This window comes from Meles meles, chromosome 4 (genome assembly GCF_922984935.1).
Source record: "Meles meles chromosome 4, mMelMel3.1 paternal haplotype, whole genome shotgun sequence".
In the NCBI taxonomy this organism is placed as follows: Eukaryota; Metazoa; Chordata; class Mammalia; order Carnivora; family Mustelidae; genus Meles; species Meles meles.
The window spans coordinates 90053632-90121309 of record NC_060069.1 but is presented as its reverse complement, the minus strand read 5'-3'; the positions used below and the strand labels follow the sequence as shown (position 1 = coordinate 90121309).

At 36.5% G+C, this 67678-nt stretch overlaps 1 protein-coding gene and 1 long non-coding RNA gene across 2 annotated transcripts; one reads left to right on the top strand and one right to left on the bottom strand.

Annotated features, from left to right (window-relative positions):
* Positions 1 to 7849: 7849 nt before the first annotated feature.
* PLSCR1 (phospholipid scramblase 1) lies at positions 7850 to 35849 on the bottom strand. The gene is made up of 9 exons (XM_046003292.1): positions 35684 to 35849; positions 32245 to 32270; positions 29429 to 29509; positions 24886 to 25235; positions 23432 to 23474; positions 21417 to 21637; positions 19846 to 20007; positions 11871 to 12032; positions 7850 to 9571 (listed from the first exon to the last, which is right to left on the bottom strand). Exons 2-9 carry the CDS (start codon positions 32255 to 32257, stop codon positions 9533 to 9535), a joined length of 1071 nt encoding a protein of 356 aa, XP_045859248.1. The 5' UTR covers positions 32258 to 32270; positions 35684 to 35849; the 3' UTR covers positions 7850 to 9532.
* Positions 35850 to 35863: 14 nt separating this feature from the next.
* On the top strand, positions 35864 to 37498 carry LOC123940455. Its single transcript, XR_006818076.1, has 3 exons — positions 35864 to 35935; positions 36402 to 36503; positions 37322 to 37498. It is a non-coding gene; the product is annotated as an uncharacterized LOC123940455 (long non-coding RNA).
* Positions 37499 to 67678: the final 30180 nt, after the last annotated feature.

Below are 67678 nucleotides of genomic sequence, written 5' to 3'. Positions count from 1 at the left end.
TCGTGACCTGAGTGGAAGGCAGAGGCTTTAACCCACTGAGCCACCCAGGCGTCCCAAGAAAAAAGTGTTTTTTATTTGTTGATTTTTTTTAAATTGGAGATGTACCAAGAAAGGGGAAAATGGGCATAAAGGAGGACATTTAGGGTACTCACTTGCTCTAAATGAGCAGTGAAGACCTATGAGATAAGGACAAGTTGATAAGTTAGTCATTTTGAGAAACTAAAAATCCCATGTTAATAAAATAATATATTTAAACCATTTTTTAAAAGATTTTAATTTATTTGGCAGAGAGAGTCAAATAAATAAAGCAGGGGGAGTGGCAGGCAGAGGAAAAGGGAGAAGCAGGCTCCCTGCTGAGCAGAGAGCCCAATGCTCCATTCCAGGACCCTAGGATCATGACCTGAGCCAAAGGCAGACGCTTACCTAACCAAGCCACCCAGGCGCCCCAATTTTGATTCATATTAAATGTTAAATATGTGTAGTAAAATGGAGGATAATCAATGAAAGAACACCTTTGCTTCAGGTACCTTGAAATAATATATTTGAAACACATTCTAACAATGGCAACTTAACAATGGTAGAAGTGTTAAATCAATGTTGGACATTCTAAATATGCGTACTTGCATAATCCCTTAATAAGTCTGACCTTTGGGGCTTGAACTCATGACCCTGAGATCAAGATCTGAGTTGACTAAGACACCTGGGTGCCCCATTTCTCACTTTTAATCATGAGAAAATGCTGATGTTTATAATAAGTTGTTGAGATACCTAAATTTTATTTATGGACTATTTACTTCTGAAAAGTAATGCATAGGTGTGACAACCCTATTGGTAAGTCAGTACAAATAGAGACCTTTGGACCTAATCAGGCCAGCCTGCAGGTGAGGATTTGGCCAGCAATGAGTTTGCTTGTTTGTTTTTAATTTGAGAAATATTGGGCTGGATTGCACTGCCAATTCCCCACTCCCCTACATTACCTTACTCTCTGATGTCTTACACCTGCAGCCCCATGAATTTATCTTACTTGCCCAGAACTAGCAGGCAATTAAATAATAAGAGGTTCAGTTGACTAGTCAATATGAGTCCTAAAACAAAGCTCTCAAAGTCATAAGCTCATGGACGCCTGGGTGCCTCAGTTGGTTGAGCATCTGCCTTCGGCTGGGGTCTTGATCCTGGAGTCCTGGGATGCAGCCCCGTATCGGGCTCTCTGCCCAAGAAGAGAGTCTGCTTCTCCCCTTCTCTCTGCCCATAACTCCTGCTCATTCTCTCTCTCAAAAATAAATAAAATCGTAAAAAAAAAGAAAAAAGAAAAATTCACAAGCTCAGTTGATGGAATGTTTACTCTTTACTCCTCATCTGGCATGAAGGCTTCTTTGTCCGCATGAAGAGTTCCTCTGCAGCAATTTCATTCTATTCACCCTAGATGCCTGAGTGTGGTCTGGCATGAGAAACAATGAACAAGAAAACAAATGGGAATCAGCAGAAGCTGTTTGAACAGTCAAGTCCCCAGGGTATATATTTTCTATTTTGAGTCACAGATTGAAAAATGAGTCAGTGAACATAGCTGATGCAAATCACATTTTTGTTCTTTTGTTTTTGGTGATGGATAAGTCAGTATTTATTAATTAATATTTGTCTTCTTTAGTTTCTTTTTTCTGCTTTACTGAGACATAGTTGGCAACATTGTGAAGTTAAACATGTGCAATGTGATCACTATATGTGTGTGTGTGTGTGTGTGTGTGTGTGTGTATGATTACAACAATATGGTTAGTCAACACATCCATCATCTTGATGAGGGAGCAGGAGGCTGGCTGAGGACAAAGCAAAAGCTGGCACCTTGCACCCCCTCTCCATCGCTCCCCTCTGTAATATGTGTAGCATTCCTCAGGCACCCCTGACTGCCATAAACAAATAGTTCCCCTTGGTTTACAAATGTCCTAGAGATCTACAAACAAAGAAGTTACCTTGTGCTATTGATAATTTCCAGAGGCAAATAACTCAGTTCCTCAAGTCCTCCCCTCCATACACAAAACTGAAGGAGGCTGAGGTAGAAGGAAATGTAAATAAAGTTAAATCTCTTCTGAACCTGAATCTCACTAACAAAGATGCTTAATAGCAGGATTGTGACATCCCACCAGGAATCTCCCAACTATCTGGATGTTAATAGCTTGCCAAAAGACAAAATTGATCAAGCCGGAAGACCTCCGGGTAGACCCCCCGGTATCCCTGAGGACCTCCGGGTCCTTCCCCCAACTGCAGGGTACATAACCTGCCATCCCTCATAAACCGGGGCAGCAGCTCTTTCTGCCCATGGGTCCTGTCTGCGTGCTTTAATAAACCACCATTTTGCACCACAGATGTCTCAAGAATTCTTTCTTGGTCATTGGGTCCGGACCTCGGCCCACCGAACCTCACCTAGGTTCTAGAACTTTATCATTAATGCACACAGATTTCCCCTCTTATAATGCCACTGTTAAATAATGTGGTGAGTGGGGCACCTGGGTGGCTCAGTGGATTAAGCCTCTGCCTTCGGCTCGGGTCATGATCCCGGGGTCCTGGGATCGAGCCCCACATCGGGCTCTCTGCTCAGCAGGGAGCCTGCTTCCCCCTCTCTCTCTCTGCCTGCCTCTCTGCCTACTTGTGATCTCTGTCTGTCAAATAAATAAATAAAATCTTAAAAAATGTGGTGGGTGCCCATTGCCAGGGTCAGAGAGAGTGAAGCTTATGTAGATTAGGGTGACTGAGACCTTACCCCAGTATGGCCCGATTCCCACTACAGTCTTAACACTTCTGCAGATATTCTGGGTTCTGCCTTCTTTCTTTCCTTGTTCTGCCTCACTCTCTGGCTAATGATTATCCATTTTCATGCATAATGAACTTAATATTAACTGAGTTTAATTAATTTAATAATCTAACAGTAAGTAAAATAGATAGCTGTCACTACTTTTACACAATAGCAGATTGTATAATCCGTATAGTACCATTTGCATTATTAATACTCTAAAACATTACTTATTTAATTTTTTAAAATAATTAATTTTTTACTTATTTAGGTTCTACTTTTATATGAGGTGTGATTATAAAATAAAAACTATTCTACAAGTCATAAAAAGCCATCATACATTAGGTCTATGCACCATATACTTCAGCCTCAAAACTTCTACTTTCCATCTTTTTTTAATAAAAAGCTGCAAAATCCAATGATTTAAAAATATACATTGTGTATCCTAAAATATTTTACATAAAATTGATAATGTTGGTATAGGTAACCTATTTAAATGACAACATTTGACAAACTTCTAGTTTATTTTGACTACCATTATTTCTTTCTTACCATGATTAACTTGCTTCCAAAATAAAACCAAGAAAAAAACCAAGATAAATAATAGGTACCTGGTAAACTACTGGAGACTAATTCATTTTAACAAGACATTAAATATCCTGCTGTGGCATGCTCTTCCCCATTGCCTGCTCTATGGCCCATGGTTAAAAGGTGGATATTCAAAGGGACCAAATCAAAATAATATTCAAGAGAAAATACGCTGTCAAGGAAATTTGAAGGGAATTACTGATATAAAAATATTGAGCATTTTTCCCACATATATATGGATCAGGAGAGGAGGATAAGAAACTGATAAAAAAAATAAAAAACCTGTGAAAATTGATTCCAGTAAAGGTAAGTAACAGAAACAAGGGAAGAGATAACAATTTATTGATACTGGAGTGCTTATTTTGTTATGCTCAAATAACGGGTCCGTGATTAAAGGAGCGAGACTGATACAAAGCAAAGGTCAAGCAAAGCTTTATTTTGCGCCAAGCATCAAGAATCAAACTGGCCTGTTAGGGCCACACCTCTTTTTTTTTTTAAAGATTTTATTTATTTATTTAACAGAGATCACAAGTAGGCAGAGAGGCAGGCAGAGAGAGAGGGAAGCAGGCTCCCTGCTGAGCAAAGAGTAGGGCCGCCCCTCTTACTGAGAGAGGGCAACCTCTCTCTGTTTTACAGACTAGCTTTTAAGGGCAAAGGCCATGTGGTCTGGCCTGGCCAGGCACAGGTGGCCAATGAGATTGTAACACACACAGGAAACTCCACAGTGATGATGCTAGGTGATGCTAGGTGACCAACTGAATTACAATTTACCCTAGTAGACATTAGAACCTGCCTTTTACACCTTGATTAGGATTGGCGCAAAAGAGGCTCCCAAAGAGGGGAGGCCCATACTCCTCGGTAGCTAGGGAGATAGTATGCAAACCCCCACTGATGGGATGTCTCCATCTGGTCTGACCCATCCTTTTATCTGTTTTGTTCCCTGAGGCTGGCTTCCGGGACAGGGGAGGGGAAGCAGAGACAGTTTAAGGGTTAAACAATGTTATTGTTTAACCTCAATGGAAGCCTCTGGCTAAAATATAGAAATATAAAATAGGTCCTTAGAATTAGGTATCTCTCACACTATACAAAAAAAAAAAAAAAGTTCCAAGTGGATTAATGACCTATGAAATATAAATCTGCCAAATGAAAACACCTCAAAAATGCAAACCATGAAAAACAATAGATAAATATGGCTATTTAAGTTTTTGCACAGGGGTGCCTGGGTGGCTCAGATGGTTAAGCATATGCCTTCAGCTCAGGTCATGATCTCAGGGTCCTGGGATCAAGCCCTGATGTCAGCTCTCTGCTCAGTGGGGAGTTTGCTTCTCCCTCTTCCCTGCTCCCCCACCCTCGCTCTCTCTCTCTGTCTCAGGTAAGTAAATAAAATCCTTAAAAAAATAAATCCCTGCACACAAAAAAAGACATCACATATACTGTGAAAGAAATGCCACAATCTGTGAGAAAATATTTGCAATGCATAGAACTTACAAAAGATTGGTAATCTGAAAAAGCAAATCTGTAAATCAATAGGAAAAAAGATAAGCAAACCAACAGAAAAAAAGAAAAAAAAAGATCCAAGTGTGTAAAAAGGTAATTCATATTAGAGGAAATGTGAACATTAAACAAACAAATAAAAATGTGTTCACTAGAAATCTCAGAAATGCAAATTAAAACAATGAGATTTCTTTTAAAAATATCAGTTGACAAAAACTGACAATATCAAGATGTGGTAGGTATGTGAAGCAATAGCAATATTCATACACTACTGTTGAAACAATAAATTAGTGTAACTGATTTGGAGAGCAATGTTACAATATCTCATAGTAATGAAGATGCTCATACTTTTAGAACTACCAATTCCAATAATAGGAATAGCTCCAGAGAACCTCTTCCATATGCATATAAGGAAATATGCATAGAAATATTGTGTTAAGATTGATGATAGAGAAAAGTTAATGCATTAGAATTCTCTAGAAAATGCGAATGAGGGAGAGAGATGGCAGAAGGAGAAGGGGATGGGGGGGGAGGAGAGATTGTAAGGAAACTGGCTCACATGATTGTAGACACTGGCAAGTCCAAAATCTGTACGGTAGGCCAACAGAGTGGACACCCAGGGAAAAAATGATGCTGCAGTCTGAGTTTGAAAGGAGTATTTGGCAGAATTCTCTTTTCTTTGAGGGCGGTCAATCATTTTTAGTTAAGGTCTTCAACGGATAAGATGTGGCCCACCAATGTTATGGAGGGTAACTGGCTTTAGTCAAAGTCTACTTTAAATGTTAATCTCATCTAAAAAATACCTTCACAGAATCATAATGTTTGACCAAATATCTGGGTACCTCAGCCTACTCAAGTTAACATAATATTAACTGTCAGCCCATCCAGAACAGGATAGGTAAACTCATGGTTATTATAGTCATAAAACAGAATACTATATATAACCATAAAAATGTGCAAACTAGAGATACACATATCAACATGGGCAAGGTACAAAAGAAAAAAGAGTGAATGAAAAATTTCAGTTGCTGAAGGTATATATAATATGATGCCATTTATATTGTTTTAAAGCACATGAAAAGTAATGCTCTGTGTTATTTATGGGTATTTATATGGAAATATGTATGTATAAATATATATGTATATACCTATCATAAATATCCATACACACAATGGGAAGAATAATGGCCCCACAAAAATATCCATATTCTAAACCCATGTTATGTTACATAGCAAGGGAGAATTAAGTTGCAGATAGAATTAAAGTTAGTTATCAAGTTAAGTTAAAATAGGGACTTTAGGGCGCCTGGGTGGCTCAGTGGGTTAAGCTGCTGCCTTCGGCTCAGGTCATGATCTCAGGGTCCTGGGATCAAGTCCCGCATTGGGCTCTCTGCTCAGCAGGGAGCCTGCTTCCCTCTCTCTCTGCCTGCCTCTCTGGCTACTTGTGATCTCTCTCTGTCAAATAAATAAATAAAATCTTTAAAAAAAAATAAAAATAAAAAAATAAAATAGGGACTTTATCCCTGATTATCCAGGATGGCCCAATGTTATCCCCAGTGTCCTTTAAATGTGGGAGAGAATGCAGAATGGAGTCAGAGATAGAAATGCTACAACGGAAGCATTTGCTAGTTTTAGAGATGGAAAGCTGTAAGTCAAGGAATATAGGTGGCCTGTGAAGATGGAAAAGGCAAGAAAAAGGATTGTACTCTGGTGCCTCCAGGAAGAACGAAACTCTCTCAGTATCTTGATTTTAATTTGGTATATTAATCTGCTTAGGGTACCATAAGAAAATACCACAGATTAGAAGGCTTAAACACAGAAATTTATTTTCTCACAGTCTGTAAGTTTGGAAGTTTAAGATCCAGATACCAGCATGACTGGTTTCAGATGAGAGCCCCCTTTCTGATTTTTAGATGCCCCTTTTGTATGTCCTTGCAAGGTCTTTCCTTGGTTTATGTGCATGAAGAGAGGACCCTAATCTTATCAGATCAGGGCCACATCCTTTATGCTCATTTAAACTTAATTAGCTCCTTAGAATGATTAAGTAACATAGGTTTTAGGGCTTCAACATATGAATTTTGTGGAAACACAAACATTTAATTAATGAGGCCTAGTAAGACTTATTTCAGACTTTTGACCTCCAGAACTATAAGATAGTGAATTGTATTATTTAGAGCCACTAAGTTTGTAGTAGTTTGTTATAGCAGCAATAATAGACTGATACAAACTTTGGGATCTAGAAATGGGGTACTACTGCAACAAATTCCTAAGAATGTAGAAATTGTTTTGGGATTTGGAAATGGGTAGAAGCTGGAAGAATTTTGAGGAGCATGATAGAAAAAGCCAAGGTTGCCTTAGACTGTTCACAGAAATACGGATTAAAGTGACCCTGCTGTCAGTACTCAGAAGGAAGTGAAGAACATGATAGAGAAAAGATGTACTATTTTAGAGAACTGATACCTCATCGTGAACAGATTGATGGTAGAAATATGGAGTATTGCTATTCAATCTACCCTTTGAATTTATCTGACTTCCTGGAGAATTCCTAAAATCCCTTTTACTTTATCATGTTATCCTTCTACTTTGTGCAATCTACTATTTCAGTGTTTCCACTATATTTTAAAATGTGGCATCAAATTTTTCAACATTATTAAAATTTTGTCTCAACAGAATGTTTTTTTCTCTACTGTCTTTTCCAGAAGTAAATATGCAGCGTTCCTTCAATTCTCATTGAAATTATAAACTGTGTACAAATGTCAAGACACTTGTTGCAATTCCTGGTGATTTTCTTATATAAATTTCTAACTTTTCATGTGTGATGATTTTTCACTTTATTAATTTTTCATGATAACATATTTTTCTAGTATTTGAACTTAAATGGGTTCTTCAGAGAGTATGTGGGTTTCTGTTTAATTCCTCCTCGCATGTCCTTGAAGAAGGAAAAAGTTGTTTAGTATATGTGCTGCCGAAGCGAGCACAGGAAAAAGTTGTTTAGATCAGTTGTAGTTTTACTTTGCTTAATCAGTGATCCTGGATCCTATGCAAAGAACAGGGAGAAGGAGTGGGAGAGCAGAGAGAAAATCAAAGTAAGATGTAGTTGTCACAGGAATAAGGCCAGCACCTCTGGCCTCATTTGGGGTTGGTTGTGGTACCTGACATCTAGCTTGGGTAGCCTTCCCTTTGTCCACCAAGCACAAGTAGAGCCACCAGAAAACAGCCATCCAAGTACCTTCACTTTACCTGGCATGCTGTCTATACCAACTGCAAAGTTAACACGAGTGTTTTGGTTACACCTCATTATTGGAATCTGGCATGGGGGAGTTGCCTGGGCTAATTAAAGGTGGTCATTTTCCCTGTAGCTCCCTTGCCATCCCAGTGTTCTCAACATTAGGAGCTAGTGGTGGTGGTGGAGTTCTGCTAAGGATGAACAGGAGTCTTTCCTCCACGTCCTTGTTTCCTAAACACACTTTTCCTTTGCATGAGTTAAATTGTAGGTTAGACATCTCCTCTCACTCGATCCAGTCTTGCCTACAAAATAGAGTACATTCCTTTAAGTTTCTGATGGGTAGACATGTTAGTTTACAGCACTGGTATGGATTTTAATAAAGAACATCATAGGCTTTTGCTCCTTTTAAAGGAGATCTGAAAGCAAAAAGGTGGTACATGTGTAATGTTCAGAATACCACCTAAATTGACTATTCACAGTTTGTTTAAAAATAAAAATCAAATATGCAAATATATCAATAATTTTTAAATCAGTTATTTGATTGTTGGTGTAAATAATCCAACAGACCATTACTGAAGTTTCTACTCAGATGAATATATATGTTCTATTTAACATCTGAGTGGTCTTGTAACTGTTATGCTCTATGAATGATAAAATGAATACAGGAGTTAACCATTGATTCCATTTGTAAATACTTACTTCAAAAATGATAACAGTGTTTCAGTTTTATAGAGTCTTTAAATGTGTTCTTCTTTACCACATACCTTTTTCCTTGGAAATCATTAAAACATCAATAATTTATTATCTTGTTAAATGAAAATCTTTTTATAGTAGATTAACTTAAAAAAGAAACTACATATACTGTAATTTGCTGAACAAAAATAAATACACATTTTATGTTCCTCGGTAATATAAATATTAAGTATTATTTTAACATAGTTGTAAAGGAAATTGAAATTATGTCGATTATTAACTTATGTGATTATATGGTATTTGCAAAGTAACATTAGTTTTTACACATGTGAAGTAAACTGAAACTATATTTAAGAAAATGTAACTTTTTATATTAAATTTAATAAGGCTTTAGTTAATTTTCTATAAAAATTGAAAATAAAAGAAATTACAGTTCAAAACAATTTACCATGGGAAGTTTCATGATTAAATGTAAAAATTCACATGTCCTTTCTCCAAAATACACAAAGAACATGTAAGAAATAAAAGAAAGTGCATAAAAACATTTATAAGTAAGTGATATAGAAAATAAACTCATAATTCCAAAAGTCATATATAACAGGAACTTCAGGTATCACAGTATAATTCACATACGCTATTAGTTATTTCAATAAAGAAAAAAAAAGTGAGCTTTTCTTTTACATAGTCCCAATCAATTCACAGACTTCAAAGTTTCTGAGATTTTCATTAATTCACTACCATGCTCCTTTTTATTCGTTGTTTCCACTCCTTTCAAAAAACATGAAGTCCTAGGTAAGAATAAAAATATGGAAATAAGTTTTCAGCAACAAAGCAGAGATCAGCATCTGGGAAAAGTTGATAGCTTTCCAATACAGTAGCAAGTACATCCTGTAATTCTGTTCATTTACTGATTGCCTACATGAATTTAATTTATTCTCTGGTAATGTTTCTAAATTTCACTTTTTCTCATGCCACTCAAAATATTTCTCTTTTTGATTTTTCTTTCTTAACTTTTTGTACTCCTTCTCTAGTAATACAACTTTTCTTAAGACTGGAATTCAAAGTACAATATTCAGATTTTTTTCAGGAGAATGACAGCCATCTTAGAGGTAGCATGCATCTTAGATTTTTTTGGCCCAGTTTTATTTCTCTTGCAAACTTGTCCACTGTGTTCCCCAACTTGTCTCACTGTATCAGTGTTTAACCAGACCCTCTTCCCTATGACTTTTATCAAATCCAATGGATTTTGTGTCACATCTATCATTTTCATTATCTGTTCACAAAGAAATAATTTAATCCTTGTCATCATTCACTTGCAACTGCAGTATGATAATTTTACCTCTCCTCAATTCATTTCTTACGTAGTCACCAGGATTCATCTTTCTGAGATTTGGATTTATGACTATTTTATTTATACCTGGTTTAAAACCAACTAATTAACTAAATAATTTTCAGTATCTTCACCACATATACAAGAAGTTGTCCAACCTTTAAAAGTCCTTTAGAAGAGGCCCAGTGTACACCATAGTCATTTCCTAATAACCCCACCACAACTCCCAACCCTGTTTTTCATCTATCCAAACACCTCAGACTGTCCTTTCTTCCTTTTACACATCATACCTTTGGTTATGGTGTGTGTATGTCTAGTCAAACAGTTTCCTAAGGTTACTTTTACTTTTCCCATGAAATAAACAGTGAAAACAGTTTTTAAACTGAATTGTGGTTATATTAAAACTTTATGTAGAAAATATTGGCCCTATCCCAGGTTAGATAGAATAGCAAAATAAAATCCCAATATCCACTTACCAAGCTTTAATAATTATTAACCTGACCAATCTTGGTTCATTAATCACTCCATCCCCTGGATCCCTCTGCCCTCACCTTCATTATTTAAAAGCAAATCTGTGATATCATACCATTTTATACTGAAACACTTCAGTGTGTGCCCCTAAAAATTTGTACTCTTTTGTTTTTATATAAGCCTAATATCACTAGCATATTTTTAAAAAATAATAATCTAGTAATATCATCAAATAGCCAGTTAGTGTTCAAATTTCCCTGAATTCCTTCTAAATGTCTTTTTATATTCATTTGTTCAAGTCAGTATCTAAATACGGTCTACAAACTGCATAAGTTGAGGTCTCTTAAGTTTCTCTTTATATTATTTTTTTATGTTTTTATTTTATGGACACTTATTTGTTGAAGCAACTGGATTCTTTTTCTGTATATCCTCTCACTTTTTAGTTTTTTGGGATTGCATCCCCATGTCAGTGTCTAAGATGTTCATCTAGTGGCTCCAAACCCTGCTTGTTTATTGGAGTCACCTGACAGTTCTAAACAGCTTGCAGGCCTGGTCCCACCTCCAGAAATTTTGACCACTATCTGCATGCAGTCTTGACATAGGGAGTTTGAAAGCTACCCAGGTATTTCTATTGAGCAGCTTGGCTTGAAAACTATTGCTCTGTCCCAGGAGCCCTTGATTTTGGCTGCATAGTCACCTGGAGAGCTATACAAACTTCTAATTCTGAGCCTTTAATTTAGTTAAATTGGGGTACAGCCTGATACTTGGGGTTTTTTAAAGTTCCCTAGCTGATTAAATGTGAAGATAAGTTCAGAATCACTGCACTATCCCACGTAATTCCTCTCAAATGGTAGTTCTATTTAATGGCTCAATGGGATGTTTACTCTTATTGCAGTTTGCACTCCTGTATAAGATGATTTAATTTAATAATGAAAGCTGGACGAAATCTTGTTTTACTGAGTCTATTCCATGAAGTCCAAATTCAAACTCTTTTTCACAGCACTGACTTCAATTTTTAAAGAAAAACCCCAAAGACCAGGGCCCCTCCTTAACACATGAGGTCCTTCTGTTACCATATGAAACTTCATAGACTCTCCAGAGAAACTAGTTACCTGCGAACCCAGAATACCAGAGAATAATGAAATTTCAGGGCTAGAATTAAATGGGCCCCTTGGAACAAAACCTATAAATTTCACAAGGTCATTTAAAAATGTACAGTTTACTCAGTCATTTCAGAATGATACTAGAGAAACCATCTAAACCCAAGATTAGCAGAATAGACTTACAATAAGGAAACATGCACCGAGCATCACAGCTTTCATTTTCACATCAAGGTCTAAAGGGAACTGGATACCAAAGTTATCAGCATCTGTAAATGCCTCTCTCACGAGACCAGTCCACTGCTTGGAAATCTTGCCAACCACATTTTCTTCATCAAGAGATTTAATCTAAAGTGAAAAAAAAAAATACATCCTTAAAGAATTCTAGAAAACTAGTAACAAACTAAAAGTTGAAAGAAAATGAAATACTCTATCAAAATTATCTGTAATACTTAACTATGAACATTATATCACTATTAAATGCATATAGACTCTTGTATCTACTTTTAGATGCATGAAAAAAGAAACCTGTTTGTTTGCTGCAGAGAACTTACATGAAAGTAGTTTTCCTTAAATATTTAACATTTTCTGTTCTACAATAAAGTAATAATAAATGAGTTGATCTAAAACAAAATTTAAGCAGAAAAAGGTACAAATATAAAATGTTTCTTTGGTGAAATTTCTAGAAGACCATCAGGTACTAAATGAGTCCCCCATGCTGTAAGAGAAGCACAGAGAATTTATATAAGCTGAGTGTTTAAATGTGATGGGAGGGTTGGGCCACCTGGTGGCTCAGTGGGTTAAAGCCGCTGCCTTTGGCTCAGGTCATGATCCCACGGTTCTGAGATCGAGCCCCGCATTGGGCTCTCTGCTCAGCGGGGAGCCTGCTCCCCCCCCCACCTCTCTGCCTGCTTCTCTGCCTACTTGTGATCTCTGTCTGTCAAATAAATAAATAAAAATCTTAAAAAATGTGATGGGAGGGTTCATTACCACCATCTGTAGAAAAATATGAAATGCAAAGAGCCTGGAGAAGACGACTGGCAGTTTTGAGTAAAGGAAAATAACCAATAAGTAACTTGATGGGATGCTGCAGGTCAAGTGTTGGGGTAAGACTGAACAGTGGGGTGGATAGACAGTGAACAAAAAGAAGAAGGGTGGATGATAAAAAGGGCTCCAAAGTAAAATTTTTCTAATTTTACAATTCTGCCTGAGGAAAGCCCAGGGCCATTAAAAAGAATTGAACATTTTGTGGCTGGACAAATGCACTCACCAAGTAGGTATGTGGGGGGATGAATATAACCCACACTTACCATGGTATTTGCATGTAGAGTTATGTCAAACCAGGAAAAGAAGTCCTTTTCAAATGTGCACAAGGTACCACAGGTGCTAGCAACACCCACTGAAGCCCTAGCTCAGGTTGAGAACAAGCAAAATAAATATGGGGAAACTAGGTGCCCTGGGTGGCTCAGTCAGTTAAGTGTCTGCCTTTGGCTCAGGCCATGATCCCAGGGGTCCTCAGATGGGAGTCCAGCATCAGGCTCCCTGCTCAGCGGGAAGTCTGCTTCTCTCTCTCCCTCTGTTGCTCCCCCTGCTTGTGCTGTCTCTCTCAGTCAAATAAATAAATAAAATCTTTAAAAAATGTGGGGAAACTAAAAACAGCTGACTCATTTTATTTTGGCTTGGGTTGATGGGTTCTTTACAAATCTGAAATAAACTTCTAATGTGACTGTGATAGCATAGATTATTGTTCAACAAATACTCATGCACTACCATTCCCCACCAACTATAAGCCCAGAATATGTCCCTGTACACTGACAGAGTTGCCCATATGACTTGCTTGACTAATGGAATGTTAGTAGATGTGACATGAGCAAAGTCCTTAAACATGGTTAAGTTGTTGGCCCTGGCTCTTGCTCTCCAGCGATCAGCCACTAGAAACACAGGATCCAGGTAGATGCATTTGCTACAACTCCAGAATGAATATACCTGTAGTAGACCTGAGGGCAACTTACATTCCAAATCAGAGCCATCTAGCTGAGCCTCTGTATACTCTGAGACACAGCTGACCTGCATATTCATTAGCATGAGAATAAATACCTGTAGTTTTAAGCTACTGAGTTTTAGGGGTTATTTGTTATGCAACATTATTGTGGCTAAACAGATTAAAACAAATTCCTCTTGCATGCCTGTGTTTTTTGTTTGTTTGTTTTTAAAGATTTATTTATTTATTCGAAAGAGAGAGCGTGAGCAGGAGGGGTAGAGGGAGAGAGAATCTCAAGCAGACTCCACACTGAGCAGGGAGCCTGACATGGGGCTGGATCCCAGGACCCTGAGATCATGACCTGAGCTGAAACCAAGAGTCAGATACTTAACCGACTGCACCACCCAGATGCCTCTGCACTGAAAAAAAAAAAAAAAAAAAAAAAAAAAAAAAAAAAATATATATATATATATATATATATACATTATAACTGAAAAGTAAATAGGATTAGATAATTTTTAGCTAAATTCTAGGTAACCTTACCCAATGTCCATAACCCAACTACCCTCTCCCCCCACCCCCCGGCTCAACCCTCTCAACCCTCGGTCTATTTTGTAAGATTAAGAGTCTCTTATGGTTTGTCTCCCTCCTAATCCCATCTTATTTCATTTTTTCCTTCCCTACTCCCCTAACCCCCAACTCTGCCTCTCAAATTCCTCATATCAGAGAGATCATATAATTGTCTGTCTCTGATTGACTTCAAAATATGTACTATTATTAAACAGTTTTCATATAGAAAAACTGAGGCAAGAAGAGTTTAAATAATTTGTCTAAGTTCACATAGATAAGAAGTTGTGGGAAGGATTTCAAACCCAGGCACTCTGTTCCAGAGTCTGTTCTCATGACCATTGTGATAGCCTGCTTTAGACAGTTAGGTATCAGTTCTTAATAAAAATCTACAACAAGGGTCAGCAAACAATGATCAGTGGGCCAAATCTAGGCTACCCGCTTTTTTGTAAAAAAGTCATATTAGGACACAGTTATATGCTGTATTTATATATTGTCTGTAACTATCTTCATGATCTTCATGCTACAATGACAGACTTGAAGAGTTGCACACAATGACCATATGGCCCATAAAGTCTAAAATGTTTTCTATCTCATCTTAAAATTTTTTTTCTAATACCTGCACTAGGTAAAACAGGACTAGAAAAACAACATGAAAAATAATAGCCAATGTCTTTCTAAATTATGAAACATTGCTGCTACTTCAATTGAAGTCATCAACTTGGTAGGTATTCTCACAATTGGCATTACTATTCAGTTTTGCCACTAGAATAGACTAGAAAAGAAAATGAGCTAATTGGTAAATAAACATGAGAAGAGTTAAAATGATTTCACTTTGCTCTGTAATTTTTAAATAGAAAAATTAAGTATAAATAAGCAAAAATGTTTCTTCAGTTAAATACTTAGTCCAGTCAGGATTGGATAGAAGGTAAACAAATAAATAGCTTTTTTCAATAAGAGTAAGTACTAAACATATCTCTATTCCTTCTTAATAGTGAAAATACCTCTAAATTACTTAGGAAATTTTTTTTTTTAAAGATTTTATTTATTTATTTGACAGAGAGAGAGAGATCACAAGTAGGCAGAGAGGCAGGCAGAGAGAGAGGAGGAAGTAGGCTCCCTGCTGAGCAGAGAGCCCCATGCGGGGCTCGATCCCAGAACCCTGAGATCATGACCTGAGCTGAAGGCTGAGGCTTAACACACTGAGCCACCCAGGCGCCCCTACTTAGGAAATTTTTAACAAAAAAATAAGTTCTATATAAAGAAACCCATATGATCTTATGAAGCATATAAAATTAGATATGAATGAATAAAAAGACATAACACTTTTGGGATGAGACAGGTTTCGCCTCATAAAAATGTTAATTTTTAAAAATGGTATACAGATTTAATACAATACTAATAGGATTCTAACTTCTGAAAAATTGCCTTGATATTCACAGGAAAGGAAAAATCTGATAGCAGCAAAAAACACAATAAAGAAGAATAATAAGTGGCTCTTTGGCTATGACTAAATATAGAATACATAATTAAGTTGCCATAATTGAGTCATAAGGCACTTATGTTACTGTTGTAAGAACAGATAATTAGATCAATGAAACAAAAATCTAAAATAGATCCCATCATTTATGGGAATTTATTTATTTATTTATTTGACAGAGATCTCAAGTAGGGGGAGAGGCAGGCAGAGAGAGAGAGGAGGAAGCAGGCTTCCTGCTGAGCAGAGAGCCTGATGAGGGGCTTGATCCCAGGACATTGGGATCATGACCTCAGCCAAAGACAGAGGCTTTAACACACTGAGCCACCCAGGTACCCCATTTATGGGAATTTAATGTATAGTATTTCAATTCATTAAGGAATGAATACTTCACTTAATAAATTGTGATGACATATCTGTCTAGCCATCTGAACAAAAAAGATGTTTGATCCTATCTTCTACAAGCAAAATTCCTGGTAAGTTAAAGATTTAAATATAAAAAAGATTAAAAAAGGAGTAAATAAAATATAAAGTTGGGGGTAACTTCATAATCAAGACAGGAGAATGGCAAGATATTAAATATATACATGTGCCTATATATGATATATATATGTGTGTGTATACACACACACACACACACACACACATATGCATACATACACATACATAAATATATAAGTTCCACAAAGGGTAGATTTGTGGAAACTATTTGCAGATCAGAGGACAGAGTTGATATCTTCAACATACAAATTATATTTACATACAAATTACATTTATAAATTGACAAGATAAAAGTAAACAATCTAATAAAAATACAGACAATGGATATGAATATGCAATTCAAAGACCACAAACAAAAGTAGCCAGTAAACTTAGGGCAAATTGTTCATTAATTCCTAACAGTCAGGGAATTACATATTAGAGATAAGCTTCCCCCTTCCACTTGCTGATTTTAGATTTCCTTTTTAGGTTGAAGTTTGCAGTTCAAGGTGTATCTGGGTATTATTCCTTCTTCTTACTCAGAACTCCTTATACTTTTTGAATCTGAGAAACCATGGCATCAAATCTGCATGATTTTTATTCATTTATCTCTTTGAATATTATCTTGGCACATTCTCTGTATACTTTTTTTCTGTGACTCCTCTTTGGCACATGCAAGAGTAGTTTATTCTAGTTTTCACATTCCTTTAAATTTTTTTGGTCCTTTCAAATTTATCTTTTCCCACTCTCCCATTTATTTTCCTCATATAGATCATCCAGTTCATTATTTCCCTCTTCACCTGTATCTAATTTTCAGCTCCACCCTCCCAATGAGATTTCATCAATGAGTGTTCCTTATTTCTGGAATTCCTATTTGGTTTGTTTTCAGATCCTCCTGTCCTTTTTACAATAGTCTCATTTTCTCCTTATGACCTTTTTTTGTTTCTTCTTTAGCCTCTTTAATGTTTATTTAGATATTTCTTATATAATTGATTGCAGACTGTTCTATTATATGCAGTTTGTTGGTGGTGAATTAAGTCTTAGAACATTATGTAATTTTTTATCTTTTCATGTGAATATCAGCTTTTTCTATAGGAACAGAGAGTGTTTCGGTGATCAGTCTTTGGCAATCTCCTTCTAGTGTGCTTTTGCATTCAATTATGTCATCTGTATCACCACTCAGGATCAATTTCTATGTTATGAGGTTCCTCATCCATAAGAGTGGTATGAATTGACCTCAGATACATAGCGAGGACTATAATGTATTAGCAGTTTCATGGGTTTTTTTTCCTCCTACCAAAAGTCTTGGAAGGAAACAAATTCCTTTATTGCCTCCATGGGAAAAAAAGTCTGCTTGTCTTTCTTCTACTCACCCTTTGGAGAATCTCATGGCTTCAACTAACATCTATATGCTGAAAACATCCCAAACTTTTTTTCTACATACCAAAAATCCAACATAACTGAAATACAAATTATGAGGTTCTCACGAATTAACTTTCTTCTCCAAGATTGTTAACCTGGCTAATGGCATCATTATCCATTCAGCTGCTGCTGCCTTTTTTTTTTTTTTCTTGAGAGAGAGAGGGATTGAGAGATTGGGGGTGGGCAGGTGGTGGCAAAGGGAGATGGAGAGAGAGAATCTTAAGCAAGCTCCATCCCCAGGCTCTGTCAGTCTCACAACCCTGAAATCATGACCTAAGGCCAAATTAAGAGTTGGATGCTTAACCAACTGAGCCACCAGGTGCCCTCATTGAGCTTCTTAAACATCAGATATTATAACATGAATCAGAATCATCTCCAAATTTTCTTTCATGCTTAGCTGACATCAAAGCCACGAATCAGTTCCATTTGGTATACTTATGAAATGTCTCTGAATTAGTTCTCTCTTTAGAATGGCTCCTGCTCCTGCTGTGTTCAGGCCATTATCTCTTCTCTACTCTGTTTCCATACTGTTGATACTATGATGGAGTCCATGTTCCACTGTGGTTCCTTACTGATAATTCCTGCTTTCAAACTTTTCATTATACCTAGCCTAAAGAAAATGATTCAAGGGACTACATTCTCAATTCTCTCAAAGATGTTACCTAGTTAGAACCATTCTAGATGCACAGGAGACTAGTTAATTCATTACATATAATGGATGCTTTAAGGCATCCACTGAGAAGGGTTGCTGGGAGATTTCTAAATTCCTTAGCATTAAATATAAAAGTTTCACAATCCAATTTCACTTGTTGCACCAGTATTTTCACTTATTTTCTACAAATAAAGTCTATGTCAGCAAAAATTTTATTAATATTTCCTGAAAGAACAATTACCTCTCAGTCCTCTGGCTCTTTCATAGGAATGACAACCCCTACATAGAGAACTATTATTATACAAAAACTATAAGGTCTTTACACATGCTTAGCATATATCCCCTCAATCCCCCCCTTACACTATGTATATGCCTTTGTAAGAGTTTTTATAAAGTCTCTATTATATCACGTGTTTTCTTAGAAGTGCCTGTCTCTCTCATTTGACTCTGAAGTTACTGAGGGGAAGGAGTCATTTTTATACAACCAGGGTCTAACAAAGGACTTGAAAATCATATGATTAGAGAAACCAGGAAGATAATATAAAGAATGGAGCTGGAGAGTGGAAAACTGTAGAAGTCAGGGGACAGTGTCAGATTGCATACACCTTATAAGGCAGGCCTGCTCAGTTTTAGATTTTTGCCCCTTTTTATAGAAATGTTGGTCCACCTTAACATATTTTATGATTTTTCCAAGAGGATCACGGGATTAATATTAAGTTATAAAATCTCCCTATTTTTAAATATTTGCAACTAAATAATTCGGGCTACAAGACTAGGCCATCTATGGAAAAATTGCTGTAATGAAACTCTTTCATGTCGTAAATGCACAGATAAATTATGGTTTATGGTGATCAAATTTTTTTAAAAAACATTTTATTTATTTATTTGACAGACAGAGATCACAAGGAGACAGAGAGGCAGGCAGAGAGAGAAGAAGAAAAGTGGGTTCCCTGCTGAGAAGAGAGCCCGATGTGGGGCTCAATCCCAGGACCCTGGGATCATGACCTGAGCCAAAGGCAGAGCCTTTAACCCACTGAGCCAGGCGCCCCTACAGTGATCAATTTAACACAAGGATAAAGAGAGGCATAACTGGGAAGTATATGTTCCACTACCTTTCTTAAAACTCTCTTTGCGTTAGTTACAAACAGCTGTTTTTAGGAACTCAAAGATGTCAGAACTTCTGAAGAGGATCTAGAGCAATGGCAGCCTATATTTCAGATTAAGGAAGGATTCATATGCTTTGGCAATCAGACTTAGATGATGATGTTCACATTTTATTTTAAATGGATAATATATGGAGCATCCATATTGACACCACCATGTTCAAATGTTGGATGTTTTGCTTATACCTATTTGTTTATTTGACTACAAAGCTCTGCTTCTTTTTTTCCATTTAGTATAATCAACACTGATGCTTGATCACAGTATTAACCACCTTTCTGACCAAAGTTAAATACATAAGCACACTGTCTTCTTCTTGAAATATCAGGACACACGCATTTACTTTATTTGTAACATCCTCCCAAATTATATTACCCTTTATGCGGAAATCAAGACCTGTAAACATTATCACATCTCTTACCTCAAAATCAACATCTGCACAACAGCTGCACACAACACATGGACCAGTAATTTTTAGTACATCCTCTCTCCTCTCATTCTGAATTGTAAACCTGGGCAGGCACGGATGCCAGTTCTGAATAACATAACCTATAGGTACACCAGGAGGCGCATGGATTGCTATCTACAAAAGCAAAAGAATATATATAAATCATAGTAATTATAATGTCTAGTAATCACTCATTTATTGAATACTTTTGAAGTGTAAGACACTGTTTTAAGCACCACTTAATTTCTAACACACCCCTACAAGGTTGGTACTATTATCCATATTATAGAGAAAGTAACCGAGGCACAGAGAGGTGAATTAACTTGTATCAGATTCCCAACCTCAAAGAAGAAAAATGAGGTAAAAACTTGGGCAGGTTGCATGCATCGTTTCCACTCTTAAGCTTTGCTCCACTCGCCATTGTACATTTTTTATTCTCCATATTTATAAAAATGTCTCAATTGTTAAGGAACTCTTTTCTTAAACTTTTTAAAAAACAGTGTTTAAATGTAGGAACACAGCTCAGAACAGTGGGGCAATTTTAAATATAAGCAGCAATGGTGCCAAAATGGAAAGAAATGAAGCCTGGAACCTTCGCTCTGCTACTTAGCTAGGTGACCTTGAAAGTGCCTTAGTGTGATCTTTTTTACAATAGTGCATTATATGTTAATATACGCTTTATATTATAGAGCACATTCCATGAAAATCTTAGTGTTCCTCAGATATTCCTTAATGAATATTACTATATATAACCTAAATGATGTGGAAAATAAATAATTCAGCATGAACAACTTCAGTTATCTTTTTAAAATATGTACAGTATTAGATTTCAAATATTCATGTGTTTGCAACTGTGTCTCTCATGCTCGCACAGCTCCCTCTCTGGAATGACTGAGTGGCCCAAAGGGCTGGTTTCAGGCCAACGGAGATATATGCAAAAATCAACTTCCCTATAAACTCTCTGTGCCCCAGCATCTCCTCTGAGATCCACATTCTGTATTAGTGGGCTGCCAAGTAAATAAAATGGATACCTGGTCTTTATGGAGTTAAAGGTATTCATAACTACTGTATACCTCCTATGGGGGCTCAAATACATTCATAATTTTTATAGATACATAAACAGGCATTGAAATTTTTCAGAGAAGGCCCTTCTGTGAGGTTGGCCCACACTGTGAGATGAACACATATAAGATATTCTAGGATATTCTCTATGGTATCACTGTTTTGGCTTTGGCCAGACTCTTCGTGTTCATTGTAGGTAATGGATTTGACCAAGGTGCCCTACCTTCTCAGCTCTCCATGAAGATCAAGAAACCCTGTCTCTGAGATTTCTGATCTCAACCCCATGAGACACACTACTCATGGCCATCGGGCTAACTGTTCATTGTTTTTCACTGCCTTTCTTGGAAATTTTACTCTCAAGTATACACTAAGAGCTTATGGACCAATTTTCCTTTAAATCTCATTTGATTACATAATCCAATGAAAGGGTGAAAATTCTTGCTGAACTACTTTACAAATGACCCTGGTAATTGCTCACTGACCTCCTGAAGGCAGCAAGGGAAACAACAGCTGTCACACTTTAATGGTCTCTCCAAAGTTATAACTTCTCGGCCCATATTATCAAGAATTCTCATGGTAAATGGCCTAGAAGCCCCACAGCAATTTCGGGTACAGAAATCCGTATCCTCTGCTGCAAAGTAAATCCTCTGTCCAAAGCTGTTCTTAATTTCATATTTGTTATTAGTTTCAAAACCTGTTAAGACTACAAACATAAAAGGGGAAACATTATGACCATTATGCTAAAAGAATATTGAATCTATCCTAAGATACTATAATGTGTAGTTACGCCATTTTTAGATGATACTTCAAGTAACACAGGGAGAAAGAAAAGAAAAGGTGTTTGGAGATGATCTAGATGGAGGATAAATGGGAAAGGGAAAGAAGAAGGAAAAGGTTTTAAGGCATAGAGAAATTATGCGTCCCTATGTGAGACATGGAAAAGAAAACAACTCATATATCTTTCTAATTCCATAGACTCATGTCAGAAAGTCAGACTGCTGCTGAGGGATGGTGCAATGCTGTAGATGGTCTTAGTTGTGCTAGGTGTATGCAGAAAATATCCACTTGCTTGGTATAATTTCCATATATTCAGTTATGTAGGAGAATGTAGGATGGTTGCTATGTTTATACTCTGTGAAATATTCTATCGAACACATTTTTTTTATATGCAATACTCATGGCTTATGTTTTTGTACTGTGTGAGGGAAGGTAATGAGAAGACTTATTCTTAATGCATACACGTAGAAAGGGAAGGTGAAAATGGAAGATGAATTAGAACATTGCATTAGGCCCAGAGCACCCTTGTTTAACTCAGCAGTAGTTGTTCAGAAGTGGGAGATGGGTGCTAGACAATGGGAAGAGGTCCTTAGCAACCAAGGCTGCAACTCATAGGCTATCTAGACCACTGGCATCCTAAGTAAGCTCTGTACTCTAGAAGGGGGCTATCTCTTCACAGGGAGGCAGAGGTATGCTAAATGCTGATGCCCATGTGATAGCTTACCAATGGGGTTCCCATACTAAACCACACATTGCAAATGTCTCCTTGCTTAGAGCCAAAAGGAACAATTAATGGTCCCACTAGTATATAGTCCTTGTTAATATGGGTCATGGGATGTCAGAGTCACCAAAATAATGAATGACTAAAAGATAAATATGGGACAAAAAACACTCCCTAATGTCTATCTGACTTTTAGTCAGGTAGAGATGTCCTTCATAAATTCTATCACCATGACCTCCCTTAAGTACCTTTGCTCTGGCTCAAACAGGCTTGGGCTCTTTCTTTAAAAGAACCACCCTTGACCTTAACATCTGACAGTCACATGTTTTGTGAGAAAAAAAATTAAACTGATTCATAACATGGACTCTATTATCTAAGTGTTTCATTAAGTAGTTTAATCTCAAAATTCTTCAGCTGGTTTATCTATAAAATGAGGTCAATGGTTTTACACAATCTCTAAGTTACCTTCTAGTTACTCAAAAAATGAAGGTAGGCCTCCAGGCCTGCTGATCAGCATACTCCAACACTGCATTAGCTCTGTACCCAAGGTGACAATCCAAAGCCCACAGAACAAAGGTTTTATAGGGTTCATATGAATTCCAAAACATACTCATCCAAATTGAAGAAGTTTACTTGCTTTTTAAATATACTAAGGTAACTGAACTAGTGCATTTGGTTCTGTGTCAATATCAAGATCATCATAGGCTGGGAAGAAAACAGCTGAAGTCATTTCTAGAGAAAAGTGGGAGAAAAGTAAGTTTTGATCAGTTTCCTTCAAAGTCAGGGTCTGTAGCATGAGGACAGATGCTCAGAGTAATAGTATTTTACTAGAAATGAGCTACTGATAATTACCATAATTTCATTATCATGGAGACATTTATAAATAATCAGATTTAACTTTTCCACATCAGTGAAAGTGTTACATTTGTGGTTGCTGATATGCCCTTATCTGTATAAATATCTTGTTCTAAAAATATCATCAATACAATGAATACATACCTTCCAGAAGCTCAACTTGCTGATGAACCAGTATCTGATCTATCTATTACAGCAAAAACAAACAATTAAGCTATAAGTATATTGCCATGCTTTTACACCAACCAAATTAATATTAGTGCTTTTATATTTTAAGGAATGTATATAGTCAATTATCAGTATTTATCCATATTTAGTAATAGAATATCTTACTTCTAAACTTTTATACTTAAAAAAGTATAAAATTAAAGTTAGTATTATCTTTAACTGAAAAACAATCTATTGAATGTGTTCACTATTAATGTGGGCAAATTCAGGTCAAATAAAATTGACTCACACTAGAATCCCTCTAACAATTTTTTTTTTTTTAATTTCCTTCTTGAAAAGACTTAGGAAATATTAAGGCTCTATCCATTTGAAAAGTTTATTTCTGGATCTAAAAAAATTTTTTTCGAAGTGTGCTTGATACTATCTTTTGGAGCAGGTAATAACTTCCTCTATATATTCTGTAAGGCCTTGATTTTAAAAAGAATCTGTTCAAGGTATTTGTCAGAGAATGTATGAACTACTAAAAGTTCTTACAATACATGCTGCCCAAGTGCACTGTGGGAAATTAGTATAGAGAGTACAAGAGAGCCAATTCATTTGCTGAAAACTGGTTGGTTACCACAGGAATATATTCATTTGTTTATTGATCAGATCATAAAATTTCATATTCCTGCTCTACCTACCAGATTTCCAACACTGGGCAAATACTAACCCTCACATTGCTAGGATATGGTATCATGCAGTACACTAAAATCAGAATTTTTTTTTTTTCCTACTGGTGGCATTAATAAAATTGGTTCTTCCAAAGAACAAAGCATCTTAAAATACAGTTTTATTACTTATAATAAAAAGTATATCATGTTGTACACAAAGTATGAATTGTTTTTGGTATCACTTATTGACACTCAACACCAAATTTAGTTTAATGTTTATTTTCACCTTCCAGAAAGTTACTTGGTGCTGAGATTAAAGATACTGAGATCCAGCACCATGGTTCCAGAAGGAAGAAGCCATTCCTGCTTCTTTAGTGTTTTGGCTCTGAGTCAATTATATAACTTCTCTGGACCTCAGTTTCCTCTTCTGTAAAATGATGATAATTATAGCACCTATATATCATAAAGCTTCTAAAGGGATTAAATAAGTCAATACATGTGTTATACTTAGGAACAAAGTCTGGAAATTGTGCTTAATAAAAGTTTGTTACTGGCCATTACCACAGATTATATTCAAAAATCAAAGAAAACACAATTTCTTAACACATTTGCATTTTGCTTTAAAAGCAAGCTTCACTTGGAAGAAGTATCGTAACTTGTTGGTATAAAATGTTTTAACCATTTCAAACTTCTGTGAATTAGTCATTTCTTAATTTCATTAAGTAAACTATAAGTACGGTTTTATTTTTTATGAGTGTTTCATTTATTTGAAATTACCTGACTTAAATATTCCAATCCAGGTGGACAATCTATTGGAGGTGGTGGTGCTGGCATCCATGGTACCCCTGCAGGTCCGCCTGGCTGATTGTACACTGGCTGGTGTTGGACAGGAAAGCCTACCGGGCCAGCACCTGAATAACCAGCTGGTGGAATTGAGTAGCCACCTTGGGGGCCAGGGTAGCCAGCCTGGGGGCCAGGGTAGCCAGGTTGGGGGCCAGGGTAGCCAGCCTGGGGGCCAGGGTAGCCAGGTTGGGGGCCAGGGTAGCCAGGCTGGGGGCCAGGGTAGCCAGGCTGGGGGCCAGGGTAGCCAGGCTGGGGGCCAGGGTAGCCAGTGTGCTCTGAAGGTCCTGAAATATAAACAGATGAAATAATTTGTAACTGCACAGAAAATGAAACATGAATGGATGACTCAACTGAAATTTCAGCCCAGAAATCCTGTTTCTATGAAGCTTTAAGTTTGTATTTTTATCTTCTATCAATTTTTCAATGAGATATTTGTGGTTTCATATGCCCTCCCATAGGACTCGGGACTGTGAATAGAGTTGGCCCAAGCCTTATTCACTGTTCAAAACTCAGTTGAAAATAGTCTTGAAACCTAAGAAAATGATGAAAATCAACAACGATCTAGAGTCACCTACAAAAAGATTCTGGAATGCCTTAATAGAAAAGAGAGATGGCATTGTGTCAAAGACCCAATATAAAGGCTTTGAGTTAGCATTTCTAAAACCAAAGCACTTTATAGAAATATGATAATTCTGGAGTTGTAGGAAACAGTACCTCCCTTATGTAAAGAACTGCGGGTGGTTTTGCCCCCTCAGGGAATATCTGGCAAAGTCTGGAGACATTTTGGTTGTTTCAGCTAGAACAGAGGGTGATACTGGCATCTGGCAGACAGAGGCCAGTGATGACGCTAAATATTTCCTGAAATACCAGAACAGTACCCTGAAAATAAAGAATTGTAAATCCCAAAATATTATAGTGCTGCAGTTGAGAAACTCTGGTATAAAGGTAAAAACATGTTGTTACTTCCAGTGTTGTCCAGGTGCTTATCTGGGTTAACAATTGGCCTGAACTTTAAACCCACAGTACATTCCTATCCTAAGACCTCCTACATGAAAAAAAAAATCCATTATGGGGCGCCTGGGTGGCTCAGTGGGTTAAAGCCTCTGCCTTCAGCTCAGGTCATGATCCCAGGGTCCTGGGATCCAGCCCTGCTGGATCCCTGCTCTCCGCTCAGCGGGGAGCCTGCTTCCTCCTCTGTCTCTGCCTGCCTCTCTGCCTCCTTGTCAGTCAAGTAAGTAAATAAAAACCAAAAAAAAAAAAAAAAAAAGGTCCATTATGATAGGTTACAAATTTAAATTTCAAAATTCACTGCTCTCAGCACTCTAAAAAATACAATTTGAGCACCAAGGAAGGTAAAAAATTATAACAGGCAATTTATAAATACTTTTAAAAAATTTATTTATATAATTTATACTTTAAAAAATCAAAAAGATTTAGAAGATAGACTAAATCTCATATTAATACTTTTTAAATATAGTTTTTATAGTTTATTCCTTCTTAGAATAAATAAATATTTACACTGATTAACGAGAGTCAAAGGCAAGCTCCTTGAAAGAAGGGACCAGATCTTTATGACTATATATGCCAAAACAAAGTGTTGGGATGGGGAGAGAGAAAAGGAAGGAGTCAGGACATCCTCCCTGAGGACTGCCTTTCATCTGAGATCTAAAGGATGCAAAGGAGTTGAGTAGATCAGGGGCACAGGGAAAAAGGTTTCACAGAGAAGCCCTGGGATAGTAACACATCTGTAAAAAGGCATGTTGGCTTGAATAGCAGAGAGTCAGGCTTAAGAGACAGTCAAAGAGAAGGCAGGAGAGCCCCTCAGGTCTAGTGAACCAAATTAAGCATTCTGGTCTCTATCATAAAAGCAACAAGCACCAGCTTGCATATATCAGGAATTTGAAAGGCAACGTGGGGGAGATAAACCATAAGAGACTCTTAATCCCACAAAACAAACTGAGGGTTGGGGCAGGGGGAGGGAGAAGGTGGTTGGGTGATGGACACTGGGGATGATATGTACTATGGTGAGTGTGTGAAGTGTGTAGGCCTAATGAATCACAGACCTGTACCCCGGGGCTAATAATACATTAAATGTTAATTTAAAAAAAGCAACAAGCCAATGATGTACACATTGAATACAGTCCATAATATGAACAGATAAGCATTTTTAAAGATCACTGGCTACAGTGCAAAGATCAGACCACAGGCAAACGAAATGGGGATACATGAGTTAATAGGCTACATTACTAGCATTATTTCAATCTTCTCGAGACTCTTGGAGAGGATAGCTGATTATTTCCCAAATCAATGAATTAAGCATACAGAATTACCTGAAATTTGGGTAATATTTTCATTTGTATGAAGTCCAATTGATTTAACATATTATTAGTATTAATAGTCAACTAATATTAAATCACTTATTATTTGTAAATCTTTGTCCTAGGTATTTTACATATACTTTCATTCAATCTCCAAACAAAACTGAATTGGAAAATATTAGACCCAGTTTATAGAGAAGAACTGAGGCGTAGAGGTTTAACAACTTGTTTGAACCACCACACAACTATGAAGTATAGAAGCCAGAACCTGAAGCCTGAGACAGCCTTTCTATGTCTTTTCCCCACCTGCATAAGGGGGGTGATTAATAATAACCTTATAAGGTTGAGAATTAAATGAGTTACTCCACATTAAACACAGTGAGCTCTCAATTTTAAACCATCACTACATCATTGTCATATTAAGACCTGCACTATATGTGGCCTTAGGACTTGAGAAATAAAATTAAGCTATTTTTCTTACAAACTCTTGTCTGATTATAACTGAATTTAATTATGTATCACCTATTTTTAATTAGCTGTGGGGTGGATTAAATCATTCTCCAAATACCTTGGATACATACTGCAGCTTGCTAATAATTCTTTAAACAATCGCCATATAAGAATTTAGAGCAGTGGTTCTCAGCTCTGGCTGCACATTAGAATTACCCGGGGAACTAAAGAAATTACTAACCCTGGGTCCCACTACCTGAACTTCTGTTTTAATTTTCCTGGGATAGTTCACTGATAGAGTGTTTTTAAGAACTTCCATGTACGACTTAAGTGCAGGCACTCTTGAGAACTGTATCTTAGAGATTTTCTAGCTCCCATTCTAAAACTGCAAACATCTGGATGAGATCCAGGCCCTACTGGGAAATTTCTGGCTAGACAATTAAACAGGCCACTTAATTCCCAAGCAGATTTATTTGCTCAGAGTAGAAAACAAAATAGATACACCCTTCTGCCCAAACATGATCTCTTTTGATCCTAAATCCCCAGGATGATCTTTCAAGATGGTAGTAGTCAGACTACTTGCAAATTTGGGTGCACCATGATCTTTGCCATTTAGTAAAGTTCTAATAATTTTGATAGCTGTAACTGTCTAAATGAGAATCTCCGAAGTCTTCTATTTATTGGTTCAAAGGGAAAAATGTACTCCCTACTATGGAGTGATATGATTCAACTGCTTTTCTTAGATGCAAAGCATAATTCAAGATGTATACAAAAGCAAAGCTTTCATGTATGTTATGAGATGAAAATGAGAATTATCCCCATGCAGCTGCATTTTTATTACTTACAGCTTCCAGTTTTAAGTTCTTTTCTGTGACTCTCACTGTACACAATTACTCTCAACTAATATCTGACTCAAAAATACCCAAGGATAAATCTCCTAAATGTGATTACATGATGACAATTTTCAGAACAAATGAAGAATCAATTAAATCTCTCACTTAAAATGTGTATTTTGGGGTTTAATTTATGTGCAGACTTTATTTGCTAAATGTAACCTCTCTATTTTTTATTGACTCTATATCTTTACTATCCTGTATAAGTAAAAATTACTTTGATGATATTTATGATACTACATAGTCAAGCAAAATAATCAAGAACTAGGCTGCCAATTTCATTATTGCACTTTTAGTAAAAGACACTACTAAAATATACATACAGAGATAGACACATAGATACATACATGCTTTGGGGAGTATCAGTAATTGAAAAATATGGGGTTTTTATTCTTTTTTTTTTTAAAGATTTTATTTATTTATTTGACAGAGAGAGATCACAAGTAGGCAGAGAGGCAGGCAGAGAGAGTGAGAGGGAAGCAGGCTCCCTTCAGAGCAGAGGGCCTGACGTGGGACTCGATCCCAGGACCCTGAGATCATGACCTGAGCCGAAGGCAGCGGCTTAAACCACTGAGCCACCCAGGCACCCCATTATTCTTTTTTTTTTTTTTAAAGATTTTATTTATTTGACAGATAGAGATCACAAGTAGGCAGAGAGAGAGGAGGTGGCAGGCTCCCTGCTGAGCAGAGATCCCGATGCGATGGGGGGCTCCATCCCAGGACCCTGAGATCATGACCTGAGCCAAAGGCAGAGGCTTAACCCACTGAGCCACCCAGACGCCCCTGGGGTTTTTATTCTTTAAACAAGTGTCTTACCTTGGAATGCTGCTGAAGGATATTCAGGGGGATGTCCAGGTGGTAAATTTGTTCCTGGATAAGGAGCCCTCATTTGCCCATCTACAATTCAGGGAGAGGTAAAACATACACCTTCTTTAATAAAATATATGTCAGAAAGAAAAATATATTGTCCTTAGGTAATTTTCATTTATATGATCCTGTGCTGTACTAAAATTGATAAAGTGAATTCTTCACTTAACTACAACAAGCTATGCATGCTTTCAGACTTAATTTGCAGTAGAATCCTGTTTCAAACAAATTCCTTTTTTGATAAAATGAGATGGCTGAGTTGCTGGGGCTGAATTTCTGGTTCTCAAATACGCCTGATGAATGTTCACTTCCATATTTTGATTCCATTAGTAGTAGGAAAACAGTGTTTTAAAACCACATGCAGACAGTGAAGAAAGATGTAGGGATCATAATGGAAAGATTATGGATGATTTCAAAGATATCTAAATTACTGCTACAAGAATTATTTTTTAAATATGTAAAATAATGCATACATTTTAGTGTTTAAATATCCTTTTTACACTTACTCTGCAACTCCCCCAATAAGGTTGAACCATAGGAAATTCCTAATATTTGACTGACTATGACCTACGAAAATCATAACTGACTGAATTACAAAAAACTAACATATTAAACTATGTTGAGTATTTTTAATCATTCTTCGTATTTGTGTTTTCTAGTCATTTATTTAGTAGTGACCCCAATCAGACAAGAAATATTTGTTGAGCACCTCCTGTATGGCCGGAGTTGAGCTCTGAGGCGATACTGCCTCTGTCTTCATGCAACTTATGGTCTAGTGGACACTACACTTACACCATGTTTCATTATGGCTTGCTAACTATAAATTCAAAATAGTTTCTAACCAAATGATGAAGGCACAGCATTAATACAGAAGAAAAAGTAAGTCAAACTTTCAATCTGATATATTTCCTATATCCTTCTTTACCATAGGTCTTCAAAGACCACTCAACTCATATGGTTTCAGTAGGAAAGCTGGATTGTGAGCACCCTTCTCCATTCAATTGGCTTCATAATAACTTCAGTAGAATGGAGTCCATGGAGACTGTGCAAATTCAGGTAACAAAGAATCTTCTACTTCTATCAGGGCTTTTCCCTGAATGGATAGTGGAACATAACCCGATTTATTACAGATCTCTGAAATACCGCAGGTCTTTCCATCCCAACAATTCCCTTGTTTGTTGGCTTCAAGGGTTGGCCTACCTCCTAGTTCTCTAGCTCTCAAAGCCCTGCCCACAGCCCCCACTCCCAAGCTGAGTGAGATCACACTTACCAGATCTCAAGAAAACACACTACAAGCGTGACTAACAGATCTACTCTTGAATGATATGTCACATTTCGGCACCTCTTAATAGGTAACATTGTTTGAACGACAGTAAATACATATACATATCTAGGAGCAGAAATTCATATAAAGGAAAAACAAGCAAATGGGGAAGAGGTCAAGTAGACCAAAGGGAATATGACTGATGAATGGATTTCTGCATTTGGGAAATGGAACTTAAAATAATTTATAGATATCATAGGGCTGTCATGTTATCATAAAGAAATTTTATTTTTACTTCTATATATATTTACATATATACAGACATACATTTTATTCCTATTATGCACACTTAAACACACCACAATTACATATATGAAGATGATGAATTAAAAGGTAACTATGACCTTGGCCAAAAGAATGCTTCTAAAATGATCTAAAGCTCCTAATGCTGCAGCAGATATGGTAGTGTAATACTGTATCAATTTACATTTTAAAAGCCTTGAGTTTTGTAAGTAAAATTAAATTAATATAGCAAACATTAAGAGAAGAGAAGAAACTTCATGAAGGAAAGCTGAGGTTTCTAGTCCTACAGAGTTTTTAATAGATCTAGCAAGGTTGACATTGTGGTGAAAGATAAACATCTCTTTGGTAGCTAAACAAAAATAAACAGAATATAAATCTCACAAAACAGGATTTTGTTTTTCATACTTTCCCCCATGTGGGCTTTGATCCCATGACCCTGAGATCATGACCTGAGCTGAAATCCAGAGTTGGCTATTTAACTGACTGAGCCACCCAGGTGCCCCTAGAATTTCCTTGATAGTAAAAAGCCATAACATAATGATTGTTATTTATTTAAACCTGCCCACATGTGTCTGTTATGAAATATAGAGCAAGGATATATAAGAAGATTTTATTACAATAGACTGACATTAAATGTATTATCTGTTAATTTGAATTGAATAACGTTAATGCATATAAAATGCACATAAAAAGGCAAATACTGATCTAGATGGAAGATAGTGTAAATTATATAACATATTTCCCAGTAAGACTAAAATTCCTTAGGCTTATCTAAGGTTTTTTTTTTTTACATTTTTACAGGAAAAATTAATGGTAGTGGATATATGTGTACTTTATCTCTATGTCAAAACAATGAACTAGACTCTGGGTTCTAAAGCATAAACAAAACAAAGCAAATTATATCTTTTTAGAAACTGTATAAAACATTATGACAAAGAACATATTAACAACAGATTTAACATTTTAGGGGCGCCTGGGTGGCTCAGTGGGTTAAAGCCTCTACCTTCGGCTCAGGTCATGATCCCAGGGTTCTGGGATCGAGCCCCGCATCGGGCTCTCTGCTCAGCAGGGAGCCTGATTCCCTTCCTCTCTCTCTGGCTGCCTCTCTGCCTACCTGTGATCTCTGTCTGTCAAATTTAAAAAAAAAAAAAAAGATTTAACATTTTATAAAATGAAAGTAAACACCTAAATTACTTACTTTGTTTTTCCATGATTTAGAGAGTTCTGAAAAAGAAGACCTGGTATTATTACATTGTTTACAAATTTATAGATCAGATATGACAGTTGAAACAAGATATTCTGAAATTAAACATACACATAAGATATTCGTCTATTCATCTCAACTACGAGAATGGTCATTTGAACCCTTTGGTCTTGATCCCATTCCCCACTGATGCAGTTCTGAGTACAACTTAAGAAGTTGTGGGTCACCCCAGGATGGTGGACATTTTCTACAAACCTTCGTGGAGAGAGAGGGTCTTATAAGGCAGAAAGCCAAAAGGAAAAAACACTGTGATCTTAGGATCTCATAATGCATCCAAGTTAAACTCCAAAACTGGAGCCGTCCAATCTACACAAGAGTGTGTGATCTAGCACACAGCCTTAGGGTTGGGCTCTAAACATGCTTCACCAGGACAGGTTAGCTATCAGAATACACTACTGCAAGTATCTCTGGATTCCAAGTTCTGTGGATACTTTCTACCCAACTTGAATAGTAAATTTGAAAAGGCCTGATCCTTTGTTTTATGTTTCAAGATACACTTTTAGCCAGAGAACCCACTCTCAGGGGTTGTCATAGTTGTGGCATCACAACAATACAACCGAAATTTTGTGTTTGGCTATTTCTACAGAAAATAATAACAACAACAATAATAATAATACAACACAATGCACTCAGTACTTCTACCTTCCAGTTCCTTGATTCCTCCTGATCTCTCCACTTAAAATCCCAATCCCCTTTCTGCCTGCTAATTACAATTAACACATAAAGCAAAACCTCCTATCCAGAGATCCAAGGAAAGGAAAATAACAGACTCTAAAGCAGAACTTATTTGTCTGTATTTGTTCTTTTCTTTCCTACTTGGTTACACTATTTTGAGTCTTAAACTACAGATTTGTGAAAATGAGTCCCTGATGGCAAAACTACTACAGAACAAAATCTGGGTCCACACTATGCTGTAGGTTTTAGAATTTTTGCAATTTACACAGTATCTCAAGCATGAAAAATGGTATGTCATAAATTCAGGTTCAAAATGTTAAGTGACAAGTTGTACCTGTATGTGTGCCAGGTAGAATAAAGAACTTGTGGAATAAGGATGATACTCACCATGTCACCCTGACCACTCCTGTTTGCTTTTGATTTTCTCAAACTTAAGGGTCTATTAACAAGAGGTAATGTCACTCAGTTTTGGAAAAGACTAAGCTGAGTCCTGGGCGAATCACTTAATTAATTAACACAGTAACTTTTAAATAATGCCCCCACTACCCTTACTAAGAAACAAACCCTAGAAAAACTTCCAAGAAAAAGAACATCGTATTCATCCTGTACTAAAAGAAAAAAAAGTTTCTAAGGAAGTTATATATATTGTACCACTGGAACCTTAATCACCTCAGGACAAATATATAACTTCAAATTATAATCTGATTACTATACACTTCTTCCTGATCCTGTTAAATGAGAGCTTCTGAGATTAGTGCATCATATACTATAGTTATATAAGTGTATCTCTGGAAAATTATTCTAGCAGACACCGTAAGACCCACTACTGCTCTGGGCTATTTGAAAATTATAAACCTCTTCCATCAGGGAAGAGAAACAATGCAAGTGGCATCAGATGGGGCTCCACAACTCATATTATAGTGAAATCCTTGACCCATATCTTGGGGTCCTGAAATTTCTATCTTATTGCTTTAAAAAATAGTAATGTACAATCTGGAATCCAAGGGAAGCATCCCTAATTTGGAAGATCCTAAGACTACTAAGCTTATAAACTAGGCATATACTAGATTTGAATTATTTATTCATATTTGCTTCTTAATTGTTTAAGAACAAAGTAGTTAACATTTTTCTGAGTCCCAAGATGTGGATATATGTTCTGCATTATTTTAGCAAAATGTTACTGCTCTAAAGACAGTGACAGAATTCTATATCCCTAACTTCCTTTGAATCTGAGACCCAAAGGAAGTCTAAAACCAACCAGGCCATGGGTGGGGCTTGAGGAAGTGAGGCATTATAGACAGAGAACAGTGGAAGTCCTGTGGCTAGAAGGAACTTTACTCACTTAAGGAAATGAGAGCTTTGTGGATTACAGAAGAGAGGAAGAGGTCATCAGACATTAGGATAGAGAAGTGTATGGGGACAGTTAGTAGCCTTTAATATCTCTCTACCTGAATTCTATGCTCTCAAAGGCCAGAAGATGGCCTGTCTTGTACAGAACAAGGCACTTAACGGGTGCTTGTTGACTGAACAAGGTGTGTACAGTATTATTTCACTCCTTTTGGTCATAAGGAACAGCTCCCTTACAAATGTGAAGGGTGCTTAGTCTCTGATCCAGCCACTTATTTTACATGCCACTTTTCTATCCAACTGCAGAAATCTGCTCATTTCCCTTTTCATTTATTCTTCATTCCTTGCGTCTATTCAGTGTTCAAAGCCTCACAGTTGTCATAGTCTCGGGCATGCTATTAAGAGAAAGTTCTGCGGTTAAGAAAGTTCAACAATGAAAAAGGAAATCATGAATCCCTTGACAATTCCACTAAATGACACCTGTACTAATGTTTCTCACATTCCTAAACTAGGAGAAACAATGCCTGCCTGTTCCTGAAACTGGGAAGTAGACATTGTAGGACTTCCAGGAATAGCTGTATAAATAAAACTACATGGGAATCAGATAATAATCTTGGAGAAGCAGGGATTTTACTATTAAATATATTAAAAGCTAACCCTACTGAGTACTTGGGGGCAGTGCTAGACACAACTCCAACAGCTTTACACTAATATATATCACATTCCAACGCTTGTAACTCCTTTTGGATCTTTACACAATTTCAAAGACGAGGATGAAGATGAAGAAACTGATTCTGAGGCCACAGAAATTAAGTAGTAGAGTCAGGATCCAATCAGACAAGTGGATTCTAGAGCTAAAAGTTTTAGCCTCTAAGCTGCAAACCATCGCTTTCTTTACAATTGATCTGGTGTTCCAGAGTGGCTAGCACAGTTTGGGGGGGTCCATCCATACACCTAGTTAATACTTAGTGTTAAATGACAGCTAAGAGGGTCTATTAATCATCTCTTCTAATTCCACCAGTCCCCTCCCCCTCCCAGTAAGTGGCGGATACCCAGAGCTCAGGTTCTTGCCCGGTTCCTCAGCCCGGCGGAGAGGTGAACAGTACTAAACGGGCGCTGAGCCTACAAGAAGTCTCGGCAGGAAACATGTGAAGGGCCAGAGGGGTCCCACGCGAGTCGCCCTTCTGCTTCCGGGGTAGTTCCCTGGGCCCTCCGGGACCCTGACCGCCACTCACCCAGCCAGCACAAACCCAGCCCGCTAGCCCTCGTGCCCCGGCCCCCGCCAGTAGCCCCCCAGCGCACCGCACCCTGCCGGGAACGGGAGCATCTCCCGCGCTCGGTGCGTGCCCACCTGTGGCTGTTGTTGTGTTGATGCCGCCGCCAGGCGAAGTACTGGAACCTCCGAGCGACCTCGGTGCCGAGAAACTCTCCGGGTTTCGTTTCCTGGTTCCTACCTAGTCCTCGAGCGCCCGCGTGCCTGCGGGAGGGCGTGATTGCTGCGGGCGCCGGCTGCGCGGGCGATGTTGCCCCGCCTCCTCTCTTGTTCCCTACCGAGACTTCAAGGTTAGCTCTCTGGCGAAAGACGCTCAACAAAGAACTGGAGGTGGAGGCCAGCTAGGACTTAAAAGTCATTATCAGGGATGTGGCCGCCCTCAGGGTGGGGTCGTGGGCACTAAATTCTCGGAAACTTCCGTTTTTCTGGCTTTAACCTCCATCCCTTAGATTTCTATTGCTCTCAAAGCTTGAGTGAGAGCAGTGGTGGTTCGGAGTACAAATGAGGCGGGGTCAAGCTTGTTTTTCTTCGCGGTGATTTTTCTCTTTACCTCTCTTAGTCTTTGTCTCCCTGTTTCTCTGTCACTCTTCACTTTCTCATTCTGTCTCTGTCTTTCCCTCGCCTTCTCCCTCATTCTCCACCAAACGCTGTTAACAACTTTTAAAAGTCAAACTGACTAGACGTGCTTAGAATGTTCAATTTTTCTCACTGGACTGGCAAACACGCTCAATAAATATTTGTTAAAACGAACTGAAGGATTTATTGATTTTTTTTTTCCTTTAAAAATGTAACACAGGATCTTCCAACCAATAAAGCTGACTACGGAGAAAGCAAAATGTGCCTTCTGCAACTCCCCTTCCTTTTTCTTACTACGACACTGGCCACAGTGAAGAAACAGGTGAGAGGAAGGAAGAGGGGGGCGGAAGAGAGGAGAATAGAAAATGAAATTGAGAAAAGAAGTAAAAAGGGAGGAGGAGGAAACCAGCCACTTAGGTTTGAATCCCTTCTCATCTCTGTGACTGCAAATTAAATCCCTATGCCTCTTTTTTTAATATGTCAGATGAGGGTATATTAGTAGTAAAAAAAATATAATCATAAAATTAGAGTTAAAATATGTAAAAAGTTTAGAGTGATGCTTGCCATGGAGTAAGCACTCAATAAATATCATTATATATGCAAATGTTTATGTACCCTGTACAGTGTTTCTTTCCATAAAGAGGATTGTTTCACAAACAGTGTTCTCTGTTGCATTTTTTTTCTCCTTTAGGATGCATCTTAGAAATCTTACCTCTAATACAGAACGGTCTCATTGATCTAATCATCTGGATGTAGTTTGCTTCCTTTTTCATAATTAAAAATATTGCTGTAGTCATCATCTTTGCACATACCCTTGTGGTTACACTATAGAAAACCCATCATTCTATTCTGCCAATAAAGTATGAAAATGCTTGTGGTCATGGATACTCCAGGGATATTTATTTTTGTTTTCTATCCAGTTTCATACTCAAAATAAGCAAGCTTCTTTCTTGCTGTCCTCTTCATGGTAGTGTGTAGGATTTTAAAGTTTTGCATCTTGATTGTAGCTCTTTGTGATTCAGCGTTCTTATTTAAGCTATTTAAGGTTATTTTTAGCCAAAAGCATTGTACCGCTGAAGATCTTAAATGTATTCTTTCTAAAATTCTCCTCATTGCTCTAAGCTCTGTTTTCTTTTCTAGACTAAGTGCTATAGACATTATCTCCATGAGACTCACAGCCCCAAGGACAACTGACACAGCGGAAGCATCAGGAGAAGTTCCTGACATCTGAGTGTTTCAAGTTTTTTTGTATTAGGACAAAACTTTCTGTGTTGAAATATCAACCTTAGCAAAGATTTTTAGTTTTCCAATTATATTACCAAACACAAATTCTTTAGTTGTCAACATTGGGCCATACTATTTGGGAGAATGCTGGTGGCATTATCAACCTTTACCTCCAAAGTTCAATGACACAACAGAAAGCTTTTTTTTTTTTTTTTTTTCCTTTAAATGATGGACCAACCAAATGGAAGTGTTCCCCTTTGGTGTGGTGGGGGCTCTGCTTTATAGCATGACTGAAGGACCCAGGCTAATGGCAGCACTGGCATCTTTAGTATATGGCTTCTGAGATTTTTTTTCTGGGCTTTGACATTGAGTCTGCAGAGAGAAGAAAGGAGAAGTTGCTTATACCTGCGAGATCTTTATGGGCCAGGCCTGGAATTGACACATATAATTTCTGGTAACATTTCCTTGTTTAGAACTTAGTTGAACCGCCACACTGAAAGGAAAAACAAGCTGGGAAATGCTATCCGGTGTCTTCCCAGAAAGATAAGGAAATGAATCTGTTACTAAGCAAAAGGCTTTTGTATCATCTTCTACAGATTCTTACTAAAGATAAAAACAACCCAAAAGTTCCTCCTTAACAAACCACATTGCCAGATGTATGGTCACAGCTGTTTATAAAATCTTAAGTTCTGTTACCTTACTAACAATATTTTCTGAAATTTGTATTGAGACTCACTCCAAATGAGTTGGGTTTGATCATCAATACTCATATTTTTCCAGTCCCACTGAAAAGAGAAATGGGAATTTTAAAGGTAAAAATGTTTATGACCGAGTCTAACAAGATTTTCCAAGCAGCTCTTATAACAGGAAAATATAGAACATATAGAAAGGATATTTACCCAGAAATAAGAGTTCTGTAATGGTTTTTCTATACAAAAAGATGTTGCAGCTAGATTTTTAAAAGAGCAGTAGAAGATAGCCATGAGCATAAGGCTGGGACATATGCAAAGTGAGGTCATGGTGTCTTTCAGGAGTACAAGTTGTTAAGTATGCTACATTGCAAGAGGAGACAGGTTAGGGAGTTGAGCTCTTGATGCTGATGCAGAGACAATGACCCGTTCATCAAAATTTGTGTTTTCTTTTTCTTGGGATGGAATTGTTGCTGATAAGTGCTCAGCTAACATGTGGCCATGTGGCCATATGGCAGAATTGCAGCCAATAGCTGTGAGAAGAAACAGGTTTATTACTTCTAAGCCAAGGTTCTTAGGAAGTAGGTGAGCCTTCATCATGCTCTTTCCCTTCCATTGGCTTGATGCTAAAGACGATGAGACCCTGTGAAATGGTGGAGCCACAAAGCAGAAGGATCTCGTGACCCTGAAACACCACATGAATAAAAGCTTCCCACAGACTAGAAACTCCCACCTTGATAAGTATGGAAGAAAGAGCCTTGTATTGAGAGAGGTATTGAAATTGGTTAGAGCAGTTATGGTTATCTAAACTAATCAATCCTGGGGAAGGTAGGCAGGGACCACAGGTAAAAGCTCATACACTATGCTAAAGAGATTGGGTTTGATGTTGGAGAGTGGGTTGATAACATAATTTTAAGCATGAAAAGGACACTGTTAGGTTCTTGCTTTAGAAAAACTAGTGTGGATTTGTAGGATGGGAGGAACAAGGGTAGCATTTTAGTGACAATTCCAGACAAAATAATACAATACTGAAAAATATAGTGAGGTAGTGTTTAGTGAAATTAGAAAGGAGGGAATATATTCCAGGGATAGAAAGAAGGAAAAAAAAAAAAAAAGGAAGAATAGTTTGTGCTTGGTGAGATATTGGGTAGGGAAAGGGAAGAGAATTATTTTAAGAATGTTTTTGTGGTGCCTGGGTGGCACAGTTGGTTAAGTGTCTGACTCTTGGCTTCAGCTCACGTTGTGATCTCAGGGTTGTGAGATCGAGCCTCATGTCCACTTCTGTGCTTAGCATGGAGTCTGCTTAAGGCTCTCTCACCCTCTCTTGATGCCCTTCTCCTCAGCACTCCCTCTTTCTCAGATAAATAAATCTTTTTTTTAAGCAATAATATTTTAATCTTGAACAATTGAATGGACAGTAGTACACACATATAGATAGGTATCACAGAATGAGATTAGGATAGAGACCAGTTAAATTAGCTTAGTTTGAGATGCCTATGGGACAAAATGGAGACATCTGATACATGATTAAGATATCCCTACTTACCTGTGAAAGAAACAGAAATATGCACAGTAATCAAATTATTGAAACCGATAGACCCACACCATTGAAACTGCAGCGTGAGGAATGAATCAGGCATGGAGAATAAGTGACACCAATATTTAAAGAGCATGGACTTTTGATCCTTTTACTGACAAAAGAAAAAAAAAATGAAAGGGAAGACAAAGAGGGAAAACAGAAGGGTGGTATTCCAAAACTGAAGTGGAAGAGACTTTTAATGAGGAAATAGTCAAAGGCGTCACTAGCTGCAGGAAGGAAAAGAAGTTTCAGTTATGGTGGCCAAGTGCTATGTGTCAGTCACAAGATCATGCTTTTTGGTTTATACCCAATGACGAGAAAGAGTGCTTACACATATATTGTGGTTAAACACAATGTCTAATCTATTGTGCCTTCCACCTCCCCAGTTCTAGATGGAAAGGGAGGTCATTAAACCGAAAACATATCCCATCATTTTATGCCACCATCTGAAGCCTAGTTGGTGGATATAACCACAGTGGAAAGAAAATAGGATCTCACACCATAGTTCCAGGTCCCTCAAATGTAGTAGTTCTCATTCTTTTTCAGGCAGAAAACAGAGAGAGACAGAGACTGGTGTGGGTGGGGATCCCGTGTTTTCAGTGGGCAGAGTGAGCGTGCCCATGCGGCAGTATTCAGGTTGTCCTGGAAGGGTCACAGAGCTGAATCTTTTCACAAGTTTTACCACTTGTAGCTATGTTTTATCAGTTACCATCTGATAAGCTTACCTCTCTTAGTATTTCACTTTGCACACATCAGACAATTTTCACTTACTCAAAATCCAAACCAACAAAACAAAACAAAACAAAATGATTGAATTGAAGGCCCAAAGTTTCTACTTGTTTAGCCAATATCAAATGACTGTCTAAAAAGAGGACTTATTATCAGGTTTAAAAGGGAAAGCCAGAAAATCTAACCACAAAATAGGTTTTTTTGTTTTGTTTTGGCTTTCAGTTAAAGATTTAATAGTCTTCATAGAGTCTAACATTTAAAAGGCCATTACCATTCTTAGCAAGGGCAACTTCATTGGAATGGTAGAAGTGGAAACCATATCTCAGTGATTTGCAGAGTAAAATAGAACACAATAAAATATAAACAAGTTTAGGATTTAAAAAACAAAAATTACAATGACTGCTAACCATGCTTAAAAGTAATTGTGAGCAAATATCAAGATTATTAACTATGAGGATGTAATAAGAGACCTAAAGGAGAGTCAGGTTCATTGAACTAAACCTTTGTTAGTTGAAAGCATAAACTTTTTTGGAGGTATCAGGAGCAAAAACAAGAGAAGAGACATTTTTACGAAACTCTAGGAACAATTTGAAACCCTGTTAACTGAAGAACTTAATATTCAGATTATAAGCATTCATGCTTATGAAGTACAAATATTTGGTTATTGAGTCAGAGGCTGAACTTGCATGTCATACTTTTTTATGAGTGTCAAATGTAAACAAAACAAAGGAAGACATTACAAATAGAGACCCGCAGAAGGTCAACAATGCGTTCAACTCCTCAGTAAGTCATTATAGTAAGTCTATCCTATGTCAACCTGAGTTCGGCATATAGATTATATATTAAAAAGGTCAATGGGTAAAACCTCAATTACTTAATTACACTGCATCATGTTTGCCTTCTGCTTGGTATCTCATGTCACTTTACTGCTTATTTGTACCACCTACAATCAAGTTGCCAGTGGAATCAACATTGACAACAAGTAGTAACAAGGCAACCATGTATCATGGTTTTTGTTGGAGATTAGTTCTGCTTTCCCCACCTCAGTATTGGCGATGATTCAACATTTTAACTATATTTTAAAAAGAAGAACACTTTAAACTTGATCTTTCCAGCAATAATATGATGTTATGTCTTTTGTGGAAAAAAGAAGAAATTGTTTGTTATTTGATGTTCAGTGTAGGTTTGTAAATTCAGATGGTGAACTAAATTCAATTGCAAGGTAATGTTTTAAATTCATACCAGAGAAGGAATTACATTTATTTCTTTGGTCATATATTCATCTGTAAAGAGATAATAGTGAAGAAAATTTTTCGTAGACATGTGTGATAACTTAAATATAGTGATATTTTAAGGAATGCAATTGCACTTATTAGCCTGGTAAAGAGATTCCAAACCATTCCTTCATTGAGTATTAAATTTCTAATTCATTCTTTAGACTTACAGGGATAATGCACATTGGAGCATTAAGCAGTTGGGTTTAATCTGGGTTGTATAGGTGAGGAATTCAAACAAACGAGGATAGATGTTAGATTTTTAAAAGCTAATATTTGAAGGAAATCTTTTAAATGGAGTTAAGTATGCACTTATCCCCCTTTTCTTTCAAATAATTTTATGAAGCTAAATTATCAGGTAAATTTCAGGGTCAATGAGCTTGATAATTTTAATTCATCAATTAATACATCTTGCTGGAAAAGGATTGTATCAAATTTGCTTCCACCTAAACATTTGTTTGTATTTCTACTTACAGAATGAAATATTTTTTTAAAGAATAGATTTTCTAAGTTAAAACTGATATGCATAGAGTTATTAAGCTTTAAGTTAGATGCTAAAATATAATTTTAATGACATAAGATAGTTTCGATAGGGACACCTTGGTGGCTCACTTGGTTAAGCATCTGACCCTTGATTTTAGTTCAGGGTCCTAGGATGCAGCTCCATGTTGGGCTCTGTGTTCAGCAGGGAGTCTGCTTATACCTTTGCCCCCTCATGCTCTCTCTCCCTCAAATAAATAAATAAATAAAATCTTTAAAAAAATAAAGAAAAAAAAGTTTTGATAAATGTAGCATCCCTATATAATCATTTAAATAATTAATATAATCAGAAATTATTTCTTATAAACATATATACAAGACTTATTTTGTTATGCCAAATGTTGTTATAAGGCAGTGATAAAAGCACAAATGTTTTGAAAAGGAAAGTCGCAAACCATTTTATATGGTTGTCATATACATAAGAATATTACTTAACATAATATAAGGAAAAATTAAGATAACAACTTCCCAATGCTTTATGATCTTGTATTTACTTTTTTTAAAAAAAGATTTAATTTATTTATTTGAGACAGAGAGTGGGACAGAGTGAGCACAACCCCGGGGGAGGGGCAGAGGGAGAGGGAGAAGCAGACTCCCCACTGAGCTGGAAACCCCAGGTGGAGCTCCATCCCAGAGATCATGACCTGAGCTTAAGGCAGATGCTTAACCAACTGAACTATCCAGGTACCCTTTGTTTTTACTGTATTAACTGTCTTCAAACCTCGTGTAGGGGTAGGATGGAAAACCAGAAACATCATCTGTTGTGATTTAAGAGATGACATGCTTGGTGTTCAGAAAATGCTCATGAGGGATGTATGCAACAGTGACATGAAGAGAAAAATAGCAAGTGCCAAATCCAAGTGATGACTCTAGGGAGATTTATTATAAACCTAGGGTTTTTTTGACACGTCTTATTTATATGTTCTTAGAATTTTTGTATTCGAAGAGATGTTAGGCCCTTTGGGTCAGTCCATTTATTTGGAAAATGAAGAAACCAAAGTGCTAAAAGTTTAATTTGGCGAAGTAATATATAGAATTAATGGCATATGTATACGTAGCAAACCAATTCTACAGATTAATGTTTGCTTTAAAAAAATCTAGTTGTAAATAATATGAGTATTTTATAAAATATATAAAAACGTAAAAATTACTAATAAAAATCAAAGTATAAATAATATAGACATTTTATAAAATATATAAAAATATATAAATTACTAATAACCATCACATATTTAATGACCGCTATAACACAATGTATTTGTCTTCAGTCTTCTCTGCATGTGCAAGTAGTTTGTATTTATAATAAAATTAGACTCAGTTGATACAATTTAGTATGTCCCTTTCATTTAATATATAGTGATCCTTCAAAAATTTATGGAAGGGTTGCATAATATTTCATGTAATAATTGTACCATGATTTCTTTACTATTAATATATATAATGTTGTGAACAACCTCCTACATCAAACATGTGAGCTTCTAGAATGCTTTGAGTGTTATACTCCTAAATATGAAATTATTAGGTATCAGTGCTATTTGTCCTTGGTAATAAATATGTATACAAAATGGGTCTAGTCTGCATAGAGAAAAAATATTTGGGCATTTATTTTTGCATTATTTAGTTGTAGATACAGTGTAGGAGGAAATATGCACCACACAACTTTCTGTATTACAGCAGTTAATTGGGCAGTAACACTGGTTTCAGATAAAACATTACATGGCATAACCAGGGCCCATAATCAGTGGTTGTGTGATTGCAGGTTGCTGCTGTAACAAATTGCCACACATTTATCAGCTTAAAATAACATAACTTTGTCATCTCACAGTTCTGCAAGTTAGTAGTCTGGGTTGGCTTGTCTTAGTTCTCTGATTCGGGTCTCACAAAGTTCAATCAAATCTTTGTCAACTGGGTTCCTAATTGGAAATAATCCACTTTCAAGAAATCCATTCAAGTTGTTGGCAGAATCCACTGTGGTTGTAAGCAGATTTCAGTTTTCTTGTTGGCTGTCAGCTGGGGGCCTGCCCATGGGGGTCCCTAAACCTCAGAGCTAGCGACTGCCCATTGAATTCTTCTTTTGCTTGGAAACTTTCGGCCCTCCATCTCTTCTGTGCCTTTCTAACTGCCTCTTCTGTTTTCTTCCTGTGTTTTTTAGGCCTCATGTGATTACCTTGGACCCACTCAGATAATTCAGGAGACTATCCCTATCTTAAGGTTGGCTGATCAGTAACTTTAATAACTTTCACAGTAGTACCTAGACTCCTGTTTGATCGAGTAAGCGGAAGATGGAAAATTGGGGGGAAAATCTTTATAATTCTTTTTTTTTTAAGGTTTTATTTATTCATGTGAGAGAGAGAGAGAGAGAGAGAGGCAGAGGGAGTAGTAGTCTCCCCGTGGAGCAGGGAACCCCAGGTGGGGCTTGATCCCAGGACCCCAGGATCATGACTGGAGCAAAGGCAGACGCTTAACCAACTAATCCACCCAGTCATCCAAACTTTAGAATTCTATCCACTGCAGGACCTATTCTGATAGCTTGAGTCCCATGCAATGCCAGTTATACTTTTGATTTTAATTCCTGAATATAATCTAATGCTGATAGCAAGGAGTTATGTCAGAACCTTGGCTGTTAGACCTATTCCTCTACTCACTATTACTGGTTGAGGGAGCACCAGTTATTCCCTTGCATGACTGGGTATTGGTGTCCAAACCCTGCAGTTACAGCTATTTCATCCTGTGGACCAGTCCTGACTTCCCCTTGGCACTCTACCAGGGGTTCCCCGAGGCTGACTCCCTCTCTGAGGACAGCCTCTCAGGGATAAATCAAGTTAAACTTTACCATCTGTTGCGCCTATAAAAATAGTTTAAGCTTTGGGGTTTGGGAAAACGCTGCTTGTTTATTTGATACTTATCCTTGGGCTCATAGATAATAAAAAATATAGGTCTCTTTAGCTTCAAACAAGATAGCAATAGGTCTCAGTACGGTGTGCTATGGAAAGACCTATTTTTGATTAAAGTGAAAATTCAGAATCCATTCTTCAGAAAAGTTTGAGGCTTTAATAACCATAGAATTGGCTCTGGATGTGGGATACAGAGAGATTTCTGAAAAGTAAGAGTATTATCTCTTCCTCCTCCTCTCCCCTTCCTCCACTTCCTCCCCCCCCCTCCTCCTTCTTCTTTTTAACAGAGAGAGAAGTGCAGGAATGAGGGCAAGGGGCAGAGAGAGAATCTCAAGCAGACTCCCTGATGAGCACAGAGCCCAACTCAGGCTCCATCTCACAACCCTGCAATCATGACCTGAGCTGAAATCAAGAGTTGGACACTTAACTGACTTAGACCCCTAGGCACTCCTCTCCATTTATAAGTAGAGCTGAGCCATTCTTTGCAAATAATACTTCAAGGACTCTCTCACAAATTGTCTGGAATTATCCTTTGCAGAAGAGATGGATCATTTTATTCAAAAAAGAGTACTCATGACATGTGAAACGGAACACATAGATTCAGGAAACAGGTTCAGTTATCTTTGTCCTCTTCCCTTCCTCCATTCTTGGAAAATGCAAAAAACAACCATCCAGATTAGTTTCCTTTGGACAAGAGTAGCCTGTTTTTGTTTTTTTTTTTTTCCATGCATCCAAAACCAGTCACAAATATTACTTCTCATTTTAATGGCTATTTCCTAATAGGATATTTCTATTAGGAACAGGATATTCCATATTCTTTTCCTAATAGGATATTCAATTTCAACTTTTCCTCACTTGCATTCTCCATTTCTTTCTCTCCATCCTCTCTGCCTCTTCTTCTCTATTTTCCTTCTCCTTATTTTTTGTTTAAAATTCTTGAGATTTTTCTCCATTGATCTTTTATAGCCTAACCTAAGTTAAAACTTCTGCTACTGTCTTTTCAACTGCTGACATTTGCCTCACCATGTTCTTCCTTACAGTTTTCTATTCTTATTTTCTAGATTGTTTTTTATGTCTGAGAGGATATTAAATATGGGGTTTGGAGTCTACTTTTTTTCAGCGATGTATCTGTTTTTCCCACGTTTTGCTTTTCTTTTTGTTTGTTTTTCTCTCTCTTATCTGGGGCCTTCCTCAAGTATCTGGTGATATTTAGATAGCTCACTATCTGATGAGATAATTTAGATATCTCACTACACTGATGCTGGGGGAGGAAAAGAACAGATTTCAGCAGCAGGCCTTGTTGATCACTTTGCCTCACTGTATGATAAAGGAGTAGAAAGCTGCGTGTTTTTTTTTCTTTCAGGTGCCCCTCAAATCTAGTTTCTTTGGCCCTTCTGTTACTTTGACCCTTTGACAATTTTGTGACCGTCTGAATCTATTACAGTTTTCTTGCATCTGGATGAGAAAGAGTAATTAGAAACCTGAATTTATGTTCCATACAAGGGAGAGAGAGTCTGAGAGAGGAAGAAAGAAGGAAATGAAAGAGAAAAGTGCATTTGGATATCCTGTTAGGAGAGGACCACAAGTTGACCTTGTTCATTAGAAGAAGAAATAACCATCGCAACCAGGTTTGGATTCACTGACAGACTAGGATGCCTAATTCAGAGGGTAGTATCCTCTTCCACAGACAACAGTTCAAAGTTGCTAAGAACTAACTTCTATGTAGGTTCTGATCGTTGAAATCATAGCCAAACAAAGCCACCAAGAAAGACACCCTCAGTTACACAGCACTTCACCCTGAGCAGCTAACCACCACTGAATGAAATTCTTCCATTTTCTAGGATAGGTAAATATCTCTAGTATGAGCCTTTATCAGACATTTACCAGGTCCAAGGTTACTGAAACGTGGAAACAACCATAAATCCTCTCTCCAACATCTGGGTGGCACAGTTGGATTTTCAGAGAGCTGTCCACAAATGCCTTCGCACTGTCCTCATATTCCCAACAAACTTTGCTCTGAGTATAAGCAAAACACACGCTTCTCTTCTCCATTTGAAAGAACTATATCAGACTCCACTGCTTAACACAGATAACTGGAGAGTGAAAGAGATAATGATCTACATCTATAGATTTGTGGAAGGGCAACAAGTGAACTACTACTTCTATTAAGACTCCTGTTTCTGCTGCTACTATTTTTATAATGACTATTTCCACTACTTCTAACTGGTTTTAATAGGAGTCTAGAGGTTCATTTTTTTTGAAATTTTATTTTGAAAATTTATTTTGAAATTTTATTCATTTATTTTTGAGATTTTATTTATTTATTTATTTATTTATTTATTTATTTGACAAAGAGTGAGTGAGAGAGAGAGTATAACCAGGGGGAGCAGAGGGAGAGAGAGAATCAGGCTCCCCCCTGAGGAGAGAGCCTGATGTCGGGTTCAAGCATAGTTTCCTGGGATCATGATCTGAGCTGAAAGCAGAGCTAACCTATTGAGCCACCCAGGCGCCCAGGAATCCAGAGGTTCTATCTTAATTACATATAATAAAATTAGAAATGTCATCATTTTATCATATTACTGAGAGTAAAAAAATTATGGACCAAAGAGCTTTTCATGACAGTCTTGGTCCCTATTCAAATTCAAATTGTTTATTGCAAAATAGATTATGTTGGAGGCTATCTACATTTGGCTTTATGGCAGTTGTTAATAACGAACTGGAGAAGAGTTACCAAAAGTGGTATGACTCACTTTATTGAGGTCAGTGAAGATAACAAAGATAAGAAATGGAGGTGAGCGTTTGTACTTTTCTTTCCTTCTATTATTTACTTGTCAGAATAGGACTCTAGTCACATTACAGATTTTTTGTTGTCATTTAGAAATATCATCAAATTAGTGAGCGTATATTGATATAGGAAAGACTTTAGGGTTCAAAGCCTGTGGCTGAGAAAGAATTTCTTGAGAAGGTCTTTGGTGCAAGAAGGTGGTTTACTAAAGCACAGTGACAGGACGTATGGGCAGAAAGAGCTGCACTGGGATCGTGAAGAATGTGGCCCATTACACACTTTCAAGTTGGGAGGGAGCTAGGGATAGTGTAAGCCTCCCATGTATTTTGGAAATAAGGTTTCCAGGATCCTGAGGGGGCTAGCTACTGTTAGGAAAAGGCCATTTATTACTGTTTAGTAAAAACTCAGTCATGAGGTTCTTCAGATGTTATTGGCGGGTCATATGCTTGGAGGATGATTGCCAATATATATCTTAGGGGTAGAGGTAAAGGAAGTTCCCAAAGGAAGTTTTCTATGTTAAAGTAGACTTACAGGATCCTGGGGGTTGGGCTAAGATTGCCTTTTACCCTCAGTGAAGTTTTAATATTGAGGTAGCTGAGTTCCTAGAGGAATGTCACTCTGCCTGCTACAAGGACTTGTCAATGGGCTTTATGTAGTAAGGAAATTTAATCATTTTTCTTCTACCTTTGTTTCTTACATCACATATCATTTAGTCTTCTCCTATGACAGTGTACAATAACTGAATAGAAACAATATTCACTAGTTAAAATAGATTTTTTAAAAAAAGTGATATATTGAGGTGTGACTGAAATACAAAAAACTGTATATATTTGATGCATTTAGCTGGATGAGTTTGGGCGTAAGTGTACACCCATGAAGCTGTCACCACAATCAATGCCATAAACAAGTCCATCACTTCCAAAAGGTTCCTTCTGCCTTCTTTATCACTATTCTTTATAAGAACACATAATATAAGATCTACTGTCTTAGCAATTATTTAGTATACAATATAGTATTATTAACTATAGGCACTATAGTGCACAGTAGATCTTTATTCATCTTGCATAACTGAAACTTGTACCCTTTGCCTAATAACTTCCCATTTTCCCCTTTTCTGCCTCTGGCAACCATGATTCTATTCTCTGTTTCTGTGAGTTATATTTCTTTTTTTTTTAATTTTATTTATTTATTTGACAGACAGAGAGAGATCACATGTAGGCAGAGAGGGAGGCAGAGAGAGAGAGGAGGAAGCAGGCTCCCCACTGAGGAGAGAGCCCGATGCAGGGCTTGATCCCAGGACCCTGAAATCATGACCTGAGCTGAAGGCAGAGGCTTTAACCCACTGAGCCACCTAGGCACCCATGAGTTATACTTCTTTAGATTTCTCATAGAAATGGTATCACATAGTATTTATCCATCTGTGTCTGGTTTATTTCACTCACCATAATGCCCTGTAGGTTCATCCACACTGTCACTAGTAACAGGAACTCCTCTTTATGGCTGAATAATTTTCCATTGCATGCATAAACCACATTTTCTCTATCAATTTCATCCATCAGTGGACATCTAGGTTTCTTCCATGTCTTATCTATTGTGGTAAATACTGCATTGAACATGGGAGTACAGATATATCTTTGAGATCCTGATTTCAACTCCTTTGAGTATATTTCAGATATGGGCTTGCTGGGTCACATTTTATATATATATATGTGTACGTTTTTTTTTTTTTTTTCCTGAGGATATGACATACTGTTTTCCATTGTGGCTGCACCAATTTACATTTCCACCAACAGTGTACAAGGGTTCTATTCTCTCCACATCCTGCCTAACATTTCCTTTTTTTTTCTTCCCCTTTTTGATAGTAGCCATCTTGTTTGGTGTGAGGTGAAATCTCATTGTGCTTTTGATTTACATCTCCCTTATGGTTAGTGATGTTGAACATCTTTTCATGTATGTGTTGACCATTTGTATGTCCTCTGTGGAGAAATGTCTAATTAGTTTCTCTACTCATTTTTAAGTTGGATTTTTCCCTAGTGATTTGTATGTGTCCTTTATATATTTTGGATACATCTTATCAGATATATGTTTTGCAAATATTTTGTTCTATAGGCTGTCTTTTCATTTGTTGATAATTTCCTTTGCTGTACGGCAGCATTGTAGTTTGATGTAGTCCCACTTAAATAATTTGCTTTTGTTCTGTATGATTTCATATCTAAGAAATCACTCCTAAGACTAACCTCAAGAAGATTTTTCCCTAGGAGGGGAAAATCCCCTAGGAGGGTTTTTCTCTAGGAAGTTTGTGGTTTCAGCCTAATGTTTAACAATTTAACCAATTTTGACTTGATTTTTGTGGATGGTATAGGATAAAGGTCCAACTTCATTCTTTGACATATGGCTCTTCAGTTTTCCCAACATCATTTATTAAAGAGTCTGTCCTATCCCTTGATACCAGTGTCCATGGCTAGGTCTAAACTATCTTAGGATATTTTTAAGTCACCCTTAAAATTCACATTTTAATATTGTAAAAAGTAATCTATGTAATATTTTCCCTATAGATTTCAAAAATATTTAGATAGATCATCATAATTCTAACATTTCTAATAGGCATAATATCTGATAACTTCTTGTAAATGTTCTTTGGAGAATCCTGAGCCATTTACTCATTCATAGTATTTCTTAGATAATAAGAGATTTAATGGAGAGAATTTCTCTCTGGAATACTGGAAGAGTTGAGACTGTTCAAGGATATTCGAGTACTGATACTGGTCGACTCTACTACCCCAGATATGGCCTTGCTGGTATTGAATTTGGTCCAAAAATTGGGAGAGCTTGATATAGAGAGTCTCTTAAACATGAAAACCTAACGTATTTAAAATGAATTTGTTCTAAATGGCAATGTAAGCCCAAGTGTAAAAAAGTAGGATATCCTTATTAACCCTGCCATGATTCTATGTGAATGAAGAGCCTTAAGCAAGTAAATGCTGGGTACCAGAACGGGGGAAGAGACATTAAAAAATATGTGTCTCTATCATCTAGAAATGTCTTTTTCAATTCTGAACTTTTTTCCAACTTTTTGTTAGAGTATTCCAGTCTCCCACCCTGCTTTTGCTTTTTGTTCAGTATGAAATTAGTTTTTAAAGTTTTGTCCAAAGTTTCCTTCTCTTTGTTATAATTTGATGAATGTTTCATGTGTGCTTCAAAACAGTATTTATTCTTTATTTGTTGCACGTAGGCAACAGTTCTCAAAATATGGTCAAACTATTTATCACAAAGACGTTATTTGCCTTTTCCACTCTCTCTCATATGATTATACAGTGGAAATTTCCAGAGGTTTGTGATATGTGATGATAACATCACCACTCTGACAACTAATGGAATGTGAACTTGTACTTCTTTTTTTTTTTTTAACAGTTTCTGTTTTAATTTCTAATTCTGATAAATGTCAGTAAGTAAAACCCATGTAATCAAAAGCTCTTTGGAATCTTCATTGAATCTGGCTTCTATTGTTACATTTTCAGAGGCCTTAAATAGCTGCTCTATGTGCAATTCAGTTTTTTTTTTTTTTTTTTTTAAAGATTGTGTTTATTTACTTGACAGAGAGAGAGATCACAAGCAGGCAGAGAGGCAGGCAGAGAGAGAGGGGGAAGCAGGCTCCCTGCCGAGGCAGAGTCCCGATCCCAGAACTCTGGGATCATGACCTGAGCCGAAGGCGGAGGCTTTAACCCACTGAGCCACCTAGGTACCCCCTGTCCAATCCAGGTTTTATGGTGCTATTAAGCGGGAAAGACAGGATACATTGTAGTTAATCAATATTACCTGGACCTGGAACCCTTGTAGTTTTTTTATTCTATTCTTTTTTATGATATACTGAATATTGTATGTGTTCATATATATGAACATTATGAATCATGCATCATGTAATGTATTTAATCAGGATAAATTATAGGTATAGATAGGTTAAATATTTCACATTCGTGAGCAATTATACTTTGATAATTTTTTTAAACACTTGCCATATTTACTTCCAATCCTTTAAAAAATTATAAACTATTTCAAACATGGGAAAAATACAGAGAATAATATAATATGTATAATATGTAAAATATAATAATATGTAGATACATACATATTGAGGTGCCTATCAGCCTTCATTCTAGATCAGTGTGGAAATAAATGAAAAAGAAACTATAAAAAATAAGAGAAAAGATCAATGAAACTAAGACTTTGTTCTTTGAAAAGGTAAATAAAATTGACAAGCCTTTAGCTAGACTCAGCAAGAAAAAAAGAGAGAGGCTACCTGGCTCTGTAGTATGACATCAAGGTGGTTAGTTAACCTCTCTGTTCCTCTGTAATTTTTTCCCCCTTATTTTCTGAGATAAGATTAGATAAGCTTAGGGAAATAGGGAGATATGACCTATCAGTATACTCACATTTGAAGTATGATGAGGACATCACGATGCAGGATAAGCATACTTAGAGAATTTCTATCTTTTCTATATTTGTGTGTGTGTGTGTGTGTGTGTGTGTGTGTGTGTGTTGCATTTTCTTTCTTCATTCATTCTTCAACAGACACTTTGGTAGTTTCCATGTCTTGGCTTTGTGAATAATGCTGCAGTGAATATGAGGATGAAAATAGCTCTTTGAGATGGAGATTTCATTTCTTTTGGCATATACTCAGGAGAGGAATTTCTAGGTCATATGGCAGTTATATTTTTAATATTTTGAGCAATGTTTATAGCATTCGTTAGTGGCTATGCCAACTTAGGGTTCCTTTTCTCTACATCCTCACCAGCACTCCTCTTAATTTGTCTTTTTTATAATAGCCATTCTAACAGGTGTGAAGTAATAATCTCATTGTGGTTTTGATTTTATTTCCCTGATCATTAGTGATATTGAACTTTTTATGTACTAGTTGTCAGGTTGCATATCTTCTTTTGAAAAATGTATATCCAGGTCCTCTGACCATTTAAAATTTAACTACATAAGATACAGGTTAAGTCATTCCATTCACTACAATAACATTCCTGCTAGCTTGTGTAGTTACTAACATTCTTAGAAATATGGTAATTGTCTTTAAACACTCGTCTGTATGCTATACGAAATCATAACATTCATTCACTGAAATATCACTTTTTTAAGTATGTTAAGAAGCACACTTAGAAATATATGCAGTGAGAAGCACATCTGTGAACTGATATAACACTGTTCTCTAGGGCTGAGTATGAACCCTCAGACTCAGAATCATCTCTTCCTTGAGGTTTAACAATCCTCTGTGTGCATTCCAAAACAGTCAACACATCCATTCAATAAAGTTCCATTCCATTCAAGTTACCTTACTTACCAAGCAAGTAGTAGTACCATTATTTTTTCTTTTTAAAAATTTCTTTGTGTTTTCTTCTTAGTCCTTTCACCTATTTATCCCACTTCTATACCACCTGATTCTGGCAACCATCAGTCCATTTTCTGTATCTCTGAACTTGGTTTTCTGTTTGTTTTTGTTTGTTTGCTTGCTTTAGATTCCACAAAAGAGAGATCACACGCTATTTGTCTCTGTATGTCTGACTTACTTCACTTGCCATAATTCCCTTGAGGTCTGTCCTGGTTGCTGTGCATGGCAGGGTTTCATTCTTTTTATGGCTGAATAATATTCTCTGGTACACATATGTACCACAGTTTCTTTATTCATTCCTTCATTCACTGATGTTTGGTAGAATTTACCAGTGAAGCCATCCTGTCCTGGCCCTCTGTGTTTTGGGAGGTTTTGAGTACTGATTCAATCTCCTTTTGAGTAATTGGTCTGTTTAGATTTTCTATTTCATCATGTTTCGATCTTGGTAAGTTGTGTGTTTCTAGGTATTTACCCATTTCTTCTAGGTTGTTTAAGTTGTTGGGATATAATTGTTCACAATAGTCTCTTATGACCCTTTGTATTTCTGTGCTATCAGTTGTAAAGTCTTGTCTTTCATTTCCAGTTTTAAGTCCTCTCTCTTTTTTTCTTGCTGAGTCTAGCTAAAGGCTTGTCAATTTTATTTATCTTTTCAAAGAACCAACTCTTAGTTTCATTGATCTTTTCTCTTATTTTTTATAGTTTCTTTTTCATTTATTTCCACACTGATCTTTGTTATTTCTTTCCTTATACTAACATTGGGATGAATTTGTTCTTCTTTTTCTAGTTCTTGAGGTGTAAACTTACACTGTTTATTTGAGTTCTTTATTATTTCTGAATGTAGACATTTATTGCTATGAAATTCCCTTTTTGAACTGTTCTGCTGCATCCAATAAGTTTTTGGTATGTTTTATATTTTTTTCATCATATATAAGGTATGTTGTATTTCTATTTTCATTTGTTTCAAGGTTTTGTTTTTTTTTTAATTCCTCGTTTGATTTTTCCTTTGATCCATTGGTTGTTTGGTAGCATGTTGTTTAATGTTTACATATTTGTGAATTTTCCAATTTTCTTCTTGTAATTTATTCCTATTTCATACCATTGTGGTCTGAAATAATGCTTGTTTTGATTTCAGCCTTCTTAAATTCATTAATAGTTGTTTTGTGGTCTGACATATGCTCTGTCCTGGAGAATATTCCATTTTCTCTTGAGAAGAATGTTTATTCTGCTGCTTTTGGATGGAATATTCTGTAAAGGACTATTAATCTTTCTTAATGTAAAATTTCAATCCAACAGTTCCTTATTGATTTTCTGTCTTGACAGACTATCCATTGATGAAAGTGGGATATTGAAGTCCCCTACTATTATTATGTTGCTGTTTTTTCTTTTATGTCTTTTGACGTTTGTTTTATATATTTAGTTGCCTCTATGTTGTATGCATAAATATTTATAAGTGTTTTATCTTCTTTTAGGATTGACTCCTTTGTCGTTATATAATGACTTTCTTTGTCTCTTATTACAGTCTGTCTTAAAGTCTATTTTGTCTGATGTGGGCATAGACAAAAACTGGTGCCAGACATGTGTTCAAACTCCTTTCTGGGATGCTGGTGACTTGGAGTGAGGCAGAGGGAGAGAGCCTAAAGATAGTGCCTGCTGCCTCTCTATCAATGGAGACTGTTGCAGTTTGCCTCTTGGTGTGTGTTAAAACAGAAGCCTTGCTCCAAAGGCCCCCATAGCTATTGTGATAAACTAATAATCCTCTTTCATGGAAAGACTGGGCAAGATTCCATTTGTTTTCTCTGCATTGTACCCTGTGGAATTAGCCATGGTGAGTCACATGAACCCTTTAATATCTGTCTCTGAATTCGGTATGGCTTTGTGGGTCTCATGGCTGCAAGCCCTACAGGCTTTTATTTTTATTTTTATTGTTTAAATATTATTTAAGAGAGAGAGAGAAGCAGAGGAGAGGGAGAGAGAGTCTTAAGCAGACTCTGTGCTGGGCACAGAGCCAGACACAGGAATCACGACCTGAGCTAAAACCAAGAATTGAATGCTTAACTCACTATGCTACCTGGCACCCCTCCTACTGGCTTTTAAAGCTAGATGTTTTGGGAGTTCATCTCTCAGGTAGAAATATTAAAAGTTTGGTGCTAGATGTAGGGTTCAAACTCTTCACTCCTCAGGGAGAAGCTGGGAGTTGTGAGTTCTCTCTTGTTTTTTTTGTCCCGGCACTAAGAATGGGGTTTATGGTAGGATTGTGTCACGTCTCAGCCTCTCTTACTTGTTTCAGTGTGCGTGTGCGTGCATGCGTGCGCACGCGCGCGCGCGTGTGTGTGTCTCATTCATCTCAGGTGTAAGAGTTACTCAGTAATCTTCTGGATTTCTTTTAGAGGGAATTGTTCCATATATAGTTGTGGTTTTGTTGTGTTTGTAGGTGAAAGTGAATTTAGGAGGCTCTTATGTGGTCATCTTGAACCATAACCCCTCAGTCTTAACCTTTTCAAGGTATCCTCCAAATTTCCAGTGTTCTTAGAGTCTGGAATCTATTGGTATAGTGTTTATATGACCCAGGATAGAGGATTATGACCCACATAATGCCATAGCTATCACTTCTGTTATGACATTATATTTCTATCAATTCTTCTTCTTCTTTTTTAAAGATTTTACTTATTTGACAGAGAGAGAGATCACAAGTAGGCAGAGAGGCAGGCAGAGAGAGAGAGGGGGAAGCAGGCTCCCCACTGAGCAGAGAGCCTGATGTGGTGCTCGATCCCAGGACCCTGAGACCATGACCTGAGCTGAAGGCAGAGGCTTAACCCACTCAGCCACCCTGGTGCACCTCTATCAATTCTTCTTCTTCTTTTTTTAAAAAAATATTTTATTTATTTATTTGAGAGGTAGAGAGAGACAATGAAAGAGAGAAAGCACGAGAGGAGAGAGGTCAGCGGGAGAAGCAGACTTCCTGCTGAGCAGGGAGCCTGATGTGGGACTCGATCCCGGGACTCCAGGATCATGACCTGAGCTGAAGGCAGTGGCTCAACGAACTGAGGCACCCAGGTGCACCTATATCAGTTCTTCTTAATACAACTTTGGTTTTTTAATAGTTGTTCAAGTTTATATTTAAATAAGACCCTTATTATTCTATTATGTGAAATTACAGTACAATCTCCACTTTGAATTCTCGAAGATAATTTTTACTCAAGTCTGATACATTACATGTATCTGTTCAAAATTTTCATTTATCCCACAGTAAGAAAATATTTTTCAAAATTAATATGTACAAGGCACAGTGTTTTTTGTGTCATTGAGGATAGATACAAAAAAGATTCAAAGGCAGAGCTTCCCATGAAGGAACTTATAGTCTAGTAAATAATATGAATCATAAACAGAAGACAAATACCTAAAATGTACAGTACAATGTGCTAATTTGCATAATATTGTTGACATTATATCTTGACAGGAATAGAATGGAGAAAGCAAATCAGACTGAACAAAAATTAGAGAGCAATTTTGAGTCAGAAATGACTTTGGCATTCAAAAATGAAGAGCAATTGGACAGACAGAAATATGACAATGTGCCATGGTGAGGGAAGAGTATAAATAAATGTAGAGAAATAGAAGTACCCCAAGTATAGCTAAATCTGGATAAAGGACATCAGCCTAAGATTATGAAAAATTTAAATGTTTTCATTCTTTTTGCTTTAAAATTAAATTTGAAACATTTCATAATTGTGTTTTAACTTCTTAACAGTGACATTTCACTGCCTTCTCCCTTGTGAAGCTAATAGATGTGTAGTTTGTTTTGTTTTTGTTTTTATAATTGTCCACAATGATATAAAGTGCAGGAATCAAAGTCTGCCACCAGTGTGATGATTCTTGATGCCTTCCCTGACTTCACTACTGTCTCATTTACTACTGTTTGAGAAATCAAAATGTTCCATTCTGCAAAAAGATTAACATTTTGGCATCCCCTGGAAGCTACAACCAGTCATAAGCCAGTGAGTGATTCATGCATGCAGATGCTTTCTGCATTCATAAATGCACATAGTAAACCTATTCTATTAGAATGAGAAGATAGAACTATAACATATATATCAAAAATAGAAATATGTTTTATTTCCCACAATGGAGTCATAAGACTTTGTAGTATAGAATTTACTTGAGAGCCAATCACTATATCCCTTTGTTTATAATTATTTAATGCACAATTTTTATCCATTAAACCTTTTGCCTGGTATTTATTATTGTAAAAATGTACGTTAATTATAATAGAATACAATATAATAATGTTTTCACACATTTGACTCATGTAATAATTACATAGTTAATTCATTCATAATGATTATTAAAAGTAGGTAAAAAGAGAAATTATTATTTTTCTGTAGGCTACAAAATTTATAATATATTTGTTAGAATTTTTCATTTCTTCAGAAAGAGAAATATTAAAATCTAAGAAAAGAACTAGTGGTTTGTTAATTATTTATATGGATAATTCATATATATTTATAATTTTCTTCTTTTCTAATACTATAATATAATACAGAAAAAGAATTAAGCCTCTTTTTTTCTTTTGCAAAAACACAAATGTGGCTCCTAAGTCTTCTGCCAAATTGCACCCTGAATGGTACATTTATGAAGCATATGGAAACCAAAAATTTAACAAAGTTTCATATAACTTTGCTTACCCTTTCTCCTTGTGGCTAACGATGTATTTATTGCTGTTATTTACCTTCATATGAGAGTTGAAAGAGTTAATATTTAATATTTGCTAATTAAAACTGGCAGTAAATATTTTCTGGAAAAGGAACTACAATTCCTAGTTCAAATAGAAAAATTCAGATTTTCTTTAGATTATAATACAGGGGTCCCAGGAATATTATAATGTTACTTTCCAAGAATTTGAAAATTCATTTGTTTTCACAGCCTGCTATTCTTTAGTGGATATATTAATTTTCCTAATTCCTCAATATACACTGTTGTTTGGTTTTAGAACTCTCTTTTGTGTTCTGGCATGCATTTGTTTCCTCTTTGTTCAGCAATTTTTATATATCTTTGTTTTCCATTTTGTTATGTATCTGGTAGTCTTAAGTTTATTCATATTTAAGAAAGGAAGGTGGCTATCTGTTTTCATTTTTGTCTGCTTTTGTATGCTTGTTTCTCTGTTAGCTCTCTCTCTCACCTATTTAGGACTAGGATCAGAAGCTCAGAACTGAAATAATGCCTGTCACCCTCAGGGTGAGCAGATGGGGAAACTACGCTGAATGTTAAAATGAGGAAAGGTTCACTTTGTGGCACTGGAAGCCATCCAGCAATATTAGAAATCACATGCTTATGCAGTTAATTAAAATTATTCAAGTACTATTTTGGGATATCTGGAAATACAATTCTGGGCTGAAATGCTCAATGTACATTGGGGAAAGGGGTGGGTTAGAAGTGAAGTGCATGTGGGGCACCTGACTAGGATACTACTTCAATAGATAGACTTTCAATTAACTCCGTTTTTAAGGAGCTTCTACTCCTACCTTGCATGACCTTGCTCTTTGAACTAGGTACCTCCATGGGATATGGTCTTTTCTCCATTGTAGACTGTTCATGTGAACACTGCGCTGCCTTTTGCTTATTTTGTTTTCCCACCACTATCTTTATTTGTTGTAATTTTCTTAGACTCTTAGGAGAAAGAGGAGATAAGTTCTTATTTTTATTTGTTTTGAACTGAAAGAGACATTTTGAGACACTTGTTTTTTTAAAAAACAGTGTATTAATTATATGGAGAATGGATTGAAGGAAGGAAAGGCTGATGCTCCAAGGACATAAGTAAGTGGGTTTAGAAAAAAAATTAGTGATGGTAGAAATGGAGATGAAGAGAAGAGGTAAAAAGAAGATAGAATTTGTAGCATTGCATTTTAGCTTCTCCCTTTGTAGGACCAATTAGACATAATTTTTATTTAAACATTTATCTGACAGAGAGAGACAGCGAGAGAGGGAACACAAGCAGGGGAAGTGGGAGAGGGAGAAGCAGCCTTCCCGCCAAGTTGGGAGCCTGATGTGGGGCTTGATCCCAGAACCCTGGGATCAGGACCTGAGCTGAAGGCAGCCGCTTAATGACTGAGCCACCCAGGCGCCTATAGACATAATTTTTGTATAAAAACAATATGTAGAACTCCAGGCTACATATCTCTCCAGAATTATTTTCTAACTGTATGCAAAATTAGATTCTAAGTAATTAAAATTTGATCTACTGACTTTAAATAATACATTATATTTTCTGTAACCTAATATGGAGCCAAAATGTTTGGATTTACATGTAAAGGGTATGAAGCAAGTCACTGAAAAACAGGAAGTCATTTTCTAATTTTTCCACTATTTCTCATCTCCTTTCTACAATTTCATAAAATAATATCTGGGGCTCAACATTTTAATTCATATTAATCAAACATTTATGGTTTTGATTCTGGAAGAACTACCTCACTCTTAATAGAATAAGTTTATCACCCTATTTTTGGTGTATTATTTTTGGTGGATGATTCTATGGGCTTTGCTTACATTATTACTTTCCATAATGCTTCTGCAGAATAATAAGTCATACCTAACAGACCTGACATTGTCACCCTCTTCCAACCATCCTCAAGGTTGCTGATATTTGCTATTACTTCCAAGTTACTTCTGTTACATTAAAAAAAAACTCTTCATTCATTTTCTCTGTTTCCTATATTTTCATCATGCCCAAATGCACTAATTTAGGACCCTTAACAAAAATCATTTAATACTACCTTCTTTAAGACCTGATAATATTTGAAGAGGGAGATCCAAAGAAAAGAACTAAACACATCTTTTTTTTTTTTTTTTTTTTGTAACTCTGTAACATTGAGCATGCTCAATTACTGCTCACCTCAGAGAGATATTTTTTTCTCTTAATTTTTATAGACTCGTACTCTTTCTCCTGCTGGTCTCTAGGTAGCTCCACTCTGTCCATTATGGGTTCTTCTTTCCCTTTGTAGTTTTGAAGTGTGGTGTCTCAAGGTTTTCTTCCACTTTTAACACGCTTCTTCTCTTTATGCAATATAGTTTCTGTGGGTTAAAGTCATGCACTTATGGCTAGAGTCCCCAGATTTATTTATTTACTTTTTTAAGAGTTAAACACTTGAAGTTTAATCTTAGATGTGCGTATTATATAATGTTTCTATTTTATTTTATTCTATTTTATTTTTATTTCAGTATAGTTAACATAAAGTGTTATATTAGTATCAGGTGTACAATATAGTGATTTAACACTTCCATAAATCATCCAGTGCTCATCACAAGTGCACTCCTTAATCCCCATCACCTATTTCACCCATCCTCCCTCTCACCTCCGCTCTGATAACCATCAGTTTGTTCTCTGTCATTAAGCTTTGGCTTGTTGGTTTGTCGCTCTCTTTCTTTTTTCCTCTTGTTTGTTTGTTTTTTAAATTCCACATATGAATGAAATCATATGGTATTTGTCTTTCTTGTACTGACTGATTTCACTTAGCATTATACTCTAGCTTCATCTATGTCTTTGCAAATGGCAAGATTTCATTCCTTTTTAGGGCTGAATAATATCCCATTAGAAATACATACCACAACCTTTTTATACATTCATCTATCATTGGACACTTGAATTGCTTCCATAATTTTGCTATTGCATTTTCTCCAAGTTTTTCTTTAAATTCCAGTTAGTTAACATACAGTATAATGTTAGTTTCAGGTGTACAAATGAATGACTCATCACTTACATACAATATCCAGTGCTCATCACAAGTGCTCTTAATACCCATCACCTATTTAACCCATTCCTCCACTCCCCCTCTCCTTCAACAACCATCAGTTTGTTCTCAATAATTATGTTTCTTTGCCTCTCTCCCCATTGATTTGTTTTATTAAATTTCATACATGAGTGAAATTGTATGGTATTTGTCTTTCTCTGACTGACTGATTTTCCTTAGTATAATACTCTTTAGCTCACCCATGTTGTTGCAAATGGCAAGATTTCATTCTCTTTGATGGCTGAGTAATATTCCATTGTATATATGTCTATGCCTCATCTTCTTTATCCAGTCATCAGTCAGTAGACCCTTGGGCTGTTTCCATAATTTGTCTATTGTAGGTAATGCTGCCCTAAACATTGGGGTGCATGTATCCCTTTGAATCAACATTTTTGTATCCTTTGGGTAAATACATAGTTGTACAATTGCTAGATTATGGGGTAGTTCTATTTTTAACTTTTTGAGGAACCTCCATACTATTTTCCAGAGTGGCTGCACCAGTTTGCAATGGGCAGAAGACATGAATAGACATTTTTCTATAGACAACATATAGTTGGCTATTGTAAATAATGCTGCTATAAACATAGGTGTGCATGTATTCCTTTATTTATTTTATTTTATTTTTTAGTGTTCCAAGATTCATTGTTTATGCACCACACCCAGTGCTCCATGCAATACATGCTCTCCTTAATACCCACCACCAGGCTAACCCATTCTCCCACCCCCATCCCTTCCAAAACTCTCCGTTTGTTTCTCAAAGTCCATAGTCTCTCATGCTTTGTCTCCACCTCAGATTTCCCCCAATTCACTTTTCCTTTCCTTCTCCTAATGTCCTCCATGTTATTCCTTATGCTCCACAAGTAAGTGAAACCATATGATAATAGCTTGATTTATTTCACTTAGCATAATCTCTTCCAGTCCTGTCCATGTTGATACAAAAGTTGGGTATTCATCCTTTCTGGTGGAGGCGTAATATTCCATTGTATATATGGGTCATATCGTCTTTATCCATTCATCTGTTGAAGGGCACCTTGTCTCTTTCCACACTTTGGCAATTATGGCCATTGTTGCTATGAACATTGGGATACATATGGCCTTTCTTTTCACTACATCTTTATCTTTGGGGTAAATACCCAATAGCGCAATTGCAGGGTCATAGGGTAGCCTTATTTTTGCATGTATTCCTTTAAATTGATGTTTTTGTATTTTTTGGGTGGATACCCAGTAGTACAATTGCTGGATCATAGGGTAGTTCTATTTTTAAATTTTTGAGAAAAACTTTATACTGCTTTCCAGTTTTTTGAGAAAAACCTTATACTGTTTTCCAGAGTAGTTGCACCAGTTTCTATTCCCACAAACTGCAAGAGAGTTCCTTTTTTCTTCACATCCTCACCAATACTTGTTGTTCTTGTGTTTATGATTTTAGCCATTCTGATGGGTATGAGGTAATATCTTTGTAGTTTTGATTTGCATTTCCCTGATGGTGAGTGATGTTGAGCATCTTCTCATGTGTCTGTTGGTCATCTGGGTGTCTCTTCTTCCTCCTCCTCCTCCTTCTCCTTCTTCTACTCTCCCTCTTCTCTCCTCCCCCTGCCCCTCCTCTCTCCTCCCTCTCCTCCTTCTCTTCCTTCTTCTCTTGTTATATTAGAGCCCAACACTCCACTCTCAGCAATGGACAGATCATTGAAGCAGAAGGTCAACAAAGAAAGAAGATCTTTGAATGACACACTGGACCAGATGGACTTTATAGATATATACAAAACATTCCACCCTAAAACAACAGAATACTCATTGTTCTCAAATGCACTTGGAACTTTCTCCAGAATAGACCACACACTGGATCACAAATCAGGTTTTCACTGATACCAAAAAATTGAGATTATTCCCTGCATATTTTCAGAACACAACGCTTTGAAACTGGAACTCAATCACAAGAAAAAATTTGGAAAGAACCTCTGTGTCTTCTTTGAAGAAATGTCTTTTCATTTCTTCTTTCCATTTTTTAATTGAACCATTTGTTTTTGGGGTGTTGAGTTGCATAACTCCTCTCATTCCTCTCATTCTGCAGGTTCTCTTCTAGTTTTGTTGCTTATTTCCATCACTACACAGAAGCTTTTTATTTTGATGTAATCCCAATGGTTTATTTTTGTTTTTATTTCCCTTGCCACAAGAGACTTATCTAGAATGTTGCTATAACTGATGTCAGAGAGATTACTGCCTGTTCTCTCTTCTAGGAGTTTTATGGTTTCAGGTCTCACATTTAGGTCTTTAATCCATTTTGAGTTTATTTTTTTTGCATGGTGTAAGAAATGGTCCAGTTTCATTCTTTTGCATGTAACTGAACAGTTTTCTCAACACCATTTGTTGAAGAGACTATATTTTCCCATTAAATATTCTCCCCTGTTTTGTCAAAAATTAATCGACCATATACTTGGAATTATTTCTGGGTATTCTATTTTGTTCCATTGATCTGTGTGTCTATTTTTGTGCCAGTATCATACTGACTTCATGACTACAGCTTTGTAATATAAATTGAAGTCTGGAATTGTGATACCTCGGCTTTGCTTTTCTTTTTCAGTATTGCTTCGGCAATACTGTAGTTCCATGTAAATTTTAGGATTTTTTAATTTTAGCTCTGTGAAAAGTGCTTTTGGTATTTTGATAAGGATTTCATTAAACATGTAGATTTTTTTGGGTAGTATAGACATTTTAACAATATTTATTTGTATAATCTGTGAGCATAGAATGTTCTTCTAATACATTTGCAATGTCTTCAGTTTCTTTCATTAGTGTTTTATAGTTTTCAGAGTACAGTTCTTTCATCTCTTTGGTTAAGTTTATTCCTAGGTATCTTATGGCTTTTGGTACAATTGTAAATGGGATTGATTCCTTAATTTCTCTTTCTACTACTTCACTATTTGTATATAGAAATGTAACAGTTTCTGTATGTTGATTTTGTATTCTATGACTTTATTGAAATCGTTTTTATTGAATTTTTTGGTGGAGTCTTTTGCGTTTTCTGTATATAGTATCATGTCATCTGCAAGTAGTGTCAGTATTACTTCTTCCTTACCAATATGGATACCTTTTATTTCTGTGGCTAGGACTTCCAGTATGATGTTACATTAAAGTGATGAGAGTGAATATCTTTTTCTTAGGGGGAAGGCCCTCAGTTTTTTCCCACTGAGAATGATGTTCACTGTGGTTTTTCATATATGGTCTTTATTATGTTGAGGAATGCTCCCTCTAAATCTATTTTGATGAGGGCTTTTATCATGAATGCTGTAATTTGACAAATGCTTTTCTACAAATATTGAAATGATTTTATAGTTTTTATCCTTTCTCCTATTGATGTGATATATCATGTTGATTTTGATTTGCATATAGTAAAACACTCTTGCATCCCAGGAATAAATCCCACCCAATCATGATGAATGATTTCTTAATGTATTGTTGAGTTCTGTTTGCTAATATTTTGTTGAAAATTTTTGCAACTGTGTTCCTCAGAGATATTGGCCTGTAGTTCTCTTTTTTTGTGATGTCTTTATTTGGTTTGGTATCAGGGTGATATTGACCTCGTAGAATTAATTTGGAAGTTTTCCTTCTTTTATTTTTGGAATAGTTTGAGAAGAATAGGTATTAACTCGTCTTTAAATGTTTGTTAGAATTTGCTTCTGAAGCCATCTGGTCCTAGACTTGTGCTTGCTGGGAGTTCTTTGATTACTAATAATTTCCTTGCTGGTCATCAGTCTGTTCAGAGTTTCATTCTTCCTGCTTCAGTTTTAGAAGGTTTCTATGTCATTTATTTCTGCTCTAATCTTGATTATTTCCTTTCTTCTGCTGGTTTGGGTTTTGTTTGTTTTTATTTCTCTAGCTCCTTTAGGTGTATGATTAGGTTGTTTATTTGAGATTTTTCTTGTTCCTTGAGGTAGGCTGGTATTGCTATTATCTTCCCTCTTTGAACAACTTTTCTGCATCCCAAAGGTTTTAAACTGTTGTGTTTTCATTTTTGTTTGTTTCCATGTACTTTTTGATTTTTTTCTTTGACTTCTTGGTTGACCCATTCATTGTTGAGTAATATGTTGTTTAACTTCCATTTTTTGTGGTCTTTTCAGATTTTTTTTCTTGTGGTTTATTTCTAGTTTCATAGTGTTGAGGTCAGAAAAGATACATGACATGACTTTTTTTTTTTTTTTTAAATTTGTTGAGGCATGTTCAATGGCCTAATATGTGATATATTCTGGAAAATATTCCATATGCATTTGAAATTAATGTTCTAAATATATCCATTAAGTACATCTGACCCAGCATGTCATTCAAAGTCACTGTTTCCTTAATGATTTTCTGTTTGGATGATCGGTCTATCAATGTAAAGTCCCCTACTATTATTGTATTATGATCAATTAGTTTCTTTATGTTTGTTATTAAATGTTTTATGTATTTTGTGCTTCCATGTTGAGAGCATATATATTTACATTAGTATATCTTCTCGTTTGATTGTTCCCTTTATTATTATATAGTGTCTTCTTTGTCTCTTTTTACAGACTTTGTTTTAAAGTCTATTTTGTCCAATAAGTATTGCTATTCTGACATTTTTTTGCCATTAATTTGCATGATAAATGTTTCTTCATCCATTTACTTTCATGCTGCATGTATCTTGAGGTCTGAAATGAGTCTCTTATAGGCAGCATATAGATGGGTCTTCTCTTTTTTTAAAGATTTTGTTTATTTATTTGACACACACACAGAGAAAAAGAGATAGCGAGAGAGCATGAACAGGGGAAGGGGCAGAAAGAAGAGGGAGATAAAGATTTCCCACTAAGTTCAGAGTCTGATGTGGGGCTCAATCCCAGGACTCCGAAATCATGTCCTGAGCCAAAATCAGACACTTAAACAACTGAGTTACCTAACTGAGGACACCCAGGTGTCCCAGGTTTATTATTATTTTATTTTAATTCACTCTGTCACCCTAAGACTTTTGATTGGAGCATTTAATTCATTTACTTTCAAAGTAATTATTGATAGATATGTGTTTATTGCCATTTTGTTACTTGTTTTGTGGCTGTTTTTGTAGTTTTTCTCTGATCTTTTCTTTCTCTCTTTCATGGTTTGGTGGTTTTCTTTAGTGATGTGCTTGGATCTTTACTCATTATTTTTCACACATTTATTACTGTTTTTTGATTTGTGGTTACTATTCAGTTTATATATAACATCTTATGCATATACCAATCTATATTAAGCTGATGGTGACTTAATTTTGAACTCATTCTTTACTCCTCTCCCCTCCATGTTTCAGATATTTGGTTATCATATTTTACATCCTTTTATTTTGTGCTTCTTTTGACCAATTTTTATAGATATACTTAATTTTCTTTTGTTTTTGTGCTTCCTATTTTTCTTACTCTTACTTATGGCTTCTGTTTTCTATTCACAGAGTTCCCCTTAACATTTCTTGTAGATCTGGTTTAGTGATCATGAATTTTTTTCACATCTGTTTGCCTGGACTCTTATTCGCCTTCTATTCTGAATAATAGCCTTGCTGGATAGAGTATTCTTGGCTATAGATTTTTCCGTGTTACCACTCTGAATATATTGAGGCACTTCTTTCTGGCCTACAAAGTTTCTGCTGAAAAATTAGCTGATAACATTTTGGGGTTTCCTTTTTATATCTATCTTCTTTTCTCTTGTAACCTTTAACTTTTTAAAATCACAATTTGTTGCCATTTATTTATTTTTTATTTACTTATTTATTTTTGCTATTTTAGTTATGTGTCTTGGTGTGGACTTCCTTGGGTTGAATTTTTTGGGGGAACTCTGTGCCTCCTAAATCTGGATTTCTACTTCCCTCCCCAGATTCAAGAAGTTTTCAGCTATTATTTCCTCAAATATATTTTCTGCCCCTCTTTCTCTCTCTCTCTTTTTTTTTTCCTTCTGGGATCCCTATAATGTGAATGTTATTATGCTTGATGGGAGTCACTGAGTTCTCCATGTCTGTTCTCCTTATGCAGTATTTATTTCTCACCTGTTCATCTTGATTGCTTTCCATTACTCACCCTTCAGGTCTCTGATAGTTTCCTCCCCTTCCTGAAGCCTACTATTTATTCCATCCCTTTTGTTTTTAATTTCATTTATCAAGTTCTTCATCTCTGATATGTTATTTTTTTAATCTCTTTGCCAAGGGTCTCACTGATGCCCTCTAACCTTTTCTGAAGTCCAGTGAGTATCTTTATGATCATTACTTTAAATCTCTATCAAGTATATTACTTATTTCTGTTTCATTTAGATCTCCTGCTGTGAGTTTGTCTTGTTCTTTCATTTGGGACATATTTCTTTGTTTCATCATTTTTGTCTACCTCTCTTTGTCTATTTGTGTGTTAAGGAAGTCAGTTATATCTTCTGCTCTTGAACATAATGGCATTATGAAGAAGAGGTCTTGTAGTGTGCCCTGAAGTGCACTGCCCCCCATCCATCAGAACTTGGTGCTTTAGGGGAGTCTCCTATGTGTATTGTTTTCATTTGCTATTATGTCTGAGTCACTTTTCATTTCAGTCTAGGCACTTACATGGACTCTCTGCCGATTGTGGGCTGTGCTTGCTCTCTGTGATGTTAGTGA

Coding starts and splice junctions, on each gene's coding strand:
- PLSCR1 (XM_046003292.1), bottom strand. Junction 25,236..29,428: donor TCCTTCAGCAGCATTCCAAG/GTAAGACACTTG, acceptor TTTATATTTCAG/GACCTTCAGAGCACACTGGC. Junction 12,033..19,845: donor GTGCAGATGTTGATTTTGAG/GTAAGAGATGTG, acceptor TTTTCACTTTAG/ATTAAATCTCTTGATGAAGA.